The following is a 72,089-nucleotide window of genomic DNA, read 5'->3' as shown; positions in this document are numbered from 1 at the left end:
TCTGCCTGTGTCTCTGCCTCTCTCTCTCTCTCTCATTCTATGTGACTATCATAAATAAATAAAAATAAAAAAAAATAAAAAAAATTTATTTTAAGAAGGACTGTCCACAAAATCATTAGCAAACTGTTAAGTATTAAAATCACTTTACTTCAGTAAGAAAGCAGGTCTCAGTTCTAGGTGCTACCCAGTGCTTTCCATGGTAGCATGTATTTTGCCCTGCCCCTTTTACTCTTATGACTTTGGATGGGGAAGTGACATCAGAATTCTTAAAGTGCCGGAGTCCAGCTCCAGCTGGGGTGGGTCTCTCGAAGGAAAGGATTGAAAGGAATGAGGAGATGCACACACACATAGAGTCAGGGTGCATACATCTCCTCCTGATCATTTCTCAGGGGCTTTATATCATTTATATCATTTTACATTGCCTTGTTTTTCCAGTTCTTTTTTAATAGATAATTACGTTCTACGTTTTATCGCAAGCATCTTAGATCATTCTAAAGATTAAGAAACAGCTTTTCTCATAAGAAATATTTTTCCTAAAAAAAAAAAGAAATATTTTTCCTTTCAGTTTAGCATAATCTTTATTGATTTCCTGAGAAAGCAATGATCGTGACACAAAGACAAAGGTGCTAGACAGAGCGTGACCTACTCTAGTGGGACAACAAGTCTATGGTACTATGGTTACATGAGAGGGGTTATTATAGTTAAAGATTATATGCAGAAATGTTTAACTTTCTTCCGTCAGTTTACAATACCTACAACCTACCTACAACTTATTTTATCAAAATATGTGTTCCATTGGTTAATTAACTGTCGTCTCTTTTTCTTGATGCTTAAGAGGTGCCTAAAGGACTTCTTCTGTGACAGCTTTAACTGGGCTAGGTTCCCAGATTTCTTTTACCCTTAACTGATCAAAAAACTCAGCATTTCTCATATTAGAGGAATTACAGAGTTGGGGGCATTGGGTTTTATTCTAAGAAGCATGTTAGAGATTTGATTATTTTTAGACTCCATATTAATTTTATGAAAATTCCCCAATAATAATATTATAATGACGCTGAAGATGGCCAAAAAACAAAGTGAAAGGAATCAGTGGGAGCCAGCTGTGGCTTCTCCCGATTTTTCAGGATTAACCCTCATGCCTGGACTTTGTCAAACAGCATGAGTAGCTTGGCTCGTATCACCAAAGGAGGAGCGAATAAGTCAAAATGCCAGTGAATACCAAGATCTGGTGGCATTGAAGGAAGATGCAGTGTACTGACTGACTCACTTGAAGGCGTGGAGATTAGTCTATTGTATCAGACCCAAAACATTGTAAGAAAGTGGCATTTAGGACACAAAGGGTGCCTGTTTCCCAGCTAGGAGAAAAGAAATGAATACGTTTCTTTTCAAATATCTTCCTCTCAGGCGCCTGGCTTGCTCAGTTAGAAGAGCATGAGACTCTTGATCTCGGGGTTGTGAGTTTGGGTTGGGTGTAGAGATTACTTAAATAAAGTTAAAACAATAATAACAACAATAATAAATTTAAGACCAAAAAATAAATATCTTCCTTTAAGTAAAGCTTTTGGGTCCCTGTGGCAGACAAAGAAGATAATACACAAAGTGTCTTGCTAAGCCATGAAAAGTAGCACAACATAGGTACTAAAAACCCAGATTCTGGAGCCAGAGGATCTAGGTTTGAAACCCAGTCCATAACTTACTACCTTTGTGATTTATTTTTCTTATCCCCAATTCTGATTTATCAGGACTTTTCCCCACACCATTGAGCAATTCTCTAACAGCAGCTGGGTATCTTAATGGTCAAGTCAGTTCTGATACTTTCAGCTATAAAATAAATAAGGTCGGAAAATCTAAGGTGAAACATAGTGACCATAGTGAATAACCTTCTTTGTATAAGTGAAATTTGCTGAGAATAGAACTTAAATATTTTTATACTAAAAATGTAATAAGCTAAATATGTGAGGTGATGGGTATAAAAGAATTCTAGTAAATATAAGGTTTATTCTCAGGCATCCTAAATTCACACGTCTAAGCCTAAAAAATATGTCCCTCCATTTCCTTTCCTTTTTTGCATGTATTGTCTGTTAATTGGCAGAATGTATCCAAGCTTAGAGAACTGGGATATATGCTTGACTTTCCCTTCACATTCTCTTTTCAATTACCAAGTCCTGCCATTGCATTTGGTCTCTGAAGTGTTAGTTTTACAATCCATGGTCTGATTTTTAATTAAGCAGCTGTAGAACAATAGAGGTAAGATTTTTTATTACGTTTTAAAATTTTATTTACTTTTAAGGTTTTATTTATTTATTTATGAGAGAGACACACACAGAGAGGCAGAGACATAGGCAGAGGGAGAGAGAAGCAGGCTCCCTGCGGGGGGCCCAATATGGGACTGATCCCAGGACTCTGGGATCACGATGTGAGCCAAAGGCAGATGCTCAACCACTGAGCCACCCAGGTGCAGCTATTACGATTTTTTGATGATACAGTGATGTTCTTCTATTTGCGACCAATGTTTCAGGTTAGGTTGCCCCTCTGTCCACTCCAACTGTGTTATGGGATAGGGATGTGGTTATTTTCAGCAAACCTTTCCAGTTCCTTCCATCACTGTAGAAGATATTTCCTGACTTTTAAAAACAATTGTTACAGGATTGATTTTTACATGTATGATGATGCCTGCCATGGTAACATTTCACTTACCAACTTGGGAAATAGGGATTGATACATAATTTTGCATATTTTCTGAGACCAAATTATATCCATGATTCTAGTTGTGAATTAAAATGTGTGTCAATTTCAAAATAATCAAAAATTATGACAAAGCCTATCTTTAGAGGTGAAGCTATAACTTTAGATCATAAAAAGAAAGAAGAAAGAAAGAAAGAAAGAAAGAAAGAAAGAAAGAAAGAAAGAAAGAAAGAAAGATAGATACTGGGCAGCCCAGGTGGCTCAGTGGTTTAGCGCTGTCTTCAGCCCAGGGCGTGGCCCTGGAGATACAGGATCGAGTCCCACCTCTGGTTCCCTGCATGCAGCCTGCTTCTCTCTCTGCCTGTGTCTCTTTCTTTCTCTGTCCCTCATGAATAAATAAATAAAATATTTAAAAATTTAAAAATTTAAAAAAAAAGAAAGAAAGAAAAAACAAAAAACAACAGTAACAACAGCAAACTTCACTGACCAGATCCATACCCCACATCGGGAGGCAAGGGTGATATATGCAGAAATCCCCATAGATTAACTGCAGGGATTTGAGGTCTGTTTTGATAACTCTAACTTGTGTTCACACTGTGTATTCTTAACACCATACATATTGAAAAAACTTCAGATATTGGATGCTGGGGACAACTAGAAAAGATCAAAATGGCACCAATGGCCCAATCATGCAGTCTCTCATCACCTCACAGCCAAGTTTAAAGGTCACCCATAGGGTAGACACAATTTAAAGGTGACATAGTATAAAATGGCTCCATAAGGACTATGTCTGAATTATTTTGGATCCATATCTTTTTAATCTCTGGGAGAGCCATAAAGGTAGGGCTAGATATCAGATATTTTTTTCTAATGAAAAAAATTTTTTTTAGCACCAACTGTGTTATAATCCACAGGAGCTCTTCTTCACAACTCCATCTGCTTCTGTTCATGGAAACCAAGCCAACTTTTCTCTAAGGCCCCTTTACCTACTGCATAATTATTGTTGGCTCTAGGAACCATATTTAATAAATCCAACATTTGCTTTTGGGTGACTGGGTCATACAACATGCACACAGTTAATTTTAGTTAATTTTATAAAATCAAGTCAACTTAGACCCATTACTTACATCCAAATACTTTCAATTAATAGTAAGGTACTGTAGAAGAAAATTCCAGTTGTATAGTCTAGCATCTGCTTTACTTTTTGTTGTCCTAACCATGTTTTGATAACTATAAGTGGCTTTAGATTATCTTCCATAGCTAAAGATACAGGCACAAATTTGTTAGGCAAAGAAAATGCAAAAAGAATGATCGATTATCAGTCTGTATTTGCACATTAGCAAACAAGAGATTATCTCACCCTTATTTGCTCACATGGAAAATAGCATTCTATAGTTTGGTTTAAAAAAAAAACCACAACACACAAGTGACTGGCCTAGATGAAAGGAAGGACTGGACTTGATTATTTTGTGGAGAAATGGTTGCTTTTCAACTTGAGATAAATTCATGACCTAGATACGAAGCAGAGAATTTTAATACATTCAACCATGAAGTTAGAGAATTTAATGACCATGGATGCATACCTAAAATAGGAAAATGTGTAATAATGGTTTAAATTTTTTTTGAGATTTTTATTTTTAAGTAATAATGGTTTAAGTTTTTAAAAATATCTAGAGGCTTTAATTATATCTAATGTGTAATTAATACATACTGGCTAAAAAAAACTAAAGCCATTTCAGACTTCCTAACATTCTCCACAAAGGTACTGCATACTTTTTTTGTGTGTGATTTATTTTTAGATACTTGATGTCTTTTGAGGTTATGGAAATTTCATTTTTTAAAAGAATATTTCATTTTAACTGTTTTTTGATGGTATGAAGAAATGGAAAAGATTTTTGCGTGTTTATTATGTGTCCAGAAACTTTGTAAATGGATATTTCAACAACGTATTAAAGAATCTTTTTGGATTTTCTGTATAATCTCAATCATCATCTATGAATAAGGTCAGTTTTGTTTATTTTGTGCTTCATAGTCTTATATCTTTTATATCATTTTCTTGCCTTACTACGATTGGTGAAAACCTCCAAAAAATCGACATAGTGAGATGTTTTTAGCTCATGTGGTCCCAAACTCAGGGGAAATGAATTCAGTGTATCCATAGTATAATATTTACTCCAGATTTTTGTGCACAACTTTTTATCGGGATAAAGAATATTACATTCTATTCCCAGTTTGCTAAGAATCTTTATTATAAATAAATATAGATTTATATTACACTTTTTTCCCCCTGGTGTTTCTCCTTTAATCTATTATTGTGTTGATTACATTAACTGGTTTTCTAATGCTTCATTATTGGGATCACATTGACATGGCAGTTCAGTTTCTAATCAGTTGAACTAATTTTTCTTTTTCTTTTTTAAAAGATTTTATATATTTATTCATGAGAAATACAGAGAGGCAGAGACATAGGCAAAGGGAGAAGCAGGCTCCCTGCAGGAAGCCTAATGCGGTATCAATCCCAGGACCCCGGGATCACGATGCAAGCCAAAAGCAGACAGATGGCCAACCACTCAGCCATTCAGGTGCCCCTGAACTATTTTTTTCTAGTTTTCTATACTTTTCTATACTTAGGACTTCCTTGCTACCCCCTTCTAAGAGACCCTTTTGTTAATATCAGGAAGTATGTGTTACTTTCTCTTTCTAACACTCTTTACTCTTGGTTGCTTTGAAACCCTTATCCTCTTGGTTTCCCTTCTCTGACTGCTTTTTGCTTTTCTTCATCCTCTGCTGTTTCTCAGGGCCTTGGAGTTCATCACCTCTTATGGCACCAAGTATGTGCTGATGACTCCCAACTCTTTGCTTATAATCTAAATTTCTTTTCTGAGCTGCAGTCACAAATACCCAAGTGCCTACCCCATCTTTCTACTTAGATGACTTACAGACATTCCAAAAATGTTCAAAACAGAACTCATCATCCTCCAACTTTTCTTTTGTCTTCCTCCTTTGTTTCTAAACCTACTCTCTCTCCAGGGATTCTGTCAGGTCCCAGTACTCCACGCATCTACATGCAAAAGAAGAAACCCAGATGTGCTGGCTTCTTTTCCTTTTTATAGCCCGTCACTAAGACTTACTAATTCTACCCTCTAAATGCTTATTATAGCCATGAATTTCTATTTCCAGATATTAATCTGGTCAAAGCTATCATTCTCCTCTTGAAAAATACTACTGCCAAGTTTATTTTCTTTCAGCCTTGCTCTAGGCAATAAATTCCTTCCTTTCTCCTTCCTTGTTTCTTTCTTTCTCTTTCTTCTTATAATTTTAAATATTTGTCCTAAATTAAAAATTGTCATACAAGATAATTTACCAATAACTCATTGTACATCATTGTTCTTAATATATACACTTAAAAATTAATAGAATTTAATTCTGGAGTACTGAAAAGGGCCAAGTATTATTATTTTTTTAATTTTTTTAAATTTATTTATTTATTTATTTATTTATTTATTTATTTATTTATTTATGATAGTCACACACACAGAGAGAGAGAGAGAGAGGCAGAGACACAGGCAGAGGGAGAAGCAGGCTCCATGCACCGGGAGCCCGACGTGGGATTCGATTTCGGGTCTCCAGGATCGCCCCTGGGCCAAAGGCAGGTGCTAAACCGCTGCGCCACCCAGGGATCCCCCCAAGTATTATTTTTAATGATTGTATTCATTATTTTGGATGTTGTCTGGCAACACGTGAATACTTAATGCCATCAAGACACAAAGTCTGTAACTTTAAATTAATTTCTGATACATTGATGACTTTTGTCAAAATCATTGTTCCTAGAATACAGAACAGATACTTTTGTTTACTATTTCCTTATTTAATCTGAAATGATTTTTTATTTTCTATCTATTAAGGCTAAATGGATAGCATTATATCTCTGGCCAAAACAAACAAAACAAGTACAAAGATAAAAAGCAAAACTGGGAGGGACACCTGGGTGGGTCAGTGGTTGAGCATCAGTCTGCCTTTGGCTCAGGTTGTGACTCCAGGGTCCCAGGATCAAGTCCTACAGTGGGCTCCCAGCAGGGAGCCTGCTTCTCCCTCTGCCTGTGTCTCTGCCTCTTTCTGTGTGTCTCTCATGAATAAATAAGTAAAATTTTTACAAAAAGAACATTTAGATTGTAATTACAGTAAATTATCAGTGAGAAGAGTTTAATTTCAGAAAAGTAATTTGGATTTTGCTATCTTTTTGTGTTTGATCAATCCAAAATATAACTTAGCAGTTCCCTCATGAAATTCTAGTTATCTATACAATCCAAGGTAAGTATCATTTTTTTCTCTTTCTCCAAGAGTAATATTTGTACTTACCCTTTTTTGTGTTCACATTGCATTTTATTCTTACTTCTTATTGTTTCTGTGTTTTCACTATTTTATGAATTTCCTAATGCTTTTTTTGGTAGTAAACTATATTGCGTTGAGAAATGGGTCTAATGCATAGCAGGCACTCAAGATATAGTCACTGAATTATAACTAAATTTTAGACTAGATTACTTAGATTTAGATTATTATTAGACTATTTCAGAGCTTTCTATGAAAAGCAACTAAAATATTTGGATTTAAATGGTATTGTATTTCAGGTGAGATTACTTTTTTCACAAATCAGTGAAAAAGAATCTGACCCATATTTGCATGCTAACGAATTTGACTTAAACCTTGTAATCATTACCTCTAATGGAAAATTTGAATCCTTGCCAATCATAAATAGAAACACATACTGTTTGGTTTGGAAATTAGTAGCCCTTTCAAATAAATAAAAGCATCTTCATGAAACTATGTGAGACTGTGCACTTTAGCAGATCTAAGATCGGCATTACAATAAAAGCAGAAAGATTTCTTTAAATATATATATATGTATATATGTATATATGTATATGACTGTACCCAACAACAGGAGATTCTGCTTAAGATTGGAATTGCAATAAAACCAGTGAATATAACTGTCAGAAATGGATATTATTCTGAAATAGTTTGATCATAAATTTATCAATGAGACACAGTATTAGAAATTTGGATTTTTTTCTGTGGAAATGTTAGCTGGATTGGATATAATTTTTCTTACACTGTCAACAGCAGAATTCATAATTGGAATGTTGGGGAATGCGTTCATTGGACTGGTAAACTGCTCTGAATGGGTCAAGAACCAGAAAATCTCTTTAGCTGACTTCATCCTCATCTGCTTGGCTATCTCCAGAATCGCTCAGCTGTTGGTGTCATGGTTTGAATCATTTATGATGGGACTATCTCCACTTTTCTTTTCTACTTATAAACTGGCAAAATCTATTACTTTGCTTTGGAGAATAACTCATCATTTGGCTACGTGGTTTAGTACCTGCCTAAGCATTTTCTACGTCCTTAAGATAGCTCAGTTCTCTCATTCCCTTTTCCTCTGGCTGAGGTGGAGAATGAACAGAGTGGTTCTTGCAATTCTTGTATTTTCTTTGTTCTTTCTACTGTTTGACTTTCTAATGCTAGAAACATTCAATGATCTCTTCTTGAATGTCGATGCAATGGATGAAAGTAATCTGACTTTATATATAAATGAAAGTAAAACTTTTTATGTTAAAACCCTGATTCTTCTTAGTTTTTCCTATATCATTCCTATTATTCTGTCCCTGACCTCATTGCTCCTTTTATTTCTGTCCTTGGTAAAACACATCAGAAATTTGCAGCTCAACTCCATGGGCTCCAGGGATTCCAGCACACAGGCCCATAAAAAAGCCATTAAAATGGTGATGTCTTTCCTCTTCCTTTTCACAGTTCACTTTTTTTCCATACAATTGTCAAATTGGATGTTTTTTTTATTTTGGAACAAGAAGATCACAAAGTTTATCATGTTGGCCGTTTATGTCTTTCCCTCAAGCCACTCACTAATTTTGATTCTGGGAAACAGCAAGCTGAGACAGACAGCCTTGAAGGTACTGTGGCATCTTAAAAGCTCCCTGAAAAGAGAAAAACCAAATTCATCTTTACCGATAGACTTTCCAGAATCTTTCCAATGATGAATACTTAATGAGGAGTCTTTGAGGATCTATTTCACTTCTACTGTTTTTTTCTGCTGGGTTCCTTTAAACACTGTTGAGCATTATTGAAATTTTCCCTAGAAAATGTTGCTTTTGATAACTGACACATGGTCAGCCAATATAATTTTAAAAGTATTCATTTTTGTTTAAAACATTGGTTACCAATATTTTAAAATCTCAAGTGTTCTTTTCAAAAGAATCCAAATTATTACATTTTATATGCAAAAGATGTACTTAATTATTATACTCATGTGGGGAGAAGAGGCATGTCATGTTTTAGAAATCAAGATAAATTACAAACTTCACTAAGTAAATGATCTACAAAATATTGATAGAAAAATTAATTGAGCAACTACGTTATAGATGGGAAAAACATGACTTCAAAGTTTAAAGGTCTATTTTATTTTATTTTTTATTTTAATTTTAATTTTTAAAAAAGATTTTATTTATTTATTCATGAGAAACACAGAGAGAGGCAGAGACACAGGCAGAGGGAGAAGCAGGCTCCCCACAAGGAGCCTGATGTGGGACTCAATCCCGGATCCCGGGATCATACCCTGAGCCAAAGGCAGATGCTCAACTGCTGAGTTACTCAGGCAATTCCCTATATATATATATATATATTTTTTTTTTTTGTGAAAAAGTTTTTCATTGTTGTCATTAGAGGTCTTATTGATAACATGGGAATGAGGTGTTGGAAAATAATATTCATAGTGCTAAATAAACTAGAAACATGCTTATAATGCTAATGTTAATTTGAAATTCCAAATCAAACATGTTTGATGTATCTTGGCACTTATTAATTTTGCTAAATTTCAGGATATACAATATTATTTTCAGAGTGATAGATATTGATATTTCTACCATACTATGTAACAGAATTAAAAATACAAAAATTATTCCATAATTCAAAATCATACTTGTTGCTACTATAAAAATATCATAATTACATTTTGAGAATGATTATGTTTGTGTGTGTGCACATATTTCTTATTGCAGTCTGGTTACTAGAGTTCTTAGAGAAACAAATAGAAACAGGTCAAAAGAAAAATTTATAACAACACCATATGTTTAATGTAAGTGTTAGATGTGCATAAATATATGTACATATATATGTATATATGGTGCTGTTTTGACTATAGTAATCTAAATTTAGATAAGGTAATGACAAATTGTAAGTAAGGTTAAGACTAGGAAAGTTTATTATAAAATTTTGGATATGATGGTATAGATTATATTATATAGAATCTATGCAGGTATCTATAATGGAATTCTTGAAAAATGAAGAATTCTTTCTTAGAGTTTACCTTTGATGTATTCTTTAGATTGTGTTAAAGAAACAGAAAGTTGTAATTAAACAATGATTAATGCATGGGTTGTAAATTAATCTTGATGGAGCCATAGGTACTGGCACTGCTCTAGGGCTGTTCCCTGAAGCTGAGAATGATGTTAGAATTATTAACATTCCTCCCCATCCTCCCTCGCTGTATGTAGAAAACTAAACTGCAAACACATCTAGGCTATATGGTGCTTCTGTGTTCAATAACAATAATGATAATAATTTTAATGGTAAGAAATATTTTACTCTTTTTATGAAGTAATTTACGTTTGACAAAATAAAATGTACATGCACTATTTTGGGAATTAACCTAATACTGACACTGTAATTATCTGGCCTTGGTAAAAGGGAATATGTAAATCAAGCTGGATACATTTAGATTCAGATATTGAGTTGGTTTTGTTTTAGATATCCTATCATATAAATGACTTAAAGATAATCTCATGCTCTTTATAAGATGATAACCAAAAATATTATTTAGTTTTTAGTTTTATTAAACTTTTCTTTGATAGGCAAGACAAAGTAATTAAGCCAATTTGTGAGCAACTCTTGTTTCTAATAAGTGGGCCTTAGGGGTAAGTGTGTAAATTTTTAACTAGGAGCGAGTCCACACTTACGTAAGCAAAGTGAGGGAGATAGAACTCTAAGGAATGGGGTCCCCTTTCTTGACAAAGAAATTCAGCAAAGGATTAGTATGAGAAGATAAGGTCATGGGTTGGACCTTATTGCAATTGATGTATTGTAATCTGTATATCTGAACAGCAAGTGAGATCAAGCCCTGAACCTCTACTTTCCCCATAACAAGAGCCTTTGTGGGGGACTCAGCAGCAGTCGAATCACCAGCCAAGAAGAGTCAATTCCCATACACGTGTTGTCCATCCCATACAATCTGGAGAAGAAATACTTGTGATTATATCCTATTCTGGAACCATAGTGTTAAGGAAAGATAGATATTGTCACTGATTTCTTGTTAACTGTCTTTCTCACCCACCAAATAAATGTTCATTTAAAGAATCTGGTGTAATCACTGCTTGTTTCAATTTGTCCACCCAGGTGACTTATAGGAGAGGAACAAATAACCTGTTTCTATTGCTGAAATAGTTGCATCTCTAATCTTTAGGTCTAGTACTGGAGGCATCTGATAGACCATAAATCAAGCACAGCAAGACATTTTTCTCAAACTTTAGTGAATGTATCTATCAGATAGAAACCCATATCTCTACTGATCTCTGAGAAAAGAATGCAAATTTTCTCAATGTCTCAGGTGATTTATCTACTATTGGTAGGTGGCTTCTCCTACCAAGATCTTGACTAGGCCCCGTCTCCTCTGAGCCAAGGACACCTTTAGTGGACTTCTGCATCATCACACAGTCCCCCCCCCCCCCAAGTTCTGTCATTCAAGACCCTAGGTATTGCTGTCTGGAGTAATCTATGTCCTATTCAGAACCTTAAGGGCAATCTTCATAAGAAAAAAATGATTTGAAAAGCTTGATGAATTTGAAAAACATATAAAGTTTTTTGTCTCCTTGTACACTAAATCTTGCGTCAAATTTTACTTTTCCCCCTATCAACATAAATGCAGTCTCAGAAGACTACAGAGATGCAACCATTCTTACATTGAGCATGAAACTAATGTTCACCAGGGTGCTGAGCAGGGTGAGTTCCATGGGCAGGGAGTTCCATGAGGGGCTCAATCCCACCACCTTGGGATCATGACCTGAGCCAAAGGCAGAAGCTTAACCAACTGAGCCACCCATGCACCCTATTACAACCTTTATTTTTTTTTTTTTAAATTTTTATTTATTTATGTATTGACAGACAGAGAGAGAGAGAGAAAGCAGGCAGAGGGAACAGGCAGAGGGAGAAGCAGGCTCCATGCTGAGCAGGGAGTTCCGATGTGGGACTCAATCCCGGCCACCTGGGATCATGACCTGAGCCAAAGGCAGGAGCTTAACCACTGCGCCACCCAGGCACCCTATTACAACCTTTAGATTGAGTTTTCCTTCAGTGTAACTATGAACTCAAGTATTCTGTAATGACTAAGCATCTCTTGGCTAACTTGTTGCTATGCAGTTTTGTCACTGCTAAATCATGACTATAGGGACACCTGGGTGGTTCAGCGGTTGAGCTGCTGCCTTTGGCTCAGGGTGTGATCCTGGTCCTGGGATCGAGTCCCACATCAGGCTTCCTGCAGGGAGCCTGCTTCTCTCTCTGCCTGTGTCTGCCTCTCTCTGTGTATCTCTCATGAATAAATAAATAAAATCTTAAAAAAAAATCATGCCTATCAATGGATCCCTTGTGTCAGGCAGCCTTCTATACCGTGTCAGAGCATTTCTGAAAACATCAGTGATCTCTAGGGCTTTCTTGGTTTCATGTCACAAAATATAGAGTTTTCTATCCATCTCTAATTCCCTCCACTGGAAGTAGTCTCTTTCATGAAGACGAGTACAAAGGCCCCCACCCCTTGTTTGTTAGCCCTGCAAGTATTTATGACTCTGTATGACTTCTGGTTTGAACCAGCAGTGTTGGTTATTTCAGGGTTAGTAATAGAAATTATGCACGAGTTCATACATATGTCATAAAATTTTCTCTAGTTTTAAAGATTTGCTTTCTTTTCTTGTTCTTACGCTAGTTTCACAGTCAAGTCTTACTCATTTTCCCTTTTCTTGTGTTCCCAATAGGATTACCAACTAAGTTAGCATTCATTCATTTAACAAATAGTTATTGATGGCCAACTATGTGTTAGGCCTTCCCTGTTCTAGGAATTGGAAATATGTCAGTGGACGACCACCAAATAGTCCCTTCTTTCATGGAGCTTACTGTGATATCAGAAGTACTTGGTAGCTAAGGTTATGTAGTGTACATGCCTGACATTAAGTTTTTGATTGCTGGGGTGTCTGGGAGTTTCAGTTGGTTTAATGTCTGCCTTTGGCTCAAGTGGTGAAGCCGAGGGATTGAGACCCGCGTGGGGCTCCCTGCTTGGCGGGGAGCCTGTCGCTCCCTCTGCCTCTGCCACTTCCAATCTCTCTATCTCTGTCAAATAAATAAAATCTTTTTTTAAAAAAGTTTTTGATTGCCAAGATATCCATTTCAAAGACATGCATCTTGCACAAACATATTGCCAGCTGCATGACACAGCTACCAGTAAAACACCTGGTTAAGAAGCCAGGCCACTCCAAATCATGAAATTCCCCTTTTAGAAAGCCCTGAGTAACCTCTATAACTGACTGCTTGCATGACCCTGCTTTTCCCTTTGCAGGCCCTAATTCCCAATGTTCTGTTTTAAATTCAGCAGTAAAGAATGAGCTTGTAAAATCCTAGGCATCCACTCTTTTTTTTTTTTTTTAAGATTTTATTTATTTATTCATGAGAGGCACAGAGAGAGAGAGAGAAAGAGGGGCAGAGACACAGGCAGAGGGAGAAGCAGGCTCCATGCAGGGAGCCCGATGCGGGACTTGATCCCGGGTCTCCAGGATCACACCCAGGGCTGCAGGCGGCGCTAAACCGCTAAGCCGCTAAGCCACTAAGCCACTGGGGCTGCCCACCCACTCTCAATGTAAATAAAAACAGAACACCAGGTCTATACTTCCCCTATGACACCCCTGTGTGGCCTTGGGCTCACTTCATGTATCCTCCAGGACTTATGAATAATAAACCCTGTTTTTCTCCTTTCTTTTCTTTTCAATGATTTTATTTATTTGAAAGAGAAAGAGAGTGCAAGCATGGGGGGGCGGGGAGAGAGAGAAAGAGAGAGAGGGAGGGAGAAGCAGACTCCCTGCTGAGCAAGGAGCAGGGCTCCATCTGGGATCACGACCTGAGCCCAAGGCAGATGCTTAACTGACTGAGCCACCCAGGTGTGCCTAAACTTTGTTTTTTCAAAGTTCCCTGATGGTTGTTGCTGAGGTGAATTGGAATAAGAACAAAAGGTCAATCCAGCTGCTGCCAAGTGAACTGGAGAGACCATCTGCCCAGCCAGTTCCTGGGATGTTAGAGGCTCTTAGTCTTGTCACAAGTAAAGGATTCAAGGACAGACCAGACACTGCTGAGTTGTGCAAGTAAAGAGTTTATTAAAGAGAAAGAGTCTGGAGAGTGGGCCAGCTCAAGGGAGAGCTGTGCCTGGGGTTTGGGTCTCTGTCTTTCATTGACAGTGTTAACTAAGAGGTGGAATATTTATGATTTGGGGACGAGATTTTTTTGGGAGCAGGGTTTTGCACATTTTCTCCCATATTTGTGAGGGTCTCTGGCCTTCCTGGTCTTGGGCCTGTCTGGTTTGATTTGGCTTATTGTGGCTTTGTTTATGCAATTCTGCTAGTACATGTTGCTAACTTTCCTGATTGGGTCTGACTCCCCCGTTGCTGGCCTCCAAGGCATCCAGTTAAAGCCTAACTGATTGCCTACTCTAATATAGCCAGACCTCAGTTCTGGCACGGGCAGGGGGGGGGGGGGGGTGTTTCTGTTTGGGCCTAGGTGAGTGCCTCAGGCATTGGTAATCTAGAGCATCCCTATTGATAGTCTGAGATCAATACAAAAACAGATAATTTGTTAACCAGAGTCAAAACTGGCTGAATGGGGAATGCATTGTCAGGGGGCAAGTGGGTAAAATTCCTCTTATTCCTGGAGAATCTTCATAGATTTGCACCTTGTGGGTACAGAGATTTTTGCCTTGGCTTAGAAGGTACTTTAAAACATATATCAAGGAGTTCTTAATGAGTGCCAACAATATATTCTAGGGCAATTAAGTCAGAATCCCTGGGGTTGGCTCACAGGCATCAATATATATTATAATATATATATTATATATAATATATATTATATATATTATATATAATATATTAATAATTAACAATAATGATGTGTGTATACACACACACATATACCTAAAGTTCTGTAGATAAGAGATAAACTTGCAGTTGAGGCTAAAAGACCATTATATTAAAATTAACTTGTTTGTTGAAACAAACAAACAAGCAAACAAAACTAAAATATATTTTACTGTAACTTTTTTATGAGACAAAGGATTTTACCAAAGGCAGAGTTAATGAATTAATGAAAAGGAGAACCTCCCTCCCACTCCCCCACCTCTCTGTTTCTTTTCCTACCATATTTTGTTCTTATTATTTTTTTCCTCTCAGCTGACAAAAGCTTATTCAGAATCCAATAGGCAGTAACTTCCTGAGAACGAAGCTAATAGCTTAAATAGGTCTGATTTTGGTGCTTTCATATGTGACTTTATATCATTCTGGAAAATAATTTCCCTTTGAATCTATTTCTTCAAGAAATCTTAACTTTAAGATCCAAGCCAGTTGTCACTCTCCTTATAAAACCAGAGTGAACTATTGACTATAGATTTTGTAACACACTCTGAGTTGCAGTTCTGTTGTGGTCAAACATTTGTCACATTCAATAGTCATAGTTTATTTAATGCTGCTTTTTCTAATACTCTGTGAGATCCTTAATGTTGCTTCTTTTTATTACACTTACTTCATCTAAAATAGTATCCGAACTATTATGGATTTTATTGAATGGAATTAATGAATAACAGTTCTGTTAAAGTGAAGAAACTTGGATCCAAATGGTATTTCCAGTTGAAAAGGAAAGTGCAAATCAGTGTAAAGAAATCTGTTTCATATTTGCATGTTTGCATATTGGACTTTATTCTTCCAGATATCCTCACGAGTGGAAAACTGCTGTCAATGCCAGTGATGAGTGGGGACATTACTGTTTAACTTGAAAATCAGTAGCTTGTTGGAAGTTATGTTAAAGTTTTTCAATTAAATCTGTGAGACTAAATCTTTTTGTGTATACTTCAGACCTACAGCTGGAATAAAAGAGAAGGATCTTCCATGAAGATAAATGAGACAGTATCTGAGCATTTTTAATATAAAGATGAAAAGTATCAGACTGGATTTTATTCCACAACATTTTGACAGTCAGAAAACCAGTGAAACCTTGGACTAGCTTTCGGGATTCTTTCTACAGAAATGCCATCTAGAATTGAAAATGCTTTTCTGGTAGCAGCAGCAGGAGAACTCATAACTGGAATGTTGGGGAACGGTTTCATTGTACTAGTTAACTGCATTGACTTGGTGAAGAATCTAAAGCTCTCTACTGCTGACTGCATCCTCACCGGCCTGGCTCTTTCCAGAATCATTCTTCTTTGTATAATACTACTTGATTCACTTTTAATGGTGTTTTGGCAACATCTTTATGCCATTGATAAGCTAGCAAGATTCATTAATGTTTTTTGGACACTGAGCAATCACCTAACTACCTGGATTGTTACCTGTCTAAATGTTTTCTACTTCTTTAAAATAGCCAATTTCTCCCACCCCTGTTTCACCTGGCTGAGGTGGAGAATTAGCAGAGTGCTACTTGTGCTTCCACTGGGGTCTTTATTCTTACTGTTTTTCAACTTTGAGTTATTAGATACATTTACGAATTTCTGGGTTAATCTCTATCAAAGACATGAAAGAAACTCAACTTGGTCCCTAGATGTAAGTAAAACTCTGTATCTTAACAGCTTGATTGTTTTCAGTTTCATCTACTTAATCCCCTTTCTTCTGTCCCTGGCCTCTTTGCTCCTTTTATTTCTTTCCTTAATGAGACATACCAGGAATGTGCAAAGGAACTCCAGCTCTAGGGACTTCAGAACAGAGGCCCATAAAAGGGCCATGAAAATGGTGATGTCTTCTCTTCTTCTTTCCACGGTTAATTTTACTTCCATCCTATTAACAGGATGGTTTTCCCTTTTACTGCAGAATCATCAGGCCAATTTGGCTGTCCTGTTATTATCGACTCTTGTACCCTCAGGCCACTCATTTATTCTAATTTTGGGAAACAACAAGTTGAGACAAGCTGCGTTAGGACTACTGTGGCATCTTAATTGCCACCTGAAAATGGTGAAGCCTTTAGCTTCCTAGACTTTTCCAGAATTTTCTACATCCCAAGAGAATTAAATTAATGAAGAGACATTGAAGATCCATTTTAACCTTTGTTTTTCTCACTGGATTTTTTTACATACTATTAAACACCTAGACTTTCTCTAGAAGGACCTATAAACTTAAAAAGCAAGCATTGTTCATTATAAAAATTGCTAGTAATAGAATATATTTGAGACAATATCAATATCAATATAAAATATATAATACAATATATATTAATTTTACATGTGCTGGCAAACATTTATTATATTCATATGTGAGAAAAGTGATTTTTTAGAAATGAAAATCCCTTCCTAGTTGAGGTAGGTGGAATATTTGTACAATATTAAGTTAGAAATAAAGTAAAGAATATAAATGCCAAAAACATATAATCTCATAAAAACAGACATAACTTTTATTTTTTAATTTTTTTCAGTCTTTATAAATTTATCAAGGTTTGTTTTGTGGTTTAACATATGTTTTTTCCTGAACCCAAGATAGTTTAGAACAGACACAAACAATAATTTGTTAATAAGGTTATCTCTACTCTCTCTGGAGCCAGGGCCCATGGTTCCATTTTGGAAATTTGGGATGCCATTCCTTTAAGACGACCACTGCACTGGGGAAAGTGTAAAAAGCAAAGGCAAATAAAATTGCTCCAGAGCTTTCAGCCTTGACCCTTGCCTGATGTCTAGGATCTTGACTTCTAAAGTGTTCTCAAACGAAAAGACTGTCTCATTGTTCCTAGGCTGTTTATACAAATAATATGATTTATGGTAAGCATCTTGCTGCTGGAAGTCTTGAGTCTTATTGGTAACACAGTGAATGCCTGTGCCCACCATTGCTATGATCTGAATGTTTATATCCATCAAAATTTAAATTTGCAATCCTAATACCCAATGTGATGATGTTAGAAGGTAGGGCCTTTTGGAGGTGAGCAGGTCATGAGGATGGAGAACTAATGAATGGGAGTAGTGCTCTTACAAAAGAGATCCCACAGAGTTCCCTAGCTTCTTCCACTATGTGAGGATACAATGAGAATTTTGCAATAAAAACAGACATAACTTTTAAAACAAAGGAACAGACTCTCATTATGAATCCAAACTAGAATAGATACTACCTTTTCTGAATAATAGAAAAATCAACTTAATTTATAAAAATAAATTGAATATTTATCCCTAAGGGTGTAAGGATACTTTACATCTACTTTACAAGGATCAAAATCACACTTAGATACTGAGTTTTTGTGGGAGTGTGCATCTGCATGTAAGAATTATATGAACACTGGTGTCCCTTGTCAGAGAGGAAAAACACAACCAGCTCACCAGGGTTTAAGAACAGAAAGTTTAAGAGTGAATATTGTGTATTTGTATATATTTTAAACATGTTTGTATTTATATATATGTTTATATATATATATATATTTTTTTTTTTTGCTGGGTTGACTTTTATAATAAAATAATTGAAATGAAATCAAAGTAGCTGATTTAATCTTAAGGCCAGCAGGTGGTAAAATTGTGCTTGCTAATATTGCAATTTTGAATGAAAGTTTGTTATCTGGTAATTTTTAGAAATTATAATTTTAAACATGTTTAAAATCTATAAATAATGAAGTTGTTGTAGGGTTTTAAATTGCCATAATTTTTCAATTGTAGAAGCAAACAAAAAACAGAAACAAACTAGATAATTAATGTTGAAAAATAGGTGGGTTGTAAGTTAATTTTGATGGAGCAGATCAAGTCTGATGCTGGGAAGAATATAAAAACCATAAGGGCTTAGTAAAATGTACTCTTCCTCCAGGGACCTATGCTATAGGACACTCTGATGTAACCACGATGATGAGGATATGCACCCACTCACAAAAATATTTAATTTTCTTAACCTCACTCATTATATTGGATACTATATAGGGAATTTCCTGGGGGTACCTGGGTGGCTCAGTTGGTTGAGCATCTGCTTTCAGCTCAGGTCATGATCCTGGGGTCTTGGGATTGAGCCCCTCATCAGCTCCCGGTTCAGTGGGGAGTCTGTTTCTTCCTCTGCCATGCCCCCTGCTTGTGCTGTCAAAAATTAATATCTTAAAAAAAAAAAAAACCAAAACTCCTGGGTGGGGATGAGGGGGTGGGGGATTGGATAAAGGGGATCAAAAGATAGAAACTTCCAGTTATAAAAAAAATACATACTAGGGATGTAATGTACAACATAAGGACTGATTAACACTGCTGTATGGTAAACTTGAAAGTTGCTAAGATTGTGGATCCTAAAAGTTCTCATCACAAGAAAAAATCCCATTCTTTTTTTGTATCTATATAAGATGGTGGATATTAACTGAACTTATTGTGGCAGTCAATATTTTGTGGTATATATGTCAAGTTATTATGGTGCATAGTTTAAGTTTATATAGTGCTGTATGTCAATTATATCTCAATAAAACTGAAATTTCCTAATAACTGTCACTGGGATTATCTTGCTTAGGAAAGTTGGAATTCTGATCATATTGGCTATATTTAGATTCAGATATTGAGAATAATTTAGTTTGGAATGCATCCTTTTCAGTGAAAAGTTAGATTACTTTATACTTATTAGAAGTGAGCATATTTTAGTTTTTAGATCTACACTGTAGTATCAGCAAACTTTTCTTTAATGACCAAGATAAAAACACATTTAAACAACCATGCACAGACCCACTTATGAGTGGGATTTAGCAGTAAATGTCTCATTAGAATTAAGTCCTCACATCTCCTGTAGTAATGTGGGAGAGATAAAGCTCTAAGAAGCAGGGGCCTATTTCTGATAAGAAGCAGAACAGAAAATGATAGACGAGGTCTGGGTTACAGACTGGGTGGGCAGTGGCTAGTGATGACTGCCTTCTCCCTATTAAAATGGTATTTTGAGATTAAGGTCTCTATCTCCCTTCCCATAAGAGCCTATGGTATGCAGCCATGATTTGATGAAAGCTACTATCACATCTGTAGCTAGTTCCATGCAATCTGGAAAGAATTGATCTTATTCTGGGACCAAGTTACTGAGAAATTGCTTTCTTGCCAATCGCTTCTCTCCAAAAGAAATTAAAAAAAAAATTTTAAGTCATCTCTACACTCAGTATGGGGCTTGAACTGAAAACTCTGAGATCCAGAGTCAGATACTCTGACTGAGCCAGCCAGGTGCTCCCAAAAGAAACTTCTTATATAGTCTTGATGAAATAGATTTTTTTTTTATTTTTTATTTTTTTATTTATGACAGTCACAGAGAGAGAAGGAGAGAGAGGCAGAGACACAGGCAGATGGAGAAGCAGGCTCCATGCACCGGGAGCCCGACGTGGGACTCGATCCCGGGTCTCCAGGATCGCGCCCTGGGCCAAAGGCAGGCGCCAAACCGCTGCGCCACCCAGGGATCCCAAATAACCTGTTTTTTAAAGAGACTTCTTCCTGAGCACTTGTACTTGGCCTAGTGGTTGCCCTTGACCCTTTCTCAAGCAAAGATATTTCAGTGTTCAAGCCATGGTGTCTTGAACTTTGCTGAAGGAAAAGTTCCCAATGGAATTATGCATGGATCAATACAGATTTCAAAGGTGACATTGTTGAATTTCTGATGGTTGAGGTGTTTTGTTTGCTGGTCTGGACAGAACTTCATGTGCTCTAAGCCAGGGGCTTCCTTATATTGAAGTACAGAAACAAGGGGGGACATCTGTAAAACCTGTAATTCTGCAGTCCACTCACTTGTGACATTGATTCATGCTTTTTGTAGAAATCTATGCCATGTGCTGGATTACTCCCAGAATGAATCTTCATTTAAAAAACTGGTCAGATGATTGGTTTAATCAGTTCAGAAAAAAAGTTGTTGAAGAGCTGTATTTATAAATAAGAAATCCTAAGTGACAGATGGGCTATTTTCAATTTTAGCAATTTTGGGAAACACCAACAAACATATAGCTTCAGAAGACAAAGACACTGGTACCTCTATTCCTTAGCCCCATATTTAAAATGAGTTATTTTAAAATTAACTTATTTTCTCTTTCATATAGATCTAACCTGACCTCTGAATTTTAAGGCTCCTATTAATTACATCCCTTTTTGACCAGTTTGAGATGCTTTCAAGTTTTATCAATTAAAAACTAAAATAGGGATCCCTGGGTGGCGCAGCGGTTTGGCGCCTGCCCTTGGCCCAGGGTGCAATCCTGGAGACCCGGGATCGAATCCCACGTCGGGCTCCTTGCATGGAGCCTGCTTCTCCCTCTGCCTGTGTCTCTGCCTCTCTCTCTCTCTATCATAAATAAATAAATTAAAAAAAAAAACTAAAATAGTTTTCTTGAAAAATATTTTTCAAATTAAACCTTTTTTTTTTGTTTATTTGTTGGTTCCACTTCTATTACTGTGCCAGTGATTTCAGAGTGAAGACGTTCCAGGCACAGTTATCTCATTGGCGATTTTTTTTTGGTTGTGATCATGTATTCTTCCTCACTTTGGTTCATATGAAAAGATATACTCATCTATTTTACTCAATATATGAACAACTTTCACTCCTTTTTGTTCATTGATGCCTTCCATTTCCTGACTGTGAATAAATCCACATACTTGGTATTTGTAAGCCATAAAGATGAGCAAAATTTTCTAATGTTTGCTGCAGATCCCTAATTAGGTCAGGAACTGGCAGGAGTGCCCTCAGATGTACTGCAACTGAGCTACTAAGAATTCCATAATTTCTTATCATTTGTTGTAGGCACTCAGTAATGTTCTCAGCCTTTTGATTGCCCCCAAAACATTGCTGATATTGTATTAGTGTGGAGTGGCGTGGGGGAAAAGTGGACTTCAGCTGTGCAGATTCATGACTTGGTCTGGTGGTAATCCTGCCGAGCAACAGGCTATTGAATAATTCTTATTAAAATTGCAAGGAAGTTCCCACACTCATGGTAATTAATCCAAGTCAACTGATGTCCATTGAACCCTACTGGGAATTCTATTTATTGCAAGGGTTCCTTTCTTGGTTCATGTGCCTGAAGCCATCCATGTCTACTTCTTCATACTACTTTCCAGGCCCAGTTTCTAACACTTTCCTCTTTTTTTGCTCCTATATTCCTAAACCTTCCATTCCTACCCTTTTATGTCTCCATGTGTAAATCCTATTTTCTTTTTGACTCTATCAAATCTATTATTGCTGAACCAGGGAAAGTCCCCATAAAACTAGAATTGCAAGACTTTGTAACAGAAAATTTAGGTAAGCCTCCTCAGAGCAGTGATAGCTTGTTTCAAGATTTACGATCACCTGGATCACCTGATCTCCACTCCTTCGGTAGAAGGAAAGTGTTTTCTTTCCATCCTAGGGGTAATGTCCTTTTCCGTGTCTCCCTCCATTCCCTTCCTCCTCACAAACAGGCCAAATGTCTTCAGGCAGCAGGAAGTATAATGCTTGGGTTTACAGATCAAATGTTTATATTCTAATACATAAAGCCCTCAATAATTATGCTGAAGGAAAAAAAGATATTGCCAACTATGACCCAGATAATACATATGTTTGAAATTTAAGAAACAGGGGCGCCTGTCAGTTAAGGGTCTGCCTTCGGCTTGGTCATGATCCTGGGGTCCTGGGAGAGAGCCCATTGAACCTCCTGCCAGGATCCCCACTGAGGGTGCAGGGAATCTGCTTCTCCCTCTGCCCCTCTCCTGCTCGTGTTCTGTCTCAAATAAATAAGTAAAATCTTTGAAAAAAAACTCTGAAATTTAAGAAACAGGATTACTAAAAACAAAACAATAGGATTATTCAGATTTACCTACAATTAAAAAAAATCAAATCCCTCAACAGAAGTATCTTTAGGGATAAACTTGAGGCTTGACTGTTGTTTGGCCAATTACTATGACTTTGGGAAAGTTAAACTTAACCTCTTTAAATGCCAGTTTCCTTATTTGAAAAATGATGGTGAAAATGTTTTCCTCATGGGACGTACATGAGAATTATACAGATCATGTATGTAAATAACTAGTATTCCTAGTATTAAACTCAGTAAAATTAAAAAATTAAGATGCTGATAGCAATAAGTTCTTATAGCCAAGTAATAATATATTTTTGTTCTCAAAAAAAATTCTTGTTCCCTAATCTTTAAGTTATATATGTTACTATGATCACCCTGTTCCCTTTTAAACAGTCCTCATTCCCCAGCATTTTTATTAGTTATACTTCATAACGTGTTGTTTCTTAATTTGTGTTCTCACAAATTAAGCCACTCCTTGGCTTCCTCACGCTGGAGGCATATCTGGACCAATCAATATTCATCATGGCCTAAAAACACTCAATTTATGGGCAATAAAGTGGATCAATCACCTTAATATAAGGGCAACTATATCTTTATCTCCTTCATTGCCTGATGACTCTGTATAGAAAAAGCAACTAATTTGGCATTTATTCAACTATGTTTATTATTTACTCTGCATTAGGCAATGGTCTAGGCAAGGGATATAGCAATGAACAAAGTCTTTGGCTTCATGGATGTTGCCTGGAAGAATGGTAAGAGGAATTAAACTACTTGCAAATTAGAATAAGTTTAGTCAGGGCAAAAATTTTGTTTTCTCCCTTGGGAAAACCTCACTGATTTATAAATGCAGGAAGAAAAATAAAGACTGTGTGTTGGGATCCCTGGGTGGCGCAGCGGTTTGGCTCCTGCCTTTGGCCCAGGGCGCGATCCTGGAGACCCTGGATCGAGTCCCACGTCAGGCTCCCGGTGCATGGAGCCTGCTTCTCCCTCTGCCTGTGTCTCTGCCTCTCTCTTTCTCTCTCTGTGACTATCATAAAAAAAAAAAAAAAAAAAAAAAAAAAAAAAAAAAAAGACTGTGGGTTAAGAGCAACTGTGAAGAATAAAGGGTAAATCATGGAGCCTTCATTCAGTTCCTACTTTATATTTGCTAATGCTAGATGGGCTGTAAAATTGGATAGGATACAATATCTTTCCTCACAGTGCTTCCAATATAGCTGGAGGATGTGATATATAGTAAGTGCTAAAGTGTCTCGGTTTCCTTAGTGTAACAAAAGGCTGAGCTTAAGAATGGCTGAAAAAGGCCTGTTCATGTAGCCATCTGAACTGGGAGTATCCCTGTACCTCACCACTCCAGGGTTAATGGCGGCCACATTATTTTGTTACAAAGTGGGACATTAGTATAGAGTGATGCTCACCATTTGTAAGTCCCTTGGCATTACAGAATTATTTCACTGATCAAATTTCACTGCTGATATTTTAGATTAACATGTTTTTAGTTCCTAGGGATGCCTGGGTAGCTCAGTGGTTGAGCATCTGCCTTCAGCTCAGGGCGTGATTCCAGAGTCCTGGGATTAAGTCCTGCATTGGGCTCCCTGCAGGGAGCTTGCTTCTCCCTCAGGGGTCTCTGCCTCTCTCATGAAAAACATAAAATGTTTTAGTTCCTGCCCTCTCAGAACAATATGTAATAACCAAGGGAAGAGATTATAGAAACCTGTCTCTTCAATATCTAAAAATAAAAACAAAAACCCACATCTGGTAACTAATGCACAATTAGGGAAAAATTGGGCAGCCTATGAAAATGACATGGGCTATCTACGCGTGTATAATGTTAATGTGATATTAACCCTTGGATGGAGTGAAAAGAAATTAACTCTAATACAATCAGGGGACTCTGGGAAAATATAATGAAAAAAAAAGTGTCATCTAAGTTTAGTCTTAAAACACAGGTAGAGTAACAATAGGCAAAAGAAAAGAAAAAAAAGAAGGGTAGAGAAGGCAGAAGAAAGTTTGCCTGGAGACAAAAGAATACAGAAAGGGTAGGAAACACAATAATCCAAAACCAGACCAGGTGCTGGAGGGGGAACTTATTTTACAACCTTAGAATACTTGTTGGTTGGACGAAATCAGTGGAATACAAAACTACAATTAGTTTATAAACCTTTACCTCTACAAATAATGGCCCCTTTTAGCTCTTAAAATCCTTCTGGGGGTTCTGCCCTACGCCCCCAGTGTCAGTACCTTACAGATCTCCTTGAGGACTGAAAAGCTCCACTGCAAAAGACAGGCATTCTGTGAGTTTCAAGTTTTCTCACATTAACATGTGAGAAACATGTGAGGCTTATTTTTAATTCCCGGACTGACTTTTCAAAGCAGGTATTTTTATTTTCTTTTTTAATAGCTGAGGAAACTGGGTTTTGGCAGATTAATGGACTCACCTAAAACCGTAAACAGTTTGTATTTTAACAGTGATCTGTCTGATTTAAAATCCCAATCTCATTTTACTAAGGTGGCTTTTTACCAGTGCTGTACACTTCAATAGCCTGGGGCGGCGGGGGGTGGGTGGGGGGGGGACACCTTTTAAAAATGAAACTTTTAAAAATTAAGTTTCAATCAAAGAAATACCTATGTACAATTAAGAAAAAGCAAAATAATACTGTTGGATTGACAGTGAAAGACAGCAATCCTCCTTTTCTCTATCCACTCTTTGACTTCTTTCTCTAGAGACAACACATTTTACGTTCATTATAGTTCTTTTTTTCTGAAAAATGTGTTTATACTTTTTTTATTGACTTCTCTGTATTAGATCTTGAGGGAGTCTTTCCCATTACACACACCTGTGTCCTCTCCAATCCCCCCAATATCACACAATCATTTCTTGTTGTATTGGTATTCAGTGTTTACATAATCATGACTTCGTATGAATAGTATCATTCTCAAGTGAAATATGCAATGCAATTCTCGAAAAACTTTTGAATGTTCCTGTTTCATAATAAGATTTATTTTCTTGATTTTTAAGGAATCTGCAGACCACCAATTCATCCCCAGACTCTGAAAAAACAAAAAACCCCCCAAAAAACCTCTTTTTATATTCAAACACACCCGGTACGCTCAGTTTTTTCTTTTTGAGACATTCCACCTAACTTTTTTTATCTTGAGACATTTCTTACTGAATTCATGCTGCTCTCCCTTCCTCTCCTCCCTCCTTAATCCGGTTACATTGCTATCTTAGCAACTTTGCGGCACACCGCTTCTATCGTTTGCTCTTTAAGGAATAAAACGCCCTTCCCCGCATTGACGACTGTGTCTCTCTCACCATCACCATGCCCTCCCGCTTCAACATCCCTCCCTGGCTTCTTGACTGTCCTTTTCCACGACCAATGCTGGTAACATCTGCGTTCTCACAACGATTAAGAATCGTCTCAAAAGATGAAAGCCACCAAAGCATTTACGTCATGACGATCATTCACACGTTATTCACGAAGTAGCTCCGCGTAGCGCTGTGGCTGGATTTCCCTCTGGTTGGCTCCAAGGGCTCGAACCACTCGCTACTCCCAGGGGCACCGAGAGTCCACTTTCTTACACTCCAACCCCCTGTTCAAAATCCAGCAGCATTTTACGTTGTTTGGCATTAGAAGGATGCTTTTCCCTGTACAGTTATGTGTTGTTGGTTTTTTTTTTTTCCCCCACTGAAAATTTGATTGTCCCGGTTTTCTCTTGCTGGACTGAGGAAATATTTTTGCCTTCCACGTGTATCTTTAAGACCTTCAGCTTCTTATTAATTCAAGGTCCTGCTTACAATCCAATCCAATCTTCCCGAAATTTGCGTTTTCCTATTTTAATCCGGACCGTGAGCTTGCTGTACACGAACATTTATTTTTCTGAAACCTTCTTCGTAGCCTTCCTTTTTCCTAACGCGTCACGGTCGTTCTGTTTTTGCTTGAAGGCTGCAAAGCTTCTTAAATAAGCTGAAGCGCTTCGCGGTCCCCGCAAAACCGGCCACGGCCCCCCGCCAGCCGCCCCCCGCCTTCCGCCTTCCGCCTTCCGCCGCCGGCCCGAAGCTCCGCGAGGACCGAGAGCGCAGCCGCAGAGAGCGCTCACGCCCTCTCGCGAGATTCCAGAGCTCGCGCTCGCCGCGCCGCTTCGCCGCCGGGGCTCCCGGGAGGCGGCCATGTCCTGGCCCGCCGGCCTCCTAAGCGCGGCGCTAAATGTGTACCTGCAAGCGGATGTTGAGGATCACCGAGCCTGCGACGTAGAAGTACGGGAAGTTCATGCGCAGCTGCCAGGCTAGCTCGAAGAAGGCGAGCAAGGTGCGGGAGAGTCCTTTGCAGAAGACTCCGTAGGAGCTGGGGACCCCGGCCGTGCTGCAGGCTTTGAGGGCCACGGAAGACGGAGCCGCCGCGGTGGCCATGGGCCCGTGTCCCCGCGCCCCCAGTGCTTAGAGCCGAGGGTCAGCACAGGCCTCGCGGACCCCCGACCGAGGGTGGGGACGGCGAGGGGCAGGTCGGCAGTGGCTACGCAGCCGCCAGCTCCTACCGGCGCCTCCCGCTGGCTGGTTCCCTCCCCGCGGCGCTCCGGCCCCGGCCCCGGCCGCCGCCGGCGCTCCGCCCCTTCCTGTCGGCTGCTGCCCGGGTTGTTAGCGCTTAGAGCCCAACAGGTGGTAGGTGCGGAAGGGGCCGTTTTGGTATACACCCTACACTTGGTCTTATCAATATGGTCAGCCAGACTGATATTATTATTTTCCCTCAAAAATGAAGAAAGGAAACTTAGTAAAAAAAAAAAAAAAGTCATGGTTTGTAGAGAACGCAGTTTGTGAGCGTCGAACTCTATAGACTGAAGCTCGGGTTTGTCTGCTATGTGACCTGGGGTATTAGCCAGGAATGTCACCCTTCGGTTCCATAAAATTAACCTTAATATTAGGGCAACATGAACTCCTTACATAAGCTAGTTCTTTTTTTCCTTTTTCTTTTTTTAAGGTGTTATCCATTCATTCATAAAGATAGAGGCAGAGACACAGAGGGAGAAGCAGGCCGGTGCCTGATGCACGACTAGATCGCAGGATCCCGGGATCACGACCTGAGCCAAAGGCAGATGCTCAACCACTGAGCCGCCCAGTAAGGCCAGTTCAGACGTAAAGTCTCCGTATTGATAACATACTTAACTGTAGAGGATCACAGTCTCAGGCTATAGATTTCCCTGTGTATTAGGACTCTCCATCGCAAGTGATAGAAACATTTAAGCAAAACAAAATGGAAGACACACATGCACACATATACTCTTCTTTTTTGGGGGGACACGTTCCATATATACACTGTCATCCCCGCCCAGGTAAACCCATGAATAGTCCAAATAAGGTATGGAAGCCTCTACCATTTCTCCATGGAGATATACCTGTGAAACCTGTGGCTAGGCCCCAAAGCTTGGAATACTATTAAAATCTCAACTCGGAATAACCTTAGGTTAACATCATAGTTTATCCTCCATAGCCACATACTCTTCTGATGTTTAAATGGTGTACATTCCATTACCTTCTCTACATTTTAACTACTAAGGACTGCAGTTTTTCACCATAGACAACCTTTACATTCAGGGATTATTCAGATATGTAACTTCTGATCAAAATCTTCAGATTACAGTCTAGTTTGTTTATGTATCCCACATCTCACTCTACTGAATAGCGGTAGCCACTCTTTGAAGCACATTTAATATATCCCAGAGGACTTCTGTTTCCATATATCCTACTGATGATATGATTGGTACAAATAATATGCCCCTGTGAAATTTGTAGAATGTAATTGTGTGTCCCCAGCCAGAATTTCTTCTACTTTGCTGTACTAACACCCCAGCAACGCTGTGTAGATGGCACTTAGAGGAACTGATTGCCAGTCATTTGAGACAGTTTATAAAATGGAGTAGTTGGGGGCAGCCCGGGTGGCTCAGCGGTTTAACACCATTCTCAGCCCAGGGTGTTGTCCTGGAGATCCGGGATGGAGATCCTGCATGGAGGCCGCTTCTCCCTCTGCCTGTGTCTCTCTCCCTTTCTCCCTCTCTGTGTCTCTCATGAATAAATAAGTAAAAAATCTTAAAAAAAATAGAGTATTTGGTAATATAAAATATTCTGGAGTAGTATAAGATGAATGGCAACTCTGAGAACCAGGAGAAAAAGTGTAATTTTAATATACAAGTACAATTTACTTTTTCTGAAAATTGAAAAAAAGAAATTGAGATATTCAGGGTCACTGAAGTCATTAAGTTTCTGGGTCTTCCATTTCCAACTGTATAAAACTGTGGACTCCTCCTCTACCCTTTCTATACTACCTTACCTCTTATACCCGGCTCTGGTTAACTCCATGAAAATCCTGTCTTTCATCCTGAGCCCATGGGGAAAATAGCAGCCATCCATTCCTAACCTGGTTCAGTAGATGTCCCGTTCCAATGCAAAAGGACTGGGCATATCAGAATAATCATGAAGCTCTGTCTCCTACTCATTAATGCTCTAGAGATGAAGAATTTCTATCTGATGAAACTGATAGTGGAAAGTGGAATAGGATTTTACATGGTTGTGATGTTTATTTTGTCCTATGATGTTTAGGCTTGCAACTTTAGATTTAGATTTGAATGATCTTTAGACTTGAATGATCCACAGTTATTGCCAAGTAGGCACATATAAGTAAGCAATCAACAATAACACATGTCCTAAACTATTTCTCTAGTTGATAATCCATTGACTATTAACATGACCTTCCTTTCCTAATCTTATTCCCCTTTTTTTGACTCTATATTTCCAAGTTAGTACTTTTTTGTTTTTTGAGAGCAAGAAAGTGTGTGTGAGGAAGACAGAATCTCAAGCAGACTCCCCAACATGGGGCTGAACACACAACCTGAACCAAAATCAAGAGTCAGACACTTAACCAACTGAGCAACCCAGGCGCCCCTCCGGGACCCCCTTCAATTTGGTACTTTTTAATGGTCTGATTAGTGTAATGATTCTTTGGAAAAGTTTAAAGGTGTCAGTGGGTCTGCAAAGGACTATATTGGCAAATTCTCACTGTAATAGGTGTAATAGGTCTTTCATTTATCATTTTATTTGTTTGAACCTGTCTCTTACTCCGAATCTGGTTAAAGTTTTATCTTAAAAAAAAAAAAAAAGCAGCTTGTAGTTTCATTGGTTTTTTTTCCTCATGTCTGTATAGTTTTTTTCATTTACGCTCCTTGTTAGTTTTTTCTGTAGTTCCTTGAAGTATAAGGTTATTTGAGAACTTTCAATCAGCCCACCCCAAGCTTATGGCTGCCACTCAAACCTTTGTGATTATCCATACCACTGTCTTTGTTGTTAGTGGTTCGCAGCAGATGATGGTATGTGAAGACCTGTCATTGTCCCTAAGGCTTGGGAACCTGAGTAGTTACTCATTACTTTCCCGTTCAGCTCCTTGATGCAAGTTTGACCTTCATGCAGCAGTTGGAAAGTCTGGACATTAGATATGCAGACTAATCCCTATTAGGGAGAAACAGCTGGGTTTTTGCCTACTTTGTGCTTAAGCAGAGGGAATAGTTAGTGGGAGTCTGTGTGTATGTATAGAACCATCTCTTCAGTTTGTGTGGTCCCCAAGGATTTGTGAATGCTGAATCCTGCCGACTCTAGAGCCAGCCCCTTCGGTGGCAGCCATAATAATTGGGATGCTGGATGTCTAGATATGCTTCTAGTGAGAAGCTGGAGATTTGGTTTTATTACTGAAGTGATCTGGGAGGACACAGTGGGTGATGTGTCTAGCTACTCTGTCAGGTTCCTGGGAGAATCACAGTTCCAACATACAGGCTGATTAGAAGCCCTATCTTTGGGCAGCAGCTGTTAAAGTCTACAGATTCCTTCTAGGGAAGAACCTGGAAATGGTGTTTTCTCCTGCTTTCTTTCTGCACTGAACCTGGGGGTGGGGAGGGATTGCCGTGGGGACTGCTAGCATACCTGTTAATAACTACTGCTTTGTCTAATATAGTCCTGTAGACCTAGATGCAAGCCTTATTGTCTGTTAGAGCTAGATGATTTGGGAGAGCATTTCTTGGGTGGCAGTGTCACAAGTTGGGGCATTATATTTGTGGTCTAAACTTTTTGCTCTTCAGGGAGAAGCTGGGAGTTGGGGGTTCCCTCCTGATTGGTGCTGTACAGGGGTGAGACTTATGCTGAGAGTGTTTCATCCTTTCCTACTTGTTTTGATGTGGGTTTTTTCTAAATTTTCCAGTGTGTAGGAGTCACTCAATTAGTCTGGATTTTTCTTAGAGGGAATTGATTCATGCATAGCTGTGTATTTGGTATGTTGTGAAAGGAGAGAAATTTGGGAGCTTCCTATGTCACTATCCTAGTGATATTCTAACTCACTTTCCATGGTTGCCCCAGGGGGTTATTCTCTATTTGTATGTGGGCATATGTGCATATGTGTGTTTGGCATGGATAGCATTTATGGACTAGGTGTGGAGTTTTCACACATTACTTCTCATGCTGCGTTGTCTAGAACGTAGTCATTTGATCACACCTAACTACAAAGGAGGCTGGGAGGTGTCTCATATATGCTTAGGAAAAAGAAAATAAGGATTTTGGTCTGCCTCATTGTATCTGCCACAGTCTCCACGCCTATTTTTAAATCACCTTATGTACCCTTTTCCCCACTTATAGAACACACTCCTACAACCTGGGAACAACCCCCAACTTCTATATTTAAGTTCTATCACTTTAAAATTTAGGAATTTGGGGGTGATAAGCAGTTCTCTACATGATTTCTGGTTGCTGTTCTTCATAGTCTGTTGACAAATGAACACAGAAAACACAAGATGGGTACCTTTTTCCATCCACCACCGAATATAAAATGGTTAGGGTCAGGCTAGCTGGAAAGAATAAATTCCTCTCATTTGGAAAGAGGAGAAAAGGGGGTATACAGCTGTCCATTGTTGATAGCAGAGGAGACTAAGGGGTATACAGCTGTCTGTCGTTGATAGCAGTGACAGTCTGGTTAGGCACTGTGAAGCCCCTGGCACTGACTTTGCAGGGAAGTTCCTGATTAGTCCCTGTGTCTGGGCTCAGGATAACTCCCTTATCCATCATTCTTTGTGTTTCCTGACTCTGCCCTCAGGATGTTCTTCATTATTATTATCCTCCTTGGCTATATCTGAAGTAGATGTTGGAGAGGATACCCTCCGAAAAGGCGTACATATTTTAAACCTACTCCTTGATAATACAAATTTGGAAGTCAGTAAGTCATTCAAATATCACAGGTTTCATTGTCACACTCAATAAATACATTTACCACAAATATTTAGGAGATTTTGTTTAATCTATTTGCTTTTATTCAGATGTCTGGAGACAAAGATTTCCCTTACATAAATGTGTGCTTTAATTAATTAATTCACTTACCTATCCCATGACTACTACTTCCATTTCAATAGCAGCTATCTAGACCATCTGAAATAATGGGCTTATGTCAGAAGTCTAAACCCTTAGTCTAGTCTTTTTTTATGAGAAATAGTTTCCATGTTTAATGGAAAAGTCTTCGTGAGCCTTTGTCAGTGAAGGATTTTCTTCAATTTATTTATTACTGTTTGGGACCTAAGACCTGTGAGATTTTACAACCCTATGAAACCCAAAATTTTTGGACTCCCTCTTCCTTTTCTATTTGCAACCCAGTCAGTTAATTTCTTTCTCATCTTGTCTGATGAGACAATACCTTGCTGAATGCTTTGGAGAACAACTTCCCACCATTTTAGGTCTTATCAATCACTTCTACTAGGGCCATGACTGTAAAACAAGGCCTGCCTCAAAGACTTTACATGTAACATTTTAAAAGAGTTTGCCACTGTATCATAGGAGCCTACATGTTTCCAGCTTTCAAAATCTGTTTCTTCACCATCCAAATGCCAATAAACAAAACTGCCTATTTGTGTCACAAATAGGCTCCAAAACATCAAGTGACTCATATAATACAGACTTTAATTGCTCTCTTCACCATACTGATGTGTTTAAGAAGCCTTCTCCCTACAGTTACCCAGGGAATCAGGCTGAACAAACGTATTCCATTCATTAAGCCCGTTCAAGTTCAGAGTTACTATTGAAAGATATGAGTTTAGTGTCATCATGATATCTACAGAATTCATTTTTTTGTGGCCCTTTCCATAGGCACTTCACTGCCTGGCTGCTTTCTTCTTCAAGACCAGCAAGACTCTCTCATTCAAGGGAAGCTCAGCCACTCTTTAAGCTTTACCTGATTACATCAAGCCCATGAAGGATAATCTCCCTTTTAATTAACTCAGAATTGGGGATTTGGGATTCTAAGGATCTGCAATACCCCTTCATGCTGGCCATATTACGCAGGCTAGAAATAAGCCACAGGTCCTGCCCATGCTCAAGGGAGGAGCGGAATTACACACGGTGTGAACATCATGGGGAACAAACATGTTTAGTTTTGACCTGATTTGTGACCCAGTATGTACAATTTATTAGCTTATTAATTTTATGAATCATGCTCTTGATGTTGGATCTAAGAAGTCTGCCTAATTCAACTTTACAAGATTTTATTTTTTTCTCAAGTTTATAGTTGTTCTTCTTACATGTAGTTTCTATGATCAATTTTGAGTTAATTTTGTCTATGGAATGAAATAACGATCTAAATTTATCTCTATGAAGGTGGATATCTAATTGTCCCCAATTCACTTGTTGAAAACAAAAGAATGATAATTTTGCCACTGATTGCCTTGAATTCATTTGTAACAGCGTGCTAGCCTGTCTTGTGTTAACTTGCTTCAAATTAAAGAATAGAGTACTCCTGCACATCACAAAACAAGAACTGTACTATCTTGTGCAACTATCTTGCACTGAGATGACATTTGTAGCTGGCATCGTGGAGTCTGCACAAAACCAAGAAATTCTGCAGGTCATTGCAAACCTTTTGTTGATTAACTACTTAAGTCCCTTGAAAAACCCCTGGGCCAGGCAGAAACCTCCGAGTTGGGCTTTGGACAAGAGTCTGCCTTCTCCCCAGGTTGCCAGCCTCCTGAATAAAGCTCATGTTTCTTTCCAATAAAAAACTCGCCTCTTGAGCGGTGCCTGGGTGGCTTTGTCAGTTAGGCTTCTGACTCTTGATTTCAGCTCAGGCCATGGTCTCAGGGTCTTGAGGTGGAACTCTGTGCTGGACTCCTTGTTCAGTGGGAGTGTGCTTGAGAGTCTCTCTCTCGTCTATCCCTTCCTGTTCCACATGTGTGCTCTCATTCTTTCTCAAAGAAATAAAAACCTTAAAAAAACAAAGCAAAACAAATTGAGTAATGGCCTTTTGAGCAATAGGCAGCCCAACTTGGGTTCGGTAACAAACTGTTCATGAATGTAAATATTTGTCTGGACTCTCTATTGTTTTTCATTAATATATATTTCTATCTGTGTGAGAGTGCCACACTACATTAATTGATACAGCTTAGTAGCAAGCTTTGATACTGGAAACTGAAATCCTCCAAATTTGTTCTTTTTAAAAAAATCCTTTTGCTTATTCTGGGCACTTTGCATTTTCATATATATTTTAGACATAGTCTTTCATTTTCTTCCAATAGAGTCTGCTTGGAATTTGATAGGAAATGCACTGACTATATAGATCATCTATCTGAAAAGACTCTCTGTATTCCAGATTTTAGTATGGGTGGTCCTCCTTTTTTACATGGCTTTATGATGAATTTAAAATATAATTTTGGCAGTTTATTCTCATCTTGCTTGTTATAGAAGGAAAATTTTCCTTTTTCAATCTGCTGCATTCTACTCCTAAATGGAAGTTATGGTAGGTTAACTTTAGTGTGTTAAATGACAAAGTAATAACCCTCCCTACTCTTTCTGTACCAGATGGGCAAGGTGGAAAATAGTATACAAACTCCTCACAAAGACCACTGGGAGAGGATATCAGTACTCTGCATTTTGCTGATCATACTGAGGCAGAGAGTAGCTTTAAAACGGTGTCCAAGATCAGAAATATATGAAGCAGACAGTCTGGGTTTCTCATTCTGGTAGTCTGGCTCAAGACCCTCTGCTAAAACAATTATTACAAAACATGAATCTGAATGAAATCTAAGGATATGGAAAACACATGTTCCTTTGAAATGTTCAAAAATATTTATCAAATTCTCTAGTATTTTAATTAAAAGTGAATATTTCAATATTAAATAGACTCAAAAGGGAAACTTTATCAAAGACCTAAGCATGAGAGATATATTTGATAACTACTAATAATGAGAGAAAGAAGGTATTTAAATTGGGATGATCTCCTGACACTGATTTTACATTTTGGAAATTACAGGACACTAATTCTATCCATGAGATGCATATGTATTTGTGTGAGTTTGTGTGTGTGTATGTGTTTATGAGCTTGTAAATAAATAAACTTATATGTAAATATTAGTTATCAGCAACTGGCTTTTAGGGAGAATTGTCTTTTCTGAATGCTTTTGATAGGAAAAGCTTAAATTCTTCCTATGTAAATCTGGCATTAAAAAAGTAATAAATCCGTAACACTGTAGATCCTAGTATGACCCAGCTCCATGAAATGGTCTGGATATTCACTGTTGTTCTATGAATTGGTTTTTTAAATTTTACTACCTAACAACTAAAGTTGAACACAAATTATGGAAAGGTTAAACAAGGAACAGATTGTAAAACAATATGTCTTTATTTGCATTTTAGCAAATGTGATACCAGCTTTCACTTTGACACCAGTTACAAAATAATCCAGCCCATGGCAAGGACACACAGTGTATGACTGGGAGTCAATTTAGCAATTTGGGAAAAACAATGTTTTTCATCAAGACAGCATTGAGCTCCTCTATTAGCATACCCTGTGCGTTCCTGCTTGACATTGGTTACAGAATTTAAAAGAAACGAGAACTTTACTGCACACTCAGAGGTCAGCTGCCTATAGAGCATAAGGTCAGAATATTCAAGGGATCACAAGCAGTAATATTAGATTTGGCTTTTTGGTTTGTTTTTCTTTCTAGACATGCTAACTTTACTACAGAGCATTTTTTCCATCCCAGTAATGACAGAATTTGTTCTAGGAAATTTTGCCAATGGCTTCATAGTGCTGGTGAACTACATTGCGTGGGTCAAGAGACAAAAGATCTCCTCAGCTGATCAAATTCTCACTGGTCTGGCTGTCTCCAGAATTGGTTTACTCTGGGTAATATTTATAAATTGGTATGCAACTTTGTTGAATCCAGCTTTATATAGCTTAGAAGTAAGACTTCTTGTTCATATTGCCTGGACAGCGAGCAATCATTTTAGCATCTGGCTTGCTACTAGCCTCAGCGTATTTTATTTGTTCAAAATAGCCAATTTCTCTAACCTTATTTTTCTTCGCCTAAAGTGGAGAGTTAAAAGTGTAGTTTTTGTGATGCTGTTGGGGTCTTTGTTCTTTTTGGTTGTTCATGTTGCAGTGGTAAGCATATATGAGCAAACGCAGATGAAGGAATATGAAGGAAACATCACTAGGCAGACCAAACTGAGGGACATTGCATACCTTATGAATATGACTGTATTCACGCTAATGAACTTTGTACCCTTTGCTATATCCTTAACATCTTTTCTGCTGTTAATCTTTTCCCTGTGGAAACATCTCAGGAAGATGGGATCCAGTGGTAAAAGATCCCAAGATTCCAGCACCAAGGTCCACATAAGAGCCATGCAGACTGTGATCTCTTTTCTTTTGTTATTAGTTTGTTACTTCCTGACTTCAATTGCCATAGTTTGGAGTTCTAATAGGCTGCAGAACAAGTTGATCTTCTTGCTTTGCAAGGCTATTGGAATCCTGTATCCTTCAAGCCACTCATTTATCCTGATTTGGGGAAACAAGAAGCTCAGAGAGGACTTTCTGTCATTTCTGTGGCAGCTGAAGGGCTGGCTGAAAAAAGGATATAAGAGGAGCATCATGTGTCGTCTAGAAGAAAACAAATTGATGAAGTCTGTAATATTTTTTTCTTCTACTTTTTCTAATGAGTATGTAATTGAGTAATTTCCAAAGGTTTACCTAAAATGTCTTTCACCTGAGCATATCACAAAAAGTATATGTGTCTGTATATATCTGTGTGTATTTATGAAAAATATAAGAAAGATCATAAGATTATTATATCATTAACCCACATTTTTCAGGTAAGTAAGCTAATTATACAAAATATTATAAGAAATTTCTCAAGATTATGAAGCAATGGATATTTTATATACATATTCTATGTATTATCTTCCGACTGAAGAATTTATGGTCTATATTTATACATTTTCCAGAATCATAACTTAATCTCAGGAAATCATTGCTATTTCCTATTGTCATCAGCACCACACATATGTATCACGGTGTGTTTAAATTTTATTGTTTGAATCTTCAGTCTTTTGGGTGGTAATGATATTCAATTGTAAATCACACATTGAAGATGAATGTTTGGGGTAGATACTATTTCATCATGAAATTTTTTGGTTAATAGAGAGCCATCAGAGCTATTGTTAGAAAAGGATGCACACAATAAAATTCAAGAGTGACAATATTTGGAGTACATTTTATTTATGTGTACAATAAACAGTACTAAAGAATATTAGAATTAATACAAGTAGGTAAAATCTTAGAAAAAAATCAAGTTCTACAATAAGAAAGAAGGAGAAAAAAAATCACGACTTGCTTTCAGGTTTCTATCTTCCCATAGGCAGTTAGGAAAGTCATTTCTTAAAGTTTTGAATGAAGAAGACCTTTTTCAAAGTTGAGGTCTGATGTCTAATTGTTCAGTTTTCATCTTTGAATCTCTGAATTGCCAATATTTTCTCTACCTTGCTACCTAAAAGCTTCTTTTAAACTTCAGATATCAAGACTTAGATCTTCCTTATCTTAAATATATGTTCATCATAAGAATAGTAAAAAATTATGGTACATAATGACCTTTCTGCATATATTAAAATAGTGTCTATTTTGTTTATGTAATAATTATAGGGGATGTCTTCAATAGCTATTTTATTATAATCTTGTGGAAAATAATGAAATAGTTTATTGACATATTATTTATAGCAAATTCCTTTATAAGAAAGAAATGAGTAACCTTGCTTGCCTGAATTTACACATCTATATTCATTCTTTGTATTATGAAATTTTATTTTTTTAAACATTTTTTTATTTATTTATTCATGAAAGAGAGAGAGAGAGAGAGGCATAGGCATAGGCATAGGGAGAAGCAGGCCTGATGCAGGACTTGATCCTGGGACTCTAGGATCATGCCCTGAGCTGAAGGCAGATTCTGTCTTATATTATGAAATTTTAAATTATTGAAGCCTTCAGATAAATTATTCCCACATCTGATTTATTCATTTGTTTTTAAAGATCTGTCTGCCCAGCAGAATATAAACAGTGTAATGTGGAGATCATGTCTAGTTGTTTCTTGTTGACTCCTCAGGATGTAAAGCCAGACCATAGAATAGTTGGTCCAAATGGTATGCTCATGACTAAGAAATGAATAAACTAAATTATGGTTGGTAAATAAATGAAAACAAAACTTGTCACAAAATCTGCAGGTTGCATGGATTCTTGGTTTTGTTTTTTCACCATCCAAATGCCTATAAACAAACCTGCCCATCTGTGTCATGAATAGGCTCCAAAACATCAAGTGACTCATATAATATAGACTTTAATTGCTCTCTACACAGTACTTCTCCCAATAGTTACCCAGGGAATCAGGCTGAACAAACGTATTCCATCTCTAACACATGGCTTCCGGGATTGCCTTAGAGTAATCCCCATTCCTGACAGCAGGGAGGAAAAAGGTATATGGAGGAGTGTTCTCAGGAATATTCTGGTGGGATAGGACTGTAAATGATGCACACAATTTTCACTCATATGACATCATTCAGATTTCAGCCACATTGCCACAACTACCTGTAAGGGAGGCTAGGAAATAGAGTCTCTGTGGCCCAGATGAAGAGGAGAAATACAACTGAGGACATGGATATTGGAGGACTCTTCATACCATTTCAATCAAAATAGCCAATAAGTTATTGTAACACAAACAGTTTCTACCTTTAGAAGCATGGTGTAGTTATTCATGTCACTTTGATAATTTATACATGCCCTAATATGAGTCTTGATTATCAACTCTTTTTCTCTATTTCTTCATAAATTCTAAAGAACTCAAGTTCAAACTAAATGTTCCTATCCATATAAAACCACAGTTGATTCTGCACTGTAGCATTTGTAGCTTCCTCATGTATATTGCCAGTGTATGTTGCTTATAACTTCTGATTTAACTCTTACAATATTATGCACTCGTTATTTATACTTACTTGCTCTAGGACTGAAATGTGCTCTTTGAACTATAAATCATTAAATTATTCATTCTTGTAAATCATATTGAATCCATAAAAATACTTGATAGGTAGAAGGATCTTATTCAATGAGTGACAAATAATGACTGAATTTTATAAAACTTTTTTCTAGGAATTTCTATTCAAAATCTAAAATATTTGCATTCAAATGTGTGGCTCAGGGAAGATGAAATAGAACTTAGGGGAAAATAATCTCATATTTGAATGTTTTCATACTTGACTTCATCCCTTTACTCATTAGGACAAACGGACATTTTCAGGTCATATAAGGATAAGTGTACATTGATTAGCGTTTACTCTAGAAGTTAGAGAGTAGCTGACTAAATAATTGGAGGGGTATTCATGAAGCTTTATTTCTCTTCCCAGAACTGTTTGGTTTAGCACTGGAAGTACAGTAGCAGTTGAGTGAATTTTTTTTTTTTTTTTTTTTTTTTTTTTTGTGAAAAGCTCTGAAACTATCACATAGAATTTTGGCTGTCCTTACTGGAATTACGATGAAAACATTTTAAGTGGATGTCAGCCTGATACTGTTTAGCTATAAAAGTGTCAGGGAGGCACCACTTCAGAAATATGTTCATGAACGTGTCATTTGGAATGAAGATCTCTTTCTGGTAGTGGCCACAGAAGAAGTCCTCTTAGGAATGCAGGGAAATCGGTTCATTTGCTAGGCCAACTGCATTGGACAAGAGTGGGAAAGTCTCACCAACTGCATTGGTCAAGAATGCAAGTCTCACCAACTTTATTGGTCAAGAATGGGAAAGTCTCATCAACTGATTTCATCCTTATCAGTTTGGATGTGGCCAGAGTCACCCAACAGTGGGTAACACTATTTGATTCAATTATGAACTGGCTGTCTCTACATCTCTGTGCCACTGATAAACCAGCAAAAGTAGTTACTATTTTTTGGGCACTAACTAATCACCGAACTACCTGGTTTACCGCCTGCCTAAAGTTTTCTGTTTCTAAGGTAACCAAGTTCTGCTTTTTTTTCATCTGGCTGAAGTGGAGACAGAATAGAATGGGTCTCTTGCTTTTCCTGGAGCCCTTTTCTTACAATTACAATCTGTTAACCTCTGTATGCAGGATGGCCCTGGTGAGTTGTGGATGAGTACCTATAGAGTACATGAGAGAAACATGACTTTGCATTTGGACATAAGTAAAACTTTCAGTCTTAAAAGGCTTCTGCTTCTTAGCTTGACTTATGTTACCCCTTCCTCCTGTCCCTAATCTCTTTGCTCTTTTTATTTCTGTTCTTGGTGAGACACCAAGAATTTGCAACTCAACTTAATGGCTTAAGGGACTCCAGCAGTGACCCCACAAGGGCCATGAAAATGGTGACAGCCTTCCTCCTCCTCTTCATCATTTCCTTATTTCCACTGGAATACCAAGTTGGATCTTCCTTAAGGTACAGAGATAACAATCAGGCCAAGATGTTTGTCATGGTGATTTCAGCTACCTTTCACTCAGGCCACTCACTCTGATTTTGGGAAACAGCAAGTTTTTTTTAAAGAAGGATACCTGAGACTATTGTGGCATCTTAAATTCTTGGAAAACAAATACATTTAGCTTCATAGATAGAATTTGAAAGAAATTTCTGTATTCTAAGGGGGAAATACCTTAACAGAAGACCTTGTAAGTTCATTTTCAATTTCAACATTTCTTTCATCAGGTCCTATTAGGTGTTGAACAGCACTGAAACTTCCCTTACCCCATGGGTTACCTAATCTATATTCTCAATGTGATCTGATATCATGTTTGGTTAAGGGAAATCTCTCTGCTATAGTAACACTTTTTGGCAACAGAAGTATTTGAGACATGAAGAAGAAAGGCTATCATTCTATAGAGCAGAATATTAATAAATGTATATATTATGCAATACACTATGAAGAAATCTATATAATCATGGTCATAGGAAGGGAAAAGAACAAAATTATTTGAACTTAAGATTAATTCACAATTAGAAAAAAGTATATTAAGTGTGATAACAGTTTACATAAATATAGAGGTGTAAACAATCTGATGTTAGTAATTTTGGAAAAGATCTGAAGCAATGATTTTTCATACAGTATTCATAGGATTGAACACTGATAAAAACAAGGTGAAGAATCTATCTCCTGAGACATTAATTGTACTCCTGTTTATGTTCACTAGAGAATGTTTGGTACTTGGAAACCAGGATATATATGCAAAAATGTGCATATTACTACTTTTCTTTCTTTCTTTCTTTCTTTCTTTCTTTCTTTCTTTCTTTCTTTCTTTCTTTCTTTCTTTCTTCCTTCCTTCCTTCCTTCCTTCCTTCCTTCCTTCCTTCCTTCCTTCCTTCCTTCCTTCCTTCCTTTCTTTCTTTCTTTCTTTCTTTCTTTCTTTCTTTCTTTCTTCTTTCAAGATTTTATTTATTGGGACACCTAGGTGGCTCAGCAATTGAGCATCTGCCTTCGTTTGGCCCAGGGCATGATCCCAGAGTCCCAGAGTGCATGAATAAATAATTATTTATAATAATTTATTATCTTTAAGATTTATTTATTCATTCATGAGAGGCACAGAGAGAGGCAGAGACGCAGGCAGAGGGAGAAGCTGGCTCCATGCAGGAAGCCCGATGTGGGACTCGATCCTAGGAGTCCTGGATCATGCCCTGGGCTGAAGGCAGATGCTCAACTGCTGAACCACTCAAGCATCCCTATTACTAATTTTCTTAATAGCTGAAATTGAGAAGTCATACTAATGTCCATTGTGATAGAGTAGTAAATAGATTATGGCATACTGATACAATAGAATGCTATGAAACAATGCAAATGAACAAATTGTATTTGTAATGTTTTTCTAGTTCTCTGTTAGAGGAATAAAGACACATAGAAAGATAACTTTGTACAGCATAATATATATTCTGTGTGATGTTTGAATAGGTTTGTGTATATGAAGTGCTATTTGACTGCTGTAATAAAATAACCCAGATTTAATCACAGTGGCTGGAAATGCAAATAAGCAGGTGGGAGAATTTTGCTTGCTAATGATGCTATTAAAATATGAAAGAAATTTACTCTGTGATTCTGTAAAGGATATGTATGTCTGTATGAAAACGCCATAAAAACAGTACGGTTGAGATAACTTTGGTCACAATTTTTAGAATGTAGTAAAGGAAAAAAATAGGAAGTAAATTCTTATAAATATGTTGGTTTTAAGTTGTCCTTGATGAAGTAGTAGGTGAAGGTGTTCTTTCAGGCTAAGCGCCAATACTAGGACTAATGTAAATACAAGGCCGCGGGGAAGCGTTCTACCGCAGTGAAATCTGCCACTTAGAAAGCTGGGTGAACTCCCATCTTTCGTTTAATGTTTTCCGGTTAGCTGCCATCATCATCATCATGTATCTCATTTAATGATATATATCTGAAATGTGTACATACATAATTTGGACAATGCCTAAAGGTTTTCATTTTCTTGCTAGCACTACTAACATTGTTTAAAAAGCTTTCTTTAGGGCAGCTCGGGTGGCTCAGCGGTTTAGCGCCGCCTTCAGCCCAGGGCGTGATCCCGAGACCCGGGATTGAGTCCCACGTTGGGCTCCCTGCATGGAGCCTGCTTCTCCCTTTGCCTGTGTCTCTGCCTCTCTCTCTGTGTGTCTCTCTTGAATAAATAAATAAAATCTTAAAAAAAAAAAGCTTTCTTTAAAAACTTGGTGTTTTGAGTATTTTGTTTCCCTCTAACAGATTGGTAGAAGAGCAAAAGTTTGTTCCCATCACTGAATCAGTTAAGTCTGAAAAAATGAATAATCAAGATTGAGAATTCAGTAGACATATTTAACAACCAATCAGACATAATGGAAGAGACAGATCTAGTGAATTGGAAGATAACTACCTAGAATGAAACATTAAAAGATTAAGAGATGGAAAATATAGGCTAGAGGGTGAGAAACCTGAAGGTAGTTACATAGTCTGTGTCTTTTCTAAATTCTCTTTGCAAAGTTCATAGTTCCCTTGGAGTCCATCTCTTTATAGAAGTATCAAATAATATTCAGCTAGAGGCAGTCATTTGATGCCTTCAATGTTTTGCCTCATAGTGTCTTTACTCAGATACAAGTTAATTTCATTCATTTTCTGTCTTCCAAGTTATCTTGAAAACAACTGCAAATATTTTAAAAGTGCCTAACATGCCACCATTTTTATAGCCTCTGTCAGTTTCCTCAAAAATCAGTGCCACATATTTAAGCTTCTGTTGCCATTATAGCCCACTTCTAATGGCAATTTTTGTGGCAGCCAGCTTTTATTGTGTAAGAAACACAAAACTCAGTGATAGATAATGATAAATGTTTATTTCTTACATATCTCTGGAGGCTAGTGATCTATGTTGGACTTGCATAGATATATCTTTCAGATTTCCAGCTATGTGTCTGGGGGCCAACTGGAAGCTAATTGACCAAAGCTGGACCTGATGGAACAACGTGGCTCCTCATACCTCTCATTCTTCACCCTGGACCAGTTTATTAACTAGACATAACATAGTAGAAGTGAAGGGTAAACAAGGCCTGTTATGCAGACCCCAGTGATATAAGTCCAGCAATGAAAGACTGCAAAAATCTATGTCAGCATCTAATTAGCCAAAGCAAATGACATGGCTGAGTACAGAGTAAAAGAATAGAACGGATCATCCCTCTAATGGTGAGAAGGTATGGCAATGCTGTAGGCTGAAGAATTGGGACCAACTTAAGCAATCTATCGCAGCATCCTGTATATCATAAAAGCAATTCTAAGCCACAATTTATGTCCTTGCATATATTTCAGTTTCAGTTTTCTGCTCCTATTTGGAATTCTTCATGTATAGTAAGATCTTAAAGATTACAGAGAGCTCCATTTGGATTTATATTTCAGAGATGATTACCACTGTTACTGTTTCTGAAATTCTGTAAATTCTTTTTTTCCTGTAAGTCCTCACATCTGTCCTATGTGTAAACTTCTCACAATTTTCTGCTTATCGATAAGTCCATTCTGTTAATTCCTTAATGGGTTGCACTCGTTTTTTCACTGGAGTCTTACTGATCAATTTGCTTTGTCTTTATTGAAAATACTGGGCAGGCAGTATTTTTATGTGCACCTTTTTGTTCATATTTTACCCTCTCCTAGCATTACTTCTCTGAATTTTACCTTTTATTATAATAAAATTAATGATATAAATGTTTCATTTTTGGATAAAAGCACCTATCATTTAAATTCAATTCATTTTCTTGTCAGTGAATAGGTAATATAATCCAAAGGTACATTCCATCATCAAACGTCCCCTCTAAGTGTGAACTTATTCCATGGTTATCTTGCCTGGTTATCTCTCTCACCTTCCATACACTTTCTTTTAATGTCCTAATTTCACAGATTTCTTTGCATATTGATACCTGATACATGCCATTCTTAAGTTCTGAGCCACAGTAAGATACATCTTGAAATTCAGTAATTAATTCCAGAAATGTCTCCATGTTCTATCAATGCTTTGTGTGATCATCTTAGCAATAAGAACTCAGAATTTGTAAATCAGAGCCAGGATTGAGATTCAGGTTATCTTTTATTAAGGCTACTATATAGGTCTAGAACTGTCTTAGTTCCAAAATCCTTGTGCTCTTCATTACACAGCATTAACTCTACATTTGAGTAAAAGCAAGTATTAGGAACTAAACAGGGATTAAAGTTACCTATTTCATAACTTAACAATTGATGTTAAAATGGAACTGTAGGGTGTGGATTTTCTTAGAGTAGTCAGAAATATTTAAGTTTTAAGTCAGAGAAAAGTAACCCAAACAGACCTTTATACAACTGAAAATGCCAGGAATAGGGCAGCTTTCTGTATGGTTAAATTTAGATGAATGTGACAGCTGTGACCAAGCCCAGAGATAAGTCTTGAAAAGTAGCATAGCCATTCTCAATCTCTATAGCAACAATAATATGACTTCTGTCACATGCTGGCCTCCTACTATGAACCCAGTAGACTTACTGTCAATGTAGGTAGACTTACTGTGAATGATATTAATCTTATTATTTAATGACCTTCCCTTCTGTTGTAGGTAAAATAATGGCCCCTCAATAATGTCCATGTTCTAATCCCTAGAACCCATGATCATAATATGTTGCAAGGTAAGAGGGAATAAGGTTGCAAGATGGAATTAATGTCATTAATCAGTTGACCTTGAAATGTGGATATTGTCTTGAATTATCTGGGTGGGCCCATTGTAATCATAAGGGTCCTTTTAAGTGGAAGAGAGAGCCCAGAGAGAGTAAGAGAACGAAGTGGGAAGGTGGAGGCAGAGATTCAAGTACTGTAATTGCTGGGTTGGAAGAAGAAAAGGGGCCTTGAGCTAAGGAATGTATTCAGGCTGGAGTGCTGTGAAAGGCAAAGAATGCAATCTTCCCTTTAAGCTTCCAGAGAAAAAAATGCATTCTTGCCTACCCATTGATTATATTCCACTTTGGTTTTAAACCAGTGGAATCCATTTCTGGCTTCTGCCCTCCAGAATTGTATAACAAACTTGTGTTGTTCAGGCTACTATGTTTGTGATTATTATCACAGCAGTAGGAGAAGAATATACCTCTGTCCGTGCACTGTAGTTAATTGGTAGATCAATTTCAATCAGGTTGAGCATATTTACCATGTCCAAAATTATCTTTATTTCTATATATTTAACTGACAGTATGACTGGCACATGAACCTAATTTACTGTTGTGAGATTTATCTGGAAGATTTGATTATATTCTTCAATTTCAAACATCCTATTCTACAATGTCCAATTTCAATCATATTACTTGTGGCCCCACTACCACATTAACATTCAGTCAGCCCCAAGAAATTCAGCACCTGGTAACTCAAAGTGATTTCTAAGGTAATTGTACAAGGAACTGGATAAGGCTGAGGGTAGGTAACCAGCTAGGAGAATTACAAGAGAAAGTATGACAGAAATAGGGTCTGTTAAAAAAGAAAACCATAGGCCCAAATGGTGTCACTTGAGTTCCCAAGCTTGGGCTTAATACCTAATCCAATTGCACGTTCAACCTCCCTCCAGAAATGTAGTCTTAACTAGTCAGTCAGCAATTTTTCCATCAGCACCGATGAGTCTGCATCCTGGGTCCAGTCCATCCCTAAAGACAGCATAATATTTTGGTTTTCTCCACCCCGCCCCACCCCATAGAAAGCAGCCTCACCTAGAACAGTTTTTTTTTTTTTTTTTTTGCTAATAACTTTCTTGGCCCCCACTCCTCTTCTATAAAAAGCTTCTATTTAGTACGATTCCTCGGAGAACCCTGTAATTGCTAGATTGGATGCTGCCCCATTCATGAAGTCATTTAATAAAGCTAATTAGATCTTCAAGCTAGGCTGAATTTTGTTTTTTGCTTTTTAAAAGATTTTACTTATTTATTCATGAGAGACAGAGAGGCAGAAACACAGGCAGAGGGAGAAGCAGGCTCCTTGCAGGGAACCCAATGCGGGACTCCATCCCTGGACCCCAGGATCATGCCCTGGGCCAAAAGCAGACAGTCAACCACTGAGTCACCCAGGCGTCCCTGAATTTTGTTTTTTGCCTGATTTGGTGGCAGCAATAGGATCTGAAGCAATCTTCTGACAGCATTTGGGGACCAAAACCAGGCAGGGTACCTGTGAACCCTTTGAGTTCACTGTTTTTCTCGCCATTGCTCAGGGCTTTGGGTAAGTTCCTTTTGGTCTCAGAGGCTCTTTTTTTTTTTTTTTTTTTTTTTTTTTTTTGCGTCTGAGCCCCCAATCTAACTGACTTCCCTTTATAGGACAGGTCAGCTGGCACCAGCAGATAGTCAAGCCCAGAGCCAATTGAGCTGGCATATTTCCCCAGGGCCCAGTTACGCTAGCATATTTGCTCAGAGCTCAACTCAGCTGGCAGAAAGGTCTGCTCGGAGTCAAGCCTGTAGCCTTTCGGACTACAGTTCTCTGTAGAAAACCTCAGCAAAATTCCAAGGTAGTTGGTGGTAGTGTGCCCAGGGCCTTTTTGTGGCCAGGATGCAGTATTGCCACCGACACATTAAGGTGCACATTTGCTCATTTTGTTTTGTGTAGGTAAAGTGTATTGCTAGTGAGGATTTTAGAGGCCAAAAACTGCAAAAATTGATGGACACAGTTCAAGCATTTAAAGATTGTTAGCTTGCCACCTCAAGAAGATTCTTAGGATACGATAAGTTAGTCACAGAACCAGTTAGTTGACATTAGGTCACCTGCCAACCTTGAGAAAACTCAAGGTTGCAGTGAGGTAAACTGTAAAACTCCCGCAATCCCCAACCCGACAACACAACTCTTTTAGTTTTTTGTTTGGCTTCAAGAAACCCAAAGTCTCAGCTAATGAGATCCTTAAATTCTAAAGAGTGAAGGTATGCCACCCTCTGGCACACCATCTTATTTTATGTCTAGGAACTACAAGTTCCCAGAAGTTGCAGATGTGTAGAAAGATGGGAAGTTTTTACTAAAAATAACGTAGAGTTACAGTGGCCAATATGAGGAACACTCCAATTAGACGAGATTGTCCATTGAAGAAGAGCATTTGAAAGGAAGGTTTCCCAAATGAGGCAAACAGAAAGGGATGTCTGTTTTAATAGATGTGCAGAAGCTTCTTCCAAAGGGCTTCAAGGTTCTAAAATAGCCTTATTGAAAGGCTCATTACAGAAGGCTAATAAGAAATTAAAAACACAAGAGGTACCTAAGACCAAAGAGGACAGGACAGGACTGAAAAGACTCCTGATACACCCTCCATTCTTCTTTCCCTGAGGTCATCCTAATTCTCTCTGAATTGCCTTTCCACTCTGAAGAGACACTTAAGTAGTTACCTTTAAAAATAAATAAAACCACCTCAGGTGGCAGGTGATCCTCCTCAGCTATCTTTCACTTCTTGGTCAAAGGATAAATATATACTAAGGGCCATAGGTAAAAGAATTTCCTAAACCAAGGAGGATCCCCAAAGGTTTTTAAAAAGAGTTTTAAATCCTTATTAGAGCCTATGACCCCAGGCTGCCAGATTTTGATCAGCTTGTGCACATGTTGGTAAAACATGGTGAAGCCCCAAAATGGATGTGGGAAGCAGAGTGGCGTAATTCCGAGGATGATATTTGAGATATTGAAGCGGGACAGCTAGATTCTTGTCTCATAGAGTCCAAGAATGAATCTCGAGGATGAAAGTGAATAAAGTGATAGAGTTTTATTAAGCGAGGATACAGAGAAAGCTCACAAGAGTGAGAGGGGTCCAGACAAGGGTTGCCACTGAAAGGTTGTAGGGTTGGTCTTTTACTGAAAGCCAAACAGGGAACCTAAACCCTTTTTTTAAAAAGATTTTTTAAAAAAAATGTACTTATGGAGACAGAGAGAGAGAGGCAGAGACACAGGCAGAGGGAGAAGCAGGCTCCCTCCATGCAGGGAGCCTGATGTGGGACTCCATCCTGGGTCTCCAGGTTCAGGCCCTGGACCAAAGGTGGTGCTAAACTGCCGAGCCACCAGGGCTTCCAGGCTGCCCAAACCTAAATCCTTTTAACATCTCTATTGATATCGCTGTTAAGGACTAGCGATGCTGTCTTTAATGGCTTACTTCCTTTTGAGGGTCTGGTAATTCAAGTAACTGTTATAACAAGACCCCCACCTCTGATACCTGGGACAGCATGGTCTGGCTTATTTATCTCTGGTTTCCTTTCATCTCCACATTTTTGGGATTTTTGTGAGCCTGATTCCGTGACTCCCTATCTATCTCTCCCTTCCTAACACTGCCTGTCCTTTCCTCAATATCATGTCTCCACATGGTTCTCTTATAAATTGGAAAAAGCTCCCTGAATAGCCGCTAATCTTTTAAAAGCCAAGAGTTTTCCCTCCCCACACTGATTGGTCTGTTATTCAAACATGCAAACAAAAGAAAGGTGAACCTGTGGCCAACTTTACAGCCCATCTGGAGGTGGGTGGAGGCTCTTCCTTAGCATTCTGGATTCCATACAATAAATGAGGTCACCTAACTTGTGCTTGTTGCTCTATTTGTAAATAGATTATCTCCAGAGATCAATGAGCTCATAAAAAGGCAAACAGGATCGGAGGTCAGCAACCCAACTGAACTCACGGCTACCGCTGAGTTTGGTGTTTTGTTTTTTTTTTTTTTTTTTAAGATTTTATTTATTTATTCATGAGAGATGCACAGAGAGAAGCAGAGACATAGGCAGAGAGAGAAGCAGGCTCCCCAGATCCAGGATCGCTCCCTGAGCTGAAGGCAGATGCTCAATCGCTGAGCTCCCCAGACGTCCCTACAGCTAAGTATTTTGAAAGGAACTTCAAGTAAAATCTGCCAAATTGTTGGCTTTATACCAACCACAGCTCCAAAGCCAGGGACCTAATATAACGCGTGGACCCCGCACATCCCATCCTTTTAGGGCTCTACCATCAAAATGGTAGCCTAAAGATCAATGTTTGATTTGTCATCAGCTGGGGCCTTGGGAAAAAAATTGTCTTCAAAGGTCCTATGCCAACTCTTCAGCTCCACTGCCCCCAAGAGAGGGCTCTTATATGGGCCCCTCCTAGGGTTGATAGGCTTGGAGGGATTCTCTGGTAAACTGTTACCAGTGATTCCCTTAAACAACTAAGGGGAAACTGAAATTAAAATTAATGGGAAACCTTGCCAAATTTTAGTAGCTATTGGATCTAGGCTTTCTATTTTAAACCCCATTCTCATAGGACAACAAATTTCTCTGAGTAAAAAGGTTTCCATAGGGGGGTTATCTAATAAAATTCACACAGTTTCCATCTAAACCAGTACGAATGACTCTGGGGCTTTTTACTGAAAAGCATTCCTCTTTTGCTATGCAATCCAGCTCCAGTTAATTTATTAGGTAGAAATCTCTTTCTAAATTAAAAGGGCTAATATACTTTGTCTTTAATGGAGACTTTACCTTAGAATTTCCTGATCAACCTGAATCTGATCTTTTATGTTCTTGATATAGAAGAGGAAGACTACTACTAAGTTCCCCTATATAACTGAGGTGCCAAACGAGACAAAACGAAACCCACCCCCACAAACCTGTAGGCTTTCTAACACTGACATTGGGAGAATAAAAAGTGCAGAGACTATAAAAATTCACATAGATGTGACTAAAACTCTTCCTAAATTGCCTATCCATTAAAGCCTGAGGCCATGCAAGGCCTGATAACAAGGACAAAAGGCCTAATTGCCCAGGGTTCCTGCCCATCCAGAAACCTCATGGACAGGAATGGTGATTTGTCCAGGACTTAATAGCCATTAACAAGGCTGTTTTACCCAGTTTCCTAGCAGTTTCAAACCCCAAGGCCCCTTTGTTACAATTTGTGCAAGAATCAAATGATTCACTACTGTAGACCTTGGTTCAGCTTGTTTGTTTGTTTGTTTGTTTTAGCATCCCTGGAGACCCGAACAGCCCATGTCTGTTTGCCTTTACTTGGAGCAATCAACAATATACCTGGACCATCCTGCCTCAGGGGTTCACTGAGGCCCCTTCTTATTTCTCCCAGGTATACCATAAGGGTTTAAGTACCCTCCCATATTCTGGAAAATCTTTTACAATATGCAGCCGATCTCTTGCTGTGCTCAATTAAAGGAGTGTCCATAAAGGATTCCATTTTTTTTTCCTACAACAGTTAGCTGATAAGGGACATGAAATATCCAAAGCAAAATTACAATTTTCTCTAGCTACTGTTCATAACCTGGGTCATGATCTAAGCCCCAGCTGAAGAAATTCAGCTGTCTCCAAAAAGGATTAAGATAAAGAACCTCCTAGGCCCATATCTAAGGGATAGCTTCAAGGATTTTTAGGCCTTCCTGGCTATTGCAGACTGTGGATTCCTAATTTTCTCTACTGGCTCTCCCAACTCTATGAACTTACTAAAAATTTATTTGCTGAGCCCTGTCCGTGGGAAGACAAATATGAACAGGTTTTATGAAGCTAAAAACAAGCACTGCAAGAATTACCTGCCTTGGGGCTATTTAAAGCCTTTTACTTGATTTATACATGAAAGGATAATCAAGCTTTGGGAATGCTCATGCAAAAACATGGCACTAAATGTACCTATTATATGGCTATTGCCTCTTACGGCATACAACCCGATTCAATTGCACAGGCACATCCAGACTGTCTTAAGGCTATGGCTGCAGCCACAAAGTTAGTAAAAGCCTCAGCAGATTTATTCTGAGGAAAGAAATGACCTTTATTTACAGCCCCCCTCCTCCCCACTCTATACACACACACACACACACACACACACACACACTGTTCAAAGTCTTCTTAACTCTGAATAGACTCAACATTCCTCTGCAAGCAAACTAACTTCCTAGGAGATCCTTCTGCTTTCACTACCTAATCTCCAATTTAAACATAAAATTCTTAATCCTACTATGTCACTACCCCTGCCTGATGAAGGCAAACCCCATGACCCTAAGTAATATGTTCCATCTGGTGACACTGGGTCCTGATTTTTGAGATATTCTGACTAATCTTGATCTAATTTTGTTTGTTGATGGATCATATTGTAAAAATGAAGAGGGAATTTCCAAGCTGGCTATGTTGTTACTACCCATTATGAACTGCCATACAAAGGCAAACCTCCTACCGGCCAAACCAATCCAACAAGCAGAGCTTCAGGGCACATCAGTTACTGGGGGACCAATTTTCAATATTCACACAGATAGGTGGTCTGCGTTTGGTGTCGTCCATGATTTGGGGATGTTATGGAAGCAAAGGGGTTCCTACATGCTTTGGGACCCTAATCAAAAATGAGCAAAAAGTAAATAATCTTAGTGCTACTGAAATTTGATGTCATCAAATTTAAGGCTGAACCTGAGTATCAGGGAAATGCTCTAGCTGACTTGTATGCAATAGAATCTGTAAAGGTTGTAGCACACATGAACAAAGACCGTTCTGCTTCTGCAAAAATGACCCCCTTGATGCTAGACTTTTGCCATCCTGATGTCCTTGCAACATGGTAGTCTGCTTCCAGACCAGAAAAATTTAGATGGGGAAAATGAAAGGTTAGAGAACCATTTACCATTCAAATGGTCCTCAAAAGAAGGCTATGGTAGGAATCCCCATATCAGATAAGTTAAAGTTTACCCCAAAGACTGTAGTAAGAGATGAAGAGGGACACTATATCATACTTAAAGTGTCTATCCAACAAGAAGACCTAACAATCATGAATATTTATGCCCCTGATGTGGAAGTGGCCAAGTATATCAATTAATAACCAAAGTAAAGTCATACTTAGATAATAATACACTAATAGTAGGGGACTTCAACACAGCACTTTCTGCAAATGACAGATTTTCTAAGCACAACATTACCAAAGAAAAAAGGGCTTTAAATGATACACTGGATCAGATGGATTTCACAGATAAACACAGAGCTTTCCATCTGGACGCAACTGAATACACATTCTTCTCAAGTGCACATGGAACTTTCTCCAGAATAGACCACATTTTGGGTCACAAATCAGGTCTAAACCAATACCAAATGATTGGGATTATCCCTTGCATATTTTCAGACCACACACTTTGAAACTAGAACTCAATCACAAGAAGAAATCCAGAAGAAACTCAAACATGTGGAGGTTAAAGAGCATCCTGCTAAAACATGAATGGGTCAATGAGGAAATTAGAGAATTAAAAAGATTCATGGAAACTAATGAAAATGAAGATATAACCATTCAAAATCTTTGGGATACAGCAAATGCAGTCCTAAGAAGGAAATACATCACAATACAAGCCTCCTTCAAAAAACTGGAGAAAACAGAAATACACAAGGTAACCTCGCACCTAAAGGAACTGGAGAAAGATCAGAAAATAAAACCTACACTAAGCAGAAGAATAGAGATAATAAAGATTTGAGCAGAACTCAATGAAATAGAGACCAGAAGAACTGTAGAACAGATCAACAAAACCAGGAGTTGGTTCTTTGAAAGAATTAATAAGAGAGATAAACCATTAGCTAACCATTTTAAAAAGAAAAAAGACTCAAACTAGTAAAATCATGAATGAAAGAGGAGAGAGCACAATCAATACCAAGGAAATACAAACGATTTTAAAACGTGTTATGAGCAGCTATATGCCAATAAATCGGGCAATTTAGAAGAAATGGATGCATTTCCAGAAAACCACAAACTACCAAAACTGGAGCAGGAAGAAATAGAAAACCCAAACAGGTGAATAACCAGGGAGAACATTGAAGCAGTCATCAAAAACCTCCCAAGACACAAAAGCCCAGGGCCAGATGGCTTCCCAGGGGAATTCTATCAAACATTTAAAGAAGAAATAATACCTATTCTACTAAAGTTGTTCTGAAGGATAGAAAGGGACGGAATACTTCCAAACTCATTTTACGAGGCCAGCATCACCTTAATTCCAAAACCAGACAAAGACCCCACCAAAAAGGAGAATTATAGACCAATATCCCTAATGAATGCAGATGCAAAAATTCTCACCAAGATACTAGCCAATAGGATCCAACAGTATATTAAGAAGATTATTCCCCATGACCAAGTGGGATTTATTCCCTGGATGCAAGAGTGGTTCACACTCCTAAAACAACGTGATAGATCACATCAACAAGAGAAAAACCAAGAACCATATGATCCTCTCAATAGATGCAGAGAAAGCATTTGACAAAACATAGCATCCATTCCTTATCAAAACTCTTCAGAGGGCAGTCCCAGGTGGCTCAGTGGTTTAGCACTTGCTTTCAGCCCATGGCATGATCCCGGAAACCTGGGATTGAGTCCTGGGTCGGGGTACCTTCATAGAGCCTGCTTCTCCCTCTGCCTGTGTCTCTGCCTCTTTCTCTCTCTCTCTGTGTTTCTCATGAATAAATAAATAAAATCTTTTAAAAAATCAAAAAACTCTCCAGAGTATAGGGATAGAGGGAATATTCCTCAATATCTTAAAAGTCATCTATGGAAAGCCCACAGCACATATCATTCCCAATGGGGAAACACTGGGAGCCTTTCCCCTAAGATCAGGAACATGACATGGATGTCCACTCTCACCACTGCTATTCAACATGGTATTAGAAGTCCTAGCCTTAGCAATCAGGCAACAAAAAGAAATAAAAGGCATTCAAATTGGCAAAGAAGAAGTCAAACACCACCTCGTCACAAATGACGTATTGTATATAGAAAACCTAAAAGACTCCACCCCAAGATTGCTAGAACTCATACAGCAATTCAACAATGTGACAGGATACAAAATCCATGCCCAGAAATCAGTGGCATTTCTATACACTAACAATGAGACTGAAAAAAGAGAAATTAAGGAGTCAATCCCATTTAATTGCACCCAAAAGCATAAGATACCTAGGAATAAACCTAACCAAAGAGATAAAGGATCTATACCCTAAAAACTATAGAACATTTCTGAAAGAAATTGAGGAAGACACAAAGAGATAGAAAAACATTCCATGCTCATGGATTGGAAGAATTAATATTGTGAAAATGTCTATGCTACCCAGGGCAATTTACATGTTCAATGAAATCCCTATCAAAGTACATCAATTTTCTTCAGAAAGTTGGAACAAATAATCTTAAGATTATTTGTTAATAATTATTTATGGAATCAGAAAAGATCCCGAATAGCCAGGGTAATGTTGAAAAAGAAAACCAGAGCCAGGGGCATCACAATGCCTGACATCAAGTTGTACTACAAAGCTGTGATCATTAAGACAGTGTGGTACTGGGCAGCCCCAGTGGTGCAGTAGTTTAGTGCCACCTGCAGCCCAGGGTGTGATCCTGGAGACCCAGAATCGAGTCCCATGTCAGGCTTCCTGCATGGAGCCTGCTTCTCCCTCTGTCTGTGTCTCTGCCTCTCTCTCTTCCTATGTCTCTATGAATAAATAAACAAAATCTTAAAAAAAAAAGTTAAAAAAAATCCTTTAAAAAAAGAAGTGTGGTACTGGCACAAAAACAGACACATAGATCAATGGAACAGAAGAGAGAACCCAGAAATGGGCCTTCAATTCTATAGTCAACTAATATTCAACAAAGCAAGAAAGAATATCCACTGGAAAAAGGACAGTCTCTTCAATAAATGGTGTCGGGAAAATTGGACAGTCGCAGAATGAAACTGGACCATTCTCTTACACACATACAAAGATAAACTCAAAATGGATGAAAGATCTAAATGTGAGACAAGAATCCATCAAAATCCTAGAGGAGAACACAGGCAACACCTTTTTTGAAGTTGGCCACATTAACTTCTCCCAAGATATATCTATGAAGGCAAGGGAAACAAAAGCAGAAATGTACTATTGGGACTTAATCAGGATAAGAAGCTTCTGCACAGCAAAAGAAACAGTCAACAAAACTAAGAGACAACCTACAGAGTGAGAGAAGATATTTGCAAATGACATATCAGATAAAGAGCTAGTATCCAAGTTCTATAAAGAACTTATTAAACTCACACCCAAGGAACAAAAAATCCAATCATGAAATGGGCAGAAGACATGAACAGAGATTTCACCAAAGAAGACATGCGTATGGCTGACAAGCACATGAGAAAATGCTCCGCGTCACTTGCCATCAGGGAAATACAAATCAAAACCATAGTGAGATACCACCTCACACTAGTGAGAATGGTGAAAATTAACAAGACAGCAGGAAACAACAAATGTTGGAGGGGATTCAGAGCAATGGGAACCCTCTTGCACTGTTGGTAGGAATGTGAACTGGTACAGCCACTCTATAAAACAGTGTGGAGGTTCCTCAAAAAGTAAAAATAGAGCTACCCTATAAGCCAGCAATTGCACTATTGTGTATTTACCCCAAAGATATAGATGTTGTGAAACACCGGGACACCTATACCCCAATGTTCATAGCAGCAATGTCCACAGTAGCCAAACTGTGGAAGGAGCCATGATGTCCTGCAACAGGTGAATAGATAAAGATGTGGTATATACATAAAATGGAATATTACTCAGCCATCAGAAAGGATGAATATCCACCATTTGCTTTGATGTGGATGAAACTGGAGGGTATTATGCTGAGTAAAGTAAGTCAATTGGAGAAGGACAAACTATATGGTTTCATTCATTCAGGGACTATAAAAAATAGTGAAAGTGATTAAAGGGGAAAAGAGAGAAAGTGAGTGGGAAATATCAGAGAGGGTGACAGAACATGAGGGTGACAGAACACCTAACTCTGGGAAACGAACAAAGGGTAGTGCAAGGGGAGGTGGGTGGGGGGTTGGGGTGACTGGGTGATGGGCACTGAGGGGGGCACTTGAGAGGATGAGCATTGGGTGTTATGCTATATGTTGGCAAATCAAACTCCAATAAAAAAATATACAAAAACCCTGACAAAAAACAAACAAACAAAAAAACAAACGAAAATGGGATCTTGTTCATACTCATCCAAATTCCTGGTCTCTGGACAATCCCAATTTTTCTCTTATTTCCATGATGATTCTTCTCCATAATTTATAATCTATAGACTAAGCTGTAAAACTAATGATCACTAATCCATCGTTATTTTTTTTTTCATTTTATTTAAATTCAAGTTAGTTAACATATAGTGTATTATTAATTTCAGGATAGAATTTAGTGATTCATTGGTTGCACACCCAGTGCTCATTACATCACGTGCCCTCTTTCATGCCTGTCACCCAGTTACCCCATCTTTCTATCCACCTCCCCTCCGGTAATCCTCAGTTTGTTTCTTATAGTTCAGAGTCTCTTGTGGTTTGCCTCCCTTTCTGTTTTTAACCTATTTTATTTTTCCTTCCCTTCCCCATGTTCATCTATTTCGTTTCTTAATTTCCATATGAGTGAAATCATATGACGCTTGTCTTTCTCTGATTGACTTACTTTGCTTAGCATAATACCCCCTAGTTCCATCCATGTCATTGCAAATGGCAAGGTTTCATTCTTTTTGATGGCTTAGTAATATTCCATTGTATATCTTACCACCTCTTCTTTATCCATTCATTTGTCAATGGACATGTGTGTTCTTTCCATAGTTTGGAAATTGTGGACATTGCTGCTGTAAATATTGGGGTGCATGTACCCCTTTGAATCACTATTTTTGTATCCTTTGGATAAATACCTAGTACAATTTATCTATCTTTACAGAAAATAATGGGGAAAAAAAGAAAGAGGAAAACCTGAAAAACAGTAAAAATGTATTCACAAGATGTTTTGCTTAATGACCAAAAAACTCCAATAGAGCAGTACATCCATAAATATTTTCTATACACTGGATAAAATACAAATTTGTTAAGTGAATATATATGAATATATATGTATTAGAATACATATACATATGTATCAACTATGTTAGGTGACTGCATTTCAGTATTTCATTTTACCTAGTAACAATCCAAAGATTTTCAATTACCACCTAATTTAATTAGTCTAAAGTCTTAAATGTAATTAAGAATCTTGGAAAAATTTTAAGCTAACATACTACAGAAAACAATTGCTGTTGATACACAAAACATTTCATAATTTCTATTCAATTTATTTGAACATGTTACTTTTACAATTTTTTTTGTGTGTATTTTAACATGTCATCAGAATATTAGCTTATCTTATCAGTAAGCCACTACAAGGATTTTAGGAGTTTAGAATGACAACCCCAAATTCTATAAAAAGGAAAACATATCCTACACTGACAACATCAGGGAAAAAATACACCTGTCTTCAAATCAAAAGTATTGACCAGGCTGATCTGTCAAAGCAATCATTTGGATTATATAAGCTTCGTTTCTTTTCTTTTTTTTTTAAGATTTTATTTATTTATTTGAAAGAGAGAGAGCACACATGGTGGGGAGGGAGGTATGAAGGGAGAGAGAGCAGCAGATTCCCTGCTGAGCAAGGAGCCTGATTCAGGGCTTGATCCCAGGACCCTGAGATCATGATCCGAGCTGAAGGCAGGCACTTAATGGACTAAGCCACCTAGGTGTCTCTATAAGCCTGGTTTCTTATAGAAAAATGCTCCTGAACTAGTAGTTTCTGTGGGAAAGTTTTTCATTTTTTAAGAAAGAATGAACATATTTAAAATAGCTTTCAACCTCTGGAAATTCTCAAGTGTTACATTTTTATTTTATTCTATTTTTAGAAATATTTTTTATTTATTTGAGGGAAAGAGAAAAAGAGAGAGAGCACATGTGGGGTGAAGGGCAGAGGGAGAAGCAGACTCCTCACTGAGCAGGGAGCATGATGTGGGGCTCGATTCCAGGACTCTGGAATCATGACCTGAGCTGAAGGCAGATGCCTAACTGATTAAGCCACTCAGTTACTTCTCAAATGTAATATTTCTAAAATGACTTAAACTGTGTAAAGCATTCAGAACAGAACTCATTTGTTTAAGAGTCTTTATCCACAAGTAGGCAAAAATTTCAGAGTCATAATAATAGGCAAAGGTTTTCTGTCAACTGCAAATAGAACACAGAGGGCTTACTTCTTTTTACAACATCAGACCCAGGACAGAATAAATACAGAACATAAAAATTCACTAGTACAGATGTAAAATGAACTAAATACAGACATTCTCCTTTCCAAAAGAAGCAAAATGTATTCTTGCATGAACTGACAAATGGATAAATTAAAGAAAAAATCTAGCAAACCAAATTATAGAACATTTCTCACCTGATAGAAGAGATCTTCTCTATCAAATAGACCAAAACACTAAATTCTGAATCTGTCACTGTATTCATTTGTTATTGCTGTGCAACAGATTATCATTAATTTAGTAGCTTAAATAAACAAACATTTATTTTTATTTACTTATTTTTTTGGTTGGTTTGTTTTGGGTAGTTTGATTTTTTTTTAACTTAAAATCAGTTAATTAACATAAAATGTATTACTAGTTGCAGAGGTAGAGTTTAGTGATTCATTAGTTGTATATAATACCCAGTGCTCATTATTACATCAAGTGCCCTCCTCATACCCATCACCCAGTTCCCAGCACCTCCCTCCCCTCCAACAACCTGCAGTTTGTTTCTTAGAGTTCAACATCTCTTATGGTTTGTCTCCCTCTCTGATTTCATCTTATTTTATTTTTCCCTCTCTTCCCCTATATACATCTCTTTTGTTTCTTAAATTCCACATATAAGTTAAATCATATGATAATTGTCTTTCTCTGACTGACTTATTTCACTTAGCATAATACCTTCTATTCCCATCTTGTCGTTGCAAATAGCAAGTTTCATTCTTTTTGATGTCTGAATAATATTCCATTATATACCTGTACTGCCTCTTCTTCATCCATTCATCTGTCAATGGGCATGTGGGATCTTTTCATATTTTGACTATTATGGACATTGCTGTTGTAAACATTGGGGTGCATGCAAATATACATTTATTATCTCATAACTTTTTTGGGCCATGAGTCAGGCAAGCTGTGTTCTCAGCTTCAGGATCTGACCAAGTTGAAATCAACATTTTGATGATACAGTATCCTCATCTGTAGGCTTGACTAGAGAAGAATCCACTTCCAAGTTCATGCAGGTTGTTGGCAGAATTCATTTTTTTAATAATAAATTTATTTTTTACTGGTGTTCAATTTGCCAACATACAGAATAAAACCCAGTGCTCATCCTGTCAAGTGTCCCCCTCAGTGCCCATCACCCATTCACCTCCACCCCTCACCTTCCTCCCCTTCCACCACCCCTCGTTCCTTTCCCAGAGTTAGGAGTCTTTATGTTCTGTCTCCCTTTCTGATATTTCCCACACATTTCTTCTCCCTTCCCTTATAATTCCCTTTCACTATTGTTTATATTCCCCCCATGAATGAGAACATATAATGTTTGTCTTTCTCCGATTGACTTATTTCACTCAGCATAATACCCTCCAGTTCCAACCACGTTGAAGCAAATGGTGGGTATTTGTCATTTCTAATGGCTGAGTAATATTCCATTGTATACATAAACCACATCTTCTTTATCCATTCATCTTTCGATGGACACCGAGGCTCCTTCCACAGTTTGGCTATTGTGGACATTGCTGCTAGAAACATCGGGGTGCAGGTTTCCCAGCGTTTCATTGCATCTGAATCTTTGGGGTAAATCCCCAACAGTGCAATTGCTGGGTTGTAGGGCAGGTCTATTTTTAACTCTTTGAGGAACCTCCACACAGTTTTCCAGAGTGGCTGCACCAGTTCACATTCCCACCAACAGTGTAAGAGGGTTCCCTTCTCTCCGCATCCTCTCCAACATTTGTGGTTTCCTGCCTTGTTAATTTTCCCCATTCTCACTGTGTTTGTTTCTTTGGTGTTGAGTTTAATAAGTTCTTTATAGATCTTGGAAACTAGACCTTTATCTGATACGTCATTCGCAAATATCTTCTCCCATTCTGTACGTTGTTTTTTGTTTTGTCTTTTAGTTTTGACTGTGTCCTTTGCTGTGCAAAAGCTTCTTATCTTGATGAAGTCCCAATAGTTCATTTTTGCTATTGTTTCTTTTGCCTTCGTGGATGTATCTTGCAAGAACTTACTGTGGCCGAGTTCAAAAAGGGTGTTGCCTGTGTTCTCCTCTAGGATTTTGAGGGAATCTTGTCTCACATTTAGATTTTTCATCCATTTTGAGTTTTTGTGTATGGTGCAAGAGAGTGGTCTAGTTTCATTCTTCTGCATGTGGATGTCCAATTTTCCCAGCACCATTTATTGAAGAGACTGTCTTTCTTCCAATGGATAGTCTTTCCTCCTTTATCAAATATTAGTTGACCATAAAGTTCAGGGTCCACTTCTGGATTCTCTACTCTGTTCCATTGATATATGTGTCTGTTTTTGTGCCAGTACCACACTGTCTTGATGACCACAGCTTTGTAGTACAACCTGAAATCTGGCATTGTGAAGCCCCCAGATATGGTTTTCTTTTTTAAAATTCCCCTGGCTATTCGGGGTCTTTTCTGATTCCACAAATCTTAAAATAATTTGTTCTAACTCTCTGAAGAAAGTCCATGGTATTTTGATAGGGATTGCATTAAATGTGTAAATTGCCCTGGGTAACATTGACATTTTCACAATATTAATTCTGCCAATCCATGAGCATGAAATATTTTTCCATCTCTTTGTGTCTTCCTCAATTTCTTTCAGAAGTGTTCTGTAGTTTTTAGGGTATAGATCCTTTACCTCTTTGGTTAGGTTTATTCCTAGGTATCTTATGCTTTTGGGCGCAATTATAAATGGATTGACTCCTTAATTTCTCTTTCTTCAGTCTCATTGTTAGTGTACAGAAATGCCACTGATTTCTGGGCATTGATTTTGTATCCTGCCATGCTACCAAATTGCTGTTCTAGCAATCTTGGGGTGGAGGCTTTTGGGTTTTCTATGTGGAATATCATGTCATCAGCGAAGAGGGAGAGTTTGACTTCTTTGCCAATTTGAATGCCTTTAATGTCTTTTTGTTGTCTGATTGCTGAGGCTAGGACTTCCAGTACTATGTTGAATAGCAGTGGTGAGAGTGGACATCCCTGTCTGGTTCCTGATCTTAGGGGAAAGGCTCCCAGTGCTTCCCCGTTGAGAATGATATTTGCTGTGGGCTTTTCATAGATGGCTTTTAAGATGTTGAGGAATGTTCCCTCTATCGCTACACTCTGAAGATTTTTGATCAGAAATGGATGCTGTATTTTGTCAAATGCTTTCTCTGCATCTAATGAGAGGATCATATGGTTCTTGGTTTTTCTCTTGCTGATATGATGAATCACATTGATTGTTTTATGAGTGTTAAACAGCCTTGTGTCACGGGAATAAATCCTACTTGGTCATGGTGAATAATTTTCTTAATGTGTTGTTGGATCCTATTGGCCAATATCTGGTTGAGAATTTTTGCATCCATGTTCATCAGGGATATTGGTCTGTAATTCTCCTTTTTGGTGGGGTGTTTGTCTGGTTTTGGAATTAAGGTGATGCTGGCTTCATAGAACGAATTTGGAAGTACTCCATCTCTTTCTATCTTTCCAAACAGCTTTAGTAGAATAGGTATGGTTTCTTCTTTAAACGTTTGATAGAATTCCCCTGGGAAGCCATCTGGCCCTGGACTTTTGTGTCTTGGGAGGTTTTTGATGACTGCTTCAATTTCCTCCCTGGTTATTGGCCTGTTCAGGTTTTCTATTTCTTTCTGTTCCAGTTTTGGTAGTTTGTGGTTTTCCAGAAATGCGTCCATTTCTTCCAGATTGCCTAATTTATTGGCGTAGAGCTGTTCATGTTTTTAAAATCGTTTGTATTTCCTTGTGTTGGTAGTGATCTCTCCTTTCTCATTCATTTTATTAATTTGAGTCTTCTCTCTCTTCTTTTTAATAAGGCTGGCTAATGGTTTATCTATCTTATTTTTTCTTTCAAAGAACCAACTCCTGGTTTTGTTGATCTGTTCCACAGTTCTTCTGGTCTCGATTTCGTTGAGTTCTGCTCAAATCTTTATTAACTCTCTTCTTCTCCTGGGTGTAGGATCTATTTGCTGTTTTTTCTCTAGCTCCTTTAGGTGTAAGGTTAGCTTTTGTATTTGAGTTCTTTCCAGTTTTTTGAATGGATGATTGTATTGCGATGTATTTCCCCCTTAGGACTGCTTTTCCTGAATCCCAAAGATTTTGAACGGTTGTATCTTCATTCTCATTAGTTTCCATGAATCTGTTTAATTCTTCCTTAATTTCCTGGTTGACCCTTTCATCTTTTAGCAGGATTGTCCTTAACCTCCACGTGTTTGAGGTCCTTCCAAACTTCTTGTTGTGATTTAGTTCTAATTTCAAGGCATTATGGTCTCAGAATATGCAGGGGACGATCCCAATCTTTTGGTATCGGTTCAGACCCAATTTGTGACCCAGTATGTAGTCTATTCTGGAGAAAGTTCCATGTGCACTTGAGAAGAATGTGTATTCAGTTGAGTTTGGATGTAAAGTCTGTAGATATCTGTGAAATCCATCTGGTCCAGTGTATCATTTAAAGCTCTCATTTCTTTGGAGATGTTGTGTTTAGAAGACCTATCAAGTGTAGAAAGCACTAGATTGAAGTCACCAAGTATAAGTGTATTATTATCTAAGTATATCTTATCTTTGGTTATTAATTGATTGGTATATTTGGCAGCTCCCACATTCGGGGCATATATATTGAGGATTGTTAAGTCCTCTTGTTGGATAGATCCTTTATGTATGATATAGTGTCCCTCTTCATCTCTCACTACAGTCTTCGGGGTAAATTTTAGTTTATCTGATAGAAGGATGGCTACCCCTGCTTTCTTTTGAGGACCATTTGAATGGTAAATGGTTCTCCAACCTTTTATTTTCAAGCTGTAGTTGTCCTTCTGTCTAAAATGAGTCTCTTGTAGACAGCAAATGGATGGGTCCTGCTTTTTTATCCAGTCTGAAACCCTGCACCTTTTGATGGGGTCATTAAGCCCGTTCACGTTCAGAGTTACTATTGAAAGATATGAATTTAGTGTCATCATGATATCTACAGAATTCATTTTTTTGTGGCCCTTTCCATAGGCACTTCACTGCCTGGCTGCTTTCTTCTTCAAGACCAGCAAGACTCTCTCATTCAAGGGAAGCTCAGCCACTCTTTAAGCTTTACCTGATTACATCAAGCCCATGAAGGATAATCTCCCTTTTAATTAACTCAGAATTGGGGATTTGGGATTCTAAGGATCTGCAATACCCCTTCATGCTGGCCATATTACGCAGGCTAGAAATAAGCCACAGGTCCTGCCCATGCTCAAGGGAGGAGCGGAATTACACACGGTGTGAACATCATGGGGAACAAACATGTTTAGTTTTGACCTGATTTGTGACCCAGTATGTACAATTTATTAGCTTATTAATTTTATGAATCATGCTCTTGATGTTGGATCTAAGAAGTCTGCCTAATTCAACTTTACAAGATTTTATTTTTTTCTCAAGTTTATAGTTGTTCTTCTTACATGTAGTTTCTATGATCAATTTTGAGTTAATTTTGTCTATGGAATGAAATAACGATCTAAATTTATCTCTATGAAGGTGGATATCTAATTGTCCCCAATTCACTTGTTGAAAACAAAAGAATGATAATTTTGCCACTGATTGCCTTGAATTCATTTGTAACAGCGTGCTAGCCTGTCTTGTGTTAACTTGCTTCAAATTAAAGAATAGAGTACTCCTGCACATCACAAAACAAGAACTGTACTATCTTGTGCAACTATCTTGCACTGAGATGACATTTGTAGCTGGCATCGTGGAGTCTGCACAAAACCAAGAAATTCTGCAGGTCATTGCAAACCTTTTGTTGATTAACTACTTAAGTCCCTTGAAAAACCCCTGGGCCAGGCAGAAACCTCCGAGTTGGGCTTTGGACAAGAGTCTGCCTTCTCCCCAGGTTGCCAGCCTCCTGAATAAAGCTCATGTTTCTTTCCAATAAAAAACTCGCCTCTTGAGCGGTGCCTGGGTGGCTTTGTCAGTTAGGCTTCTGACTCTTGATTTCAGCTCAGGCCATGGTCTCAGGGTCTTGAGGTGGAACTCTGTGCTGGACTCCTTGTTCAGTGGGAGTGTGCTTGAGAGTCTCTCTCTCGTCTATCCCTTCCTGTTCCACATGTGTGCTCTCATTCTTTCTCAAAGAAATAAAAACCTTAAAAAAACAAAGCAAAACAAATTGAGTAATGGCCTTTTGAGCAATAGGCAGCCCAACTTGGGTTCGGTAACAAACTGTTCATGAATGTAAATATTTGTCTGGACTCTCTATTGTTTTTCATTAATATATATTTCTATCTGTGTGAGAGTGCCACACTACATTAATTGATACAGCTTAGTAGCAAGCTTTGATACTGGAAACTGAAATCCTCCAAATTTGTTCTTTTTAAAAAAATCCTTTTGCTTATTCTGGGCACTTTGCATTTTCATATATATTTTAGACATAGTCTTTCATTTTCTTCCAATAGAGTCTGCTTGGAATTTGATAGGAAATGCACTGACTATATAGATCATCTATCTGAAAAGACTCTCTGTATTCCAGATTTTAGTATGGGTGGTCCTCCTTTTTTACATGGCTTTATGATGAATTTAAAATATAATTTTGGCAGTTTATTCTCATCTTGCTTGTTATAGAAGGAAAATTTTCCTTTTTCAATCTGCTGCATTCTACTCCTAAATGGAAGTTATGGTAGGTTAACTTTAGTGTGTTAAATGACAAAGTAATAACCCTCCCTACTCTTTCTGTACCAGATGGGCAAGGTGGAAAATAGTATACAAACTCCTCACAAAGACCACTGGGAGAGGATATCAGTACTCTGCATTTTGCTGATCATACTGAGGCAGAGAGTAGCTTTAAAACGGTGTCCAAGATCAGAAATATATGAAGCAGACAGTCTGGGTTTCTCATTCTGGTAGTCTGGCTCAAGACCCTCTGCTAAAACAATTATTACAAAACATGAATCTGAATGAAATCTAAGGATATGGAAAACACATGTTCCTTTGAAATGTTCAAAAATATTTATCAAATTCTCTAGTATTTTAATTAAAAGTGAATATTTCAATATTAAATAGACTCAAAAGGGAAACTTTATCAAAGACCTAAGCATGAGAGATATATTTGATAACTACTAATAATGAGAGAAAGAAGGTATTTAAATTGGGATGATCTCCTGACACTGATTTTACATTTTGGAAATTACAGGACACTAATTCTATCCATGAGATGCATATGTATTTGTGTGAGTTTGTGTGTGTGTATGTGTTTATGAGCTTATAAATAAATAAACTTATATGTAAATATTAGTTATCAGCAACTGGCTTTTAGGGAGAATTGTCTTTTCTGAAAGCTTTTGATAGGAAAAGCTTAAATTCTTCCTATGTAAATCTGGCATTAAAAAAGTAATAAATCCGTAACACTGTAGATCCTAGTATGACCCAGCTCCATGAAATGGTCTGGATATTCACTGTTGTTCTATGAATTGGTTTTTTAAATTTTACTACCTAACAACTAAAGTTGAACACAAATTATGGAAAGGTTAAACAAGGAACAGATTGTAAAACAATATGTCCTTATTTGCATTTTAGCAAATGTGATACCAGCTTTCACTTTGACACCAGTTACAAAATAATCCAGCCCATGGCGAGGACACACAGTGTATGACTGGGAGTCAATTTAGCAATTTGGGAAAAACAATGTTTTTCATCAAGACAGCATTGAGCTCCTCTATTAGCATACCCTGTGCGTTCCTGCTTGACATTGGTTACAGAATTTAAAAGAAACGAGAACTTTACTGCACACTCAGAGGTCAGCTGCCTATAGAGCATAAGGTCAGAATATTCAAGGGATCACAAGCAGTAATATTAGATTTGGCTTTTTGGTTTGTTTTTCTTTCTAGACATGCTAACTTTACTACAGAGCATTTTTTCCATCCCAGTAATGACAGAATTTGTTCTAGGAAATTTTGCCAATGGCTTCATAGTGCTGGTGAACTACATTGCGTGGGTCAAGAGACAAAAGATCTCCTCAGCTGATCAAATTCTCACTGGTCTGGCTGTCTCCAGAATTGGTTTACTCTGGGTAATATTTATAAATTGGTATGCAACTTTGTTGAATCCAGCTTTATATAGCTTAGAAGTAAGACTTCTTGTTCATATTGCCTGGACAGCGAGCAATCATTTTAGCATCTGGCTTGCTACTAGCCTCAGCGTATTTTATTTGTTCAAAATAGCCAATTTCTCTAACCTTATTTTTCTTCGCCTAAAGTGGAGAGTTAAAAGTGTAGTTTTTGTGATGCTGTTGGGGTCTTTGTTCTTTTTGGTTGTTCATGTTGCAGTGGTAAGCATATATGAGCAAACGCAGATGAAGGAATATGAAGGAAACATCACTAGGCAGACCAAACTGAGGGAAATTGCATACCTTATGAATATGACTGTATTCACGCTAATGAACTTTGTACCCTTTGCTATATCCTTAACATCTTTTCTGCTGTTAATCTTTTCCCTGTGGAAACATCTCAAGAAGATGCGATCCAGTGGTAAAAGATCCCAAGATTCCAGCACCAAGGTCCACATAAGAGCCATGCAGACTGTGATCTCTTTTCTTTTGTTATTAGTTTGTTACTTCCTGACTTTAATTGCCATAGTTTGGAGTTCTAATAGGCTGCAGACTGGACTATTCTTCATGCTTTGCCAAGTTTTTGCATATGCATATCCTTCAAGCCACTCATTTATCCTGATTTGGGGAAACAAGAAGCTAAGAGAAGCCTTTCTGTCTGTTTTATGCCAGGTGAAGTACTGGTTGAAAGACCAAAACCTCTCAACTCAATAAGAGGTAGCATTGTGTATGTTCTAGCAGAAAGTTGTTAACTGATACAGGTTGTTAGTATTTTATACCTCCTACTAGTTTTTCCATAGTGTAAGTAATTGAGTAATTTGAGACTTCTTCTTAGAAAAGTCTTACCTAAGCTTATCACAGAAAGAAAGGTATATTCATGTACGTATGAAAAATGTAAGAAATATACCCTCACCAATTTTTTTCAGGTAAAAAATTTAATTATATAATGTATTATAAGAAATTCCTGAGAATTATGAGGCCATGTGTATTTCACATACATAATCTTTGCAATGAAAAATTTTGCAATGAAAAAAATTTATGATCTTTGTTTATGCACTTTTCAGAACTGACAAGTTATCTTGGGACGTCATTGCTATTTTGCATTGTAATTTGTATCACAGTGTGCTTAGATTTCATTGTTTGAATCTCCAGTCTTTTGCATGGTAAGGATATTCAATTCTAAATCACACACTGAGGATGAATGTTTGGGGTAGATATTATTCTATCATAAATTCTTCATGATTAATAGAAAGCAATTGGGGCTGTGTTAAGAAAGGTGTACACAATGCAATTCATGAGTGACAAATATATTGCAAGTAAATTTTATATATGTGTACAATAAACTCTATTGAAGAGTATTTGATTTAGAGAAATAGAGGAAAAGCTTAGAAAAAACTGAGTCCTACAGGAGAGATAAAGATGAGAGAAACATGATCATGACCTCTTTTTAATACTGTTATAAGTTTCCATATGCAGTGAGGAAAGTCATTTCTTCTAGTTTCTGAATGATGACAGGCCATTTTTGAAATTGAGATCTCATTTCAAATATTTCAATTTTTTCTTAAACTACCTCTGGGCCTTGAATTGCCAAATATCTCAAACACCTTCTGTTTTTAAAAATTCTTTTATAACTTCAGTTAAGAAGACTCTAATCTTCCCCATTGAAAAAATACTCACTGTAAGAATAGTAAAGAAACTATGGTATGTAATTCAATAAACTTTTATGCATACATTAAGTGAATCTATTCAGTCAATGTAATAATCATTGGGGATTTCTTAAATATATGTTTTATTATAATTTTTTGAAAACAGTGAAACAGGAGAATGTGTATGGCATATTCATTGATAGCAAGTTCTGTACTAAGGAAGAAATGTATAATGTTGCTCAACAAAGGAATCCTACATAACTGTTAATTCTTGATGTTAGGCAATTTGACAATTTTCTACGTCTTAAGATAAATCATCTCCACATCTGCTGTATTTGTTTGTTTATCATCTGTCTCTCCTGGTATAATGTACACTTTGAAAAAGTGAGGATCTTATTTACTGCTGACTCCCAAAACCTACATACTAGCCATAGAAGAGTTGATAAAAAAGTGATTTTTTACTGAATAAGTAAATGAATGAATGAATGAATTAATGAATGAATGCCAGGAAAATAAAATGTATCATAATGAAAATGAAAATAAAATATATCGCAAAAATGATATAAAATAAATAAAAATAAATAAAATAAATAAATTGTATCACAAAACCTGCAGATTCCATGAATTCTCAGTTCTGCTTTCACATTAAGGTGGCAGGCTTATCTAAGACAAAGCATTTCTCAGCGCAAAAGACAGGCTATTCCATAATTCTCAGGCAAATGTCACTAGAATATAACCTTGGCATAGCCATATCATATGTTTTAAAAAAAACATAGAAAATATTTTGTAAATTTGTAAATGTGTTTCTTTCTATTGTAAATGTTATCTTTTTTTTTAAAGATTTATTTATTTTTCATGAGAGACACAGAGAGAGAGAGGCAGAGATGTAGACAGAGAGAGAAACAGGCTCCCCGCATGTAGGACTGGATTCTCCATCCTCGATCCTGTGAGCCAAAGGCAGACTCTCAACCGCTGAGCCACCCAGGGGTCCCCAAATGTTATCTTTTTAAAGTGATTTTTTTTTGTTGTGTTGTTGGTTATTGTACACATGAAAATCATATCTGATTTATTAAAACTGATTTAGCCACTGCTTTATTAACTTGGCTGTTTTACTAAAATGTTATTTTTTATGTAGTATTTTCTGTATCCTTTCCAACTACAACATTGATATCAATGAAATAATTTTTACGTTGAAAATCATCACTATTTAAAGAGACATATTTAAACTAATAAACGGAAACAACAGTACACAAGACATAATGATTCGGGGTAAGAGTGCTTTTAAAAATGAGCAGAGAGGGCAGGGGTTGGGGGTGACTGGGTGATGGGCACTGAGGGGGGCACTTGATGGGATGAGCACTGGGTGTTATGCTATATGTTGGCAAATTGAACTCCATTAAAAAAAACATAAAAAATAAATAAATTTCCCAACACTGCAAAAAAAAAAAAAGAAAAAATGAGCAGAGAATACACAATCATTTCAAAGAAACAAGTTTTGCATGTATTGATCATGTAATAGGCCAAAAAATTCTAAATAAATAAATGGCTATCACACAAAATATATTCTCTTATCACCACAACTCATATTTTAGTAAAATAATGGTGATAGTATTAATATTAATAGTAATGATATTCTATAATTTGGAAAGTAAGTTACTCATTAATTCAATCATAGGCAAATTAGGACAAGACAAAACAAAAAAACATTTTGGGTTCGATCCAAAATTTAGACGTGAACATGAGCAAAAGTACTATCTAAATCAAAGTCTCAAAATGTTAACCAAATTAGAAAATTCATATTTATGAATGCATTTATTTATTTATTTAAAAAGATTTTATTTATTTATGAAAGACACAGAATGAGAGAGAGAGAGAGAGGCAGAGACATAGGCAGAGGGAGAAGTATGCTCCCCACAGGGAACTCAATGTGGGACTTGATCCCAGATCCCAGGATCCCACCCTGAGCCTGAACCGAGGGCAGAAGCTCAACTGCTGAGGGGGGAGGGGCAAGACGGCGGAAGAGTAGGGTCCCCAAATCACCTGTCCCCACCAAATTACCTAGATAACCTTCAAACCATCCTGAAAATCTACGAATTCGGCCTGAGATGTAAAGAGAGACCAGCTGGAATGCTACAGTGAGAAGAGTTCGCGCTTCTATCAAGGTAGGAAGACGGGGAAAAAGAAATAAAGAAACAAAAGGCCTCCGAGGGGGAGGGGCCCCGCGAGGAGCCGGGCTGAGGCCGGGGCGAGTGTCCCCAGGACAGGAGAGCCCCGTCCCCGTCCCGGAGGAGCAGGAGCTGCACCAACCTTCCCGGGCGGGCGGAAAGGGGCTCGCAGGGAGTTAGAGCAGGACCCAGGAGAGCGGGGATGCCCTCGGGCTCCCTGGGACACTAACAGACACCTGCGCCCCGGGAGAGTGCGCCGAGCTCCCTAAGGGCTGCAGCGCGCACGGCGGGGCCGGAGCAGCTCGGAGGGGCTCGGGCGGCGGCTCCGCGGAGGGGGCTGCGGGGCGGGAGCGCGAATCCAACAACGCAGGCCCCGGAGCACAGGGCGCCGGGACACAGCCCAGGATCCGGCCTCCCCCGGGACAGGCAGAGGCCGGGAGGGCCCAGGACAGCGAGGACGCTCCTGCCCCGAGCTGAGCACATCAGCGGCCCCGCCCCGGAGCCTCCAGGCCCTGCAGACGGAGAGCCCCGTAGTTCCTGCGGGGGCTGAATCCAGGCTTCCAGAGTTGCCATAGCAACTGCGACTGTTCCTCCTGGGGCCCCACGGGGTAAACAACCCCCGCTGAGCCCGGCAGCAGGCAGGGGCAGAGCAGCTCCCCCAAGTGCTAACACCTGAAAATCAGCACACCAGGCCCCTCCCCCAGAAGACCAGCTAGAGGGACCAGTGATACTCCCCCGTGTTCCAATACAACTTGTTTTTGGCCACTCTGCACTGAGCAAAATGACTAGAAGGAAAACCTCACTTCAAAAGAAACAATCAGAAACAGCCCTCGCTCCCACAGAGTTACAAAATCTGGATTACACTTCAATGTCAGAAAGCCAATTCAGAAGCACCATTATACAGCTACTGGTGGCTCTAGAAAAAAGCATTAAGGACTCACGAGACTTCATGACTGCAGAATTTAGATCCAATCAGGCAGAAATTAAAAATCAACTGAATGAGATGCAATCCAAACTAGAAGTCCTAACGACGAGGGTTAACGAGGTGGAAGAACGAGTGAGTGACATAGAAGACAAGTTAATGGCAAAGAGGGAAACTGAGGAAAAAAGAGACAAACAATTAAAGAACCATGAAGACAGATTAAGGGAAATAAATGACACTCTAAGGAAGAAAAACCTGCGTTTAATTGGGGTTCCCGAGGGCGCCGAAAGGGACAGAGGGCCAGAATATGTATTTGAACAAATCCTAGCTGAAAACTTTCCCAATCTGGGAAGGGAAACAGGCATTCAGATCCAGGAAATAGAGAGATCCCCCCCTAAAATCAATAAAAACCGTTCAACACCTCGACATCTAATAGTGAAGCTTGCAAATTCCAAAGATAAACAGAAGATCCTTAAAGCAGCAAGAGACAAGAAGTCCCTGACTTTCACGGGGAGGAATATTAGGGTAACAGCAGACCTCTCCACAGAGACCTGGCAGGCCAGAAAGGGCTGGCAGGATATATTCAGGGTCCTAAATGAGAAGAACATGCAACCAAGAATACTTTATCCAGCAAGGCTCTCATTCAAAATGGAAGGAGAGATAAAGAGCTTCCAAGACAGGCAGGAACTGAAAGAATATGTGACCTCCAAACCAGCTCT

The 72,089-nt window shown here is 38.1% G+C and overlaps 4 protein-coding genes across 4 annotated transcripts; 3 read left to right on the top strand and 1 right to left on the bottom strand.

Moving 5' to 3' along the window:
• Positions 1-7,763: 7,763 nt before the first annotated feature.
• On the top strand, positions 7,764-8,735 carry TAS2R42 (taste 2 receptor member 42). The gene has a single exon (XM_055336715.1). The coding sequence runs from the start codon at positions 7,764-7,766 to the stop codon at positions 8,733-8,735; it is 972 nt and encodes a 323-aa protein (XP_055192690.1).
• Positions 8,736-25,737: 17,002 nt separating this feature from the next.
• Positions 25,738-27,368, bottom strand: SMIM10L1 (small integral membrane protein 10 like 1). The gene has a single exon (XM_055336790.1). The coding sequence runs from the start codon at positions 27,167-27,169 to the stop codon at positions 26,963-26,965; it is 207 nt and encodes a 68-aa protein (XP_055192765.1). The 5' UTR covers positions 27,170-27,368; the 3' UTR covers positions 25,738-26,962.
• A 226-nt stretch (positions 27,369-27,594) lies between these two features.
• LOC129517140 (taste receptor type 2 member 46-like) lies at positions 27,595-39,527 on the top strand. The gene is made up of 2 exons (XM_055336789.1): positions 27,595-27,872; positions 32,921-39,527. The coding sequence occupies exon 2, from the start codon at positions 35,772-35,774 to the stop codon at positions 36,780-36,782; it is 1,011 nt and encodes a 336-aa protein (XP_055192764.1). The 5' UTR covers positions 27,595-27,872; positions 32,921-35,771; the 3' UTR covers positions 36,783-39,527.
• A 24,026-nt stretch (positions 39,528-63,553) lies between these two features.
• Positions 63,554-67,351, top strand: LOC129517111 (taste receptor type 2 member 46-like). The gene has a single exon (XM_055336738.1). It carries the CDS (start codon positions 66,422-66,424, stop codon positions 67,349-67,351), a length of 930 nt encoding a protein of 309 aa, XP_055192713.1. The 5' UTR covers positions 63,554-66,421.
• The last annotated feature ends 4,738 nt before the right edge of the window (positions 67,352-72,089 follow it).

The sequence above is a fragment of the Nyctereutes procyonoides genome, unplaced genomic scaffold (assembly GCF_905146905.1).
Source record: "Nyctereutes procyonoides isolate TBG_1078 unplaced genomic scaffold, NYPRO_anot_genome, whole genome shotgun sequence".
Taxonomy (NCBI): Eukaryota; Metazoa; Chordata; class Mammalia; order Carnivora; family Canidae; genus Nyctereutes; species Nyctereutes procyonoides.
Note: the sequence above shows the minus strand (reverse complement) of the source record. Positions and strands in the feature narration are given on the sequence as shown.

Bases quoted from the DNA above. Each gene is read 5' to 3' on its own strand.
- LOC129517140 (XM_055336789.1), top strand. From the start codon at position 35,772: ATGCTAACTTTACTACAGAGCATTTTTTCCATCCCAGTAATGACAGAA.
- TAS2R42 (XM_055336715.1), top strand. From the start codon at position 7,764: ATGTTAGCTGGATTGGATATAATTTTTCTTACACTGTCAACAGCAGAA.
- SMIM10L1 (XM_055336790.1), bottom strand. From the start codon at position 27,169: ATGGCCACCGCGGCGGCTCCGTCTTCCGTGGCCCTCAAAGCCTGCAGC.
- LOC129517111 (XM_055336738.1), top strand. From the start codon at position 66,422: ATGCTAACTTTACTACAGAGCATTTTTTCCATCCCAGTAATGACAGAA.